The sequence below is a fragment of the Gracilinanus agilis genome, chromosome 3 (genome assembly GCF_016433145.1).
Source record: "Gracilinanus agilis isolate LMUSP501 chromosome 3, AgileGrace, whole genome shotgun sequence".
Lineage (NCBI taxonomy): Eukaryota > Metazoa > Chordata > Mammalia > Didelphimorphia > Didelphidae > Gracilinanus > Gracilinanus agilis.
Window position 1 is genome coordinate 12,269,804 of NC_058132.1, and position 72,089 is coordinate 12,341,892.

Consider the following 72,089-nt stretch of genomic DNA (forward strand, 5'->3'; position numbering starts at 1 on the left):
TCTGGATGTTAATGACTGTGACCTCAAACCACTCCCTCCTTTCTACCAGGTATCCACAGTGCCCATCTTCCCTTCTTCCAGTAACTCATCAGTGGGGCCGTGGTTAGAGGACCTTTGAGGATTCCTAGGATTTTTAGGTAGGTGACACAGTGTAGAGAGTCAGGACTGGAGTCCGAGATCAAACCTGGCCTTGATCACTTACTGTAGAACCCCGGGCAAGTCATTTAACTACCATTTGCCTCACTTTCCTCACCTGCAAAATGGGGATAACAGCACCTACCTGCCAGGATGGCTGTGAGGATCAAATGAGATCATATCTGGGAAAGTGCTTCACCCAGTGTCTGGCACACAGTAAGCATTGCAGAATGTTAGCTATTATTTTTATTTAAAGGGCAGAGATGGGGCAGGCCATAAGGATGATGATGGGACAAATGGGGATTGGTGGAAGGAACAGGTTATGCTGACTACAAAAAAGAGAAAACTCAAGGAAGGTGTGATTTTGTCTTCTAAGTATCTGAAGGGCCATCCCATGGAGACTGACTCGCTTTGATCCAAAGGGCAGATCCCCAGGGTCAAACTCGCAATGAGGCATTTAAGTCGAGAGCAAAGAAAAGCTTCCTTACCCAGCATAGCGATCCAAAAGTAAAACAGCCTTTCCCAGAAGGTAGTAAGCTCCCCATCCCTGGAGGAGGTCTTCCAGCAAGACCCAGACTGCCATTTGTGTGCAGAGGGGACTCCTGATTGTTTCTTATAGCCAAAGCATTTGGCTTTATCAAACAGCTCAAGATTTGAGAGCAATATGGCTGTTTTGTTTTGAATCGGATTGCTAATGCAAAGTAGATAGCACACTGAGCAGGAGAATCAACAAGACCTGAGTTTGAATCCTGCCTCAGACATTTACTAGCTATGTGACCCAGGGCAAGTTACTTAACCACTCTGACTCAGTTTACCCATTTGTAAAATGGGGATTATAATAGCACCTGCCACACAGGTTTATTGTGAGGAATAAAAGAGATAAGATTTGTACGCATTTATTACAATAGTGTCAGATTATAAAAGCACTAAAAGGCAATTTATGAATTCGTGTCATTACAATTGTCACATCACGCCACGTCAATTCAATTCATTTGTATCTAACATGAATTCAGTCGCCTTTTAGTGTTTTTAAATTTTTACTGTATTGTAATAAAATACAAGTATAATGGCTGGTCTAGATAACTGAATCTGAAACATACATCCTTTCTGTTCCCAAATGGTACACAAGAAGAGTTCAAAGTTACATGGACTGGGGCAGCTGGGTAGCTCAGTGGATTGAGAGCCAGGCCTAGAGATGGGAGGTCCTAGGTTCAAATCCAGCCTCAGACACTTCCCAGCTGAGTGACCCTGGGCAAGTCACTTGATCCCCATTGCCTACCCTTACCACTCTTCTGCCTTGGAGCCAATACATACTATTGACTCCAAGATGGAAGGTAAGGGTTTAAAAAAAGTTACATGGACTATCAATTACTTGGGATAATTTTTCTGATCAGTTTTCTTCAAGTGGAGAGTATTATGGATTCAGGGAATTATTTATCTAGAAGCAATAGATGTATCGAAACAAAGTCTAGCAATAAATTTTAACATAAAGAAACAGAAAATAATTTTGGGGGGGATAAGATTAATAGATTCAATTACATAGAGTAGCTGTCTGATGAAAGGCAGGAAAAAAAATTTTTTTTAATTAAACCCTCACCTTCCGTCTTGGAGTCAATATTGTATATTGGCTCCAAGGCAGAAGAGTGGTAAGGGCTAGACAATGGGGGTCAAGTGACTTGCCCAGGGTCACACAGCTGGGAAGTATCTGAGGTCAGATTTGAACCTAGGACCTCCCGTCTCTAGGCCTGACTTTCAATCCACTGAGCTACCCAGCTGCCCCCAGGAAAAATTTTTAAATAAAAAAATCAAATGGAAAATTATTCCTCTTGTATATGAATAATAAACACTTCATTTTGTAGAATTTATGGGCAATTGATACAAATCCATAAGTATGGTATCTAATCACAATGGATGATGGGCCAAAGGGCAGTCAGTCGACAAATTAAGAAACTGACCTAGTAATAATAACAATAGCTAGCATTTTTATAAATAATGCTTTAATGTTTATTAAATGGTTTGTGGATATTACCTCGTTTGAGCCTCACAACTCTAGGAGGTAGGTGGGAAAAGAAAATTATTTTATTGCCTTTATATGATTGATCATGAACCAAGGGATCACATATAATCCTTTAGATATGTAACAGCAATGATAATTTTTAGAGTTAGACCCAGTTATTGTACTGTGTATAAGATATCTATTATAATAACAGAATATTAACCGTAGTGTTAGAGAGGATATAGTTTGGCATATTAGAGCAACTACGAGCTTCTGGTGAGGAACGAGAACTTCGGGTCTGTGTGGTGATCTAAAGAAGCTGAAGCCCACAGCGAAGGAGCTGGATTCGTTGGGAAACACGGTGAGTGGACGGCTGGCCTGATGAGATCATATGAAGACAACCTTGGCGTGTCCAGGCTCCCCAGGGCATCATGGCCAAGAGAGGTTACTTTGACCAAAGTAGTATGATTGTTCTGGAGGATTAATTAAGCTTTCTTATCCTGACCTTGTCTTGAACTCATGTCTTCATATCCAACATTCCCACCCTTGTTACCAACCATGATTACATGTTTCTTAACATCCTATGTATCTTCTGCCGTGTTAATGGCTTACACTAATTATCTGTCAAAATCCAATAAAACATATCGTTGGATGTCTATGTGGGTCTTTGCCATGGGTTGGATGTGGTGAGATCTCCGGCTTTAATTTACCACAATTAAAGTTTGGACCTTCGGCTCCAAATGATGACCCAGAGATTTTTTTTTTATCTCTCACAGTTGCTATTATTATCCTCATTTTACAGTTGAGAAAACTGAGGCAGTGTTTAAGTGCCTTGCCCAGGTTCACCCAGCTTTTACGTATCTGAGACTAGATTTGAACTCAAGTCTTCCTAACTCCAGGTTCAGGGCTCTGTCCACTGAGTTACCTGGCTATAAATATTGAATTGAAATTTAAATTGAAAATTGAAAAACGTTCAACATCACCAATTACTAAAGGAATAAAAAATTAACCCATGATGTACTGTTTTACATCAACTAACGTAACAGAAACAAACCAGAATAATCAAAGCTAACATGAGTGGGGCTGGGAGGAAACAGCTTAACTCATACATTTCGTGTGTCTTTGAAATACTCAGTATTTCTGGGTAACAATGTGGCATTCCCAACTTCCCTGGATTTAGGAATTCACCCAGTCCCGAATTTCCTGTCCCCATATTTCCAGCACTGCCACCATATCCCAGTAACCTCTTTCCCCACTTTCCTTTTGTTTACTTTTCTCATACCCTCTAGAAGACCACAAAAAAAGTATTTTTTCTAATCAAGTCGACACAAAATAAAGCTTACCATGTGCCAGAAACTGTGCTAAGTCCTGAGAATATAAATACAAGTAGACAGTCTCTGCTCTCAAGGAACATATATTCTACTGGGGAAGATAATACATTTTTAAAGGGGTTATTTCCAAGGAAAAAGAAAATATACAAATTCGGGGGGGAATCTTAGCAGGGAAAAAAAATGGAAAAAAAAATCTACCCAATCCCAGAATGCCAAGTGAAAGCGAGGCCAAGCTAAAACTAAATAAATATGGTTAAAGAAAAGAGTTTAAGAAGTTAACAATGTCAGGGAGGCTAGGTGGCTCAGTGGATAGAGATTCAGTCCTGCGGTCAGGAGGTCCTGGGTTCAAAACTGGCCTCAGATACTTCCAAGCTGTGTGATGCTGGGCAAGTCACCTAACTGCCATTGCCTAGTCCTTTTCCTTCTGTCTTAAGAGTTGTTACTAAGACAAAAAGTCTTAGGAAAATTATTAATAATGTGGCTAATAAAGAAAAATGTTTTGCATGACTTTATGTATATTGGTTGTTCAGTCATTTCAGTCGTGTCTGACTCTTCATGATCCCACTTGGGATTTTCTCAGCAGAGATACTGGAGTGGTTGGCCATTTCCTTCTCCAGCTCATTTTACAGATTAGGAAACCGAGGCAAACAAGGTGAAGTGACGTGGCCAAGGTCACATAGGTATTAAGTATCTGAGGCCAGATTTGAAGTCAGGAAGATGAGTCTTCCTAAATCAGATGTTTCCATTTGGGAAAGAGAATACAGAGTGGCAGGACTTATATTGGACTTGACTGCAGAGTGTCAGCCAAGGACAAAGAAAAGCCTGAGAAATAAGACAGTCATTTCAGAAGAGGCAAAAAAGCCTAACCCACCTGGGACCCAGCCATCAGGCATCCAGAAGTCACTCCTTCTACCTCCTCCTTCACTCTTCTCTTCTGCGGAAGGGAAAAGCTTGAGAAACCAGGGCTGGGCGGGGGAGAAAGGAGGTAAAAATTCAGTCTTGCAGGGCAGATCCCAGACTCACCAGGGTGCATGTCCCCCCCACACCAGCCAGCGGGGAGCCCCATGGTCCCTCCAGAGGGAGGCATCATAAAGGCCTCACCAGGTCCCCTCGGATCACCATGATGGTTCCCGGGCCCAGCTGGGCAGGTTCCCAGTTCACAGCACTTCCCGCTATGTCCTGGGGGTACCAAGGGGGTGACTCAGAGTCTCTGTGCCTCAGTTGCTTCATTGTTGGAGTGGGGGTAGAGGGGGGAAAACCCGTGATTTCACTCATGACAGAAGCTCCCACTGAGGATCCTACCTGGAGCAAATACTCAGCCTCTGCCAGTCCTAAGAGAGTTGTCTAGAGCACTGAGATATTAAGTGCTTTGTCTAAGGGCACATAGCCTGGGACCTAGCAGGGAGAAGGTCCTCTAGTCTAGGGCCCTGCACCTGGGCAATCAGTCTGCTGCAGCCTGTGCACTCCTCACACTCACGTCTCGAGGTGCATAGGATTACAAAGGAAACCAGTTATATTGGAACACTGCCCTTAAAAGACTTTGTTCATGCGTTCCATGGAAGTGACTCGGTCACAGAAGGACCACAGAAGGTCACATGGGTAAGAAGCATCAGAGGCAGGATTCAGACTCAAGTCTCCTTGTCTCTAAGGCTAGCACACTACCCACTGAGCCATCTCCACTGCCTTCATTCACTGAGCGATGGAGGCCTGCTCTTCCCTCTCTTACATCATAAGAGTATAGTTCTGTGGGACCCAGAGAGAGCAGGAACAACAAGACTGCCCTGCTCAGCTTGAGGCATAGCACTTGGACATAACTGGACTCAGACAGCCTTGGCCCCCCCCTCCCCCGTGGAGAAAAGAGAACCAGGATGGGGGGGGGGGGCTTGAAAGGGAGGTGAAGAATTCTAAAGTCCCTTTTAGCTCTAAGTCTGGGGCCCTGTGAATGGTGTTTGAGGCAAGGAGAATCAGGAGGCCCCAATCCCAGGTAGTCTCACCTGTCTCTTCAAGCATCAGGTACCAGGAGGCCTCTGTGATTGCCCCTCCTCAATGCCGGTCTTAATGCTGGGCCTTTTTCAAATCCTTTCCCCCAAGCCCCTATGATGGGGCCTCTCTCCACCCCTCAAAGCTCCTTCCATAGATGTCTTTACTGAAGGTCCAGCTACTTTCTAATCCCTCCACCTTTCTGCAGAGTTGGATCACTGGTGCTCTGTGGACTCACTTTCAGGGGACTGGGGGCCAGAGACAAAGGACTGTCAGAGAGGAGGCCCAGCAAACAGCCCCAAACCTTTGGCAAAAGTTGACAGTCACACATTCCAGCCCAGGGCCCTGCCCAGAGCCAGTCTAACCCCACTCTCTGCACAGGGGGATTGTGAGCTCTTTGAGGGCCCTTCTACTATTCTTAGGATCCTGGCAAGGTGATTCATAGATGTTTGCTGACAAACTGGACATGCAACTAGGCATGAAACCATCTTCCAGGATGGTGCCCTAGTCATTTACCCAGTATACACATAGACCAGAGCTACAGTGGATACTAGCCCTAGGCATCTGGGGGGGGAGGGGTGTGCCCAGGAGAGGAAGACTGCCCAAAGGAAGAAAGAGAATAAAAGTGGCAGACAGATAGCTAAATGATATAGTGAACCAAGTGTTCAACTTGGGGTCAGAAAGCCCCAAGTTCAAATGCTGCCTAGACACTTCTTTAATTTGAGTCTCTGGGCAAGTTACTGAACCTCGGTTTTCTAATCTGCAAAGTGGGGGTAAGGATAACACCTGCCTCCCAGTGTTGCCGAGAAGACAAAGTAGATTATACAGAAGGTACATGAACACTAACTACTGTTATTGTTAGTATAGGTTCCAGATGGCTCCTTCCTCAGGGCTCCCTGCCCTAGTTCTCTGCCTTCTTTCAAGGCTCAGCTCCCATCGGAGGGGAGTGTCTACTGTATCTCCACAAATACAAACGTATACAAACATATCCAGATGCTACAGAACACCGGGAAGTGCCCAGTGATTGACCTGTTGCCTCCCCTTAGGAGAGGCGCAGCCCGAGGACTTCATCTATCCCCGGCTCTTGGCAGAGTCCTGGCACTTGGTAAGTGTTTGTTTGACCGACTCCCGAAGCCACCTCCTGATCGCACCCCCAACCTCCTCCCCCCGGACCTCCAGGCCCCACCCCGTCCTGCACGCTCAGAGCCCAGCCCTCAGACAGGCACGAAGCCCTGGCTCCAGTACCTGGGACAGAGCTCCAGGTTCCTTCCGGTGGCCAGACCCCCGGGCTCCCATCACACAGACAGAAGAGGATCTGTTCGAAGAGCGCCCTGCTCTCCCCCAGTGTCTCAGAGCCCCTTCCCCTCCCTCTCACACCCACCCACCCACAGCCAATCCCACCCAAGCCCGACGGCAAGCCCACACACTCACACGTGCAGGTCACCAGCCCCGAGTCCCTGCCAAGCTCTGGCCCAGCAGCCTCGGAACGAAGGCCCCTCCCCCGCCCTGCCCAGTCCCGGACACCTGCTCCTCAGCGCAATGCTCAGGCCGAAGCCCCAGGACCAGGTGAGGGGATCCCTGGGCCGGTCAATTACTCTTCAGGGATTCTGGGAAATGGAGGCGTAGAAGAGAACACAACCTGAAGGATTCTGGGAAATGGAGTTCACAGAAAAGTACGTATTCCAATTAAGTGTGCAGAAAGAGGAACTGCGGCAGGGCCAGGAACATTGTTTGGGGGAAAAGGTTCCATTTACTTCACCAAATACTTATTAAGTGTCTACTATGCGGAAGGCTCCATATTGAAGACTCAGAATAGGCGCTGTCCCTGTGGGCCCCCTCCCCACCCCCTGGGGGCGGCTTATCACGTGTTCGCTGATAGGACACCCCCCGACCCCCACCCACCCCAGAAGGGAAAGGCGCCGGGATCCCTGACAAGGGAATTAGAGAAGTGGGTGGGAGTTAAACGACGCAAAGGAATCCCACCAAAAGTTTAAGGAAGCCCCGCTGCCAGGGGAGAACCGGAGGTTCTCTGGGTGGATGGGAGGCTGAAAAGGAATGCCCTCATTCTTTACGAGCTTGCAGAAGGGGGAGGTGTGGGATGGCAAAGGGTCTGAAAGGCCGAGAAAAAAAGGTGGAGCTTTACTCAACAAAAAGTGGCCACTCTTTTTTTTTTAATTTTTAATTTTTAGAAAAAGTTTCCATGGTTACATAATTCATGTTTTTACTTTACCCTTCATCCCCTCAAACCCTCCTCAACCCCCCTTCCCCATTTAACTTGCATTTCCACTGGTTTTAACTCGTGTGGTCAATCAAGACTTATTTACATATTATTGATAGTTACATTGCTGTGGTCATTTCTAGTCTACATCATGTCCGCATCAACCCATGTGTTCAAGCAGTTGTTTTTCTTATGTGTTTCCACTCCTGCAGTTCTTCCTCTGAATGTGGATAGCGTTCTCTACTATAAATCCCTCAGAATTGTCCTGGATCATTGCATTACTGCTAGTACAGAAGTTCATTACATTCGATTTTATCACAGTGTATCAGTCTCTGTGTACAATGTTCTTCTGGCTCTGCTCCTTTCTCTCTGCATCAATTCCTGGAGGTCTTTCCAGTTCACATGGAATTCCTCCAGTTTATTATTCCTTTTAGCACAATAGTGTTCCATCACCAGCATATACCACAATTTGTTCAGCCATTCACCTATTGAAGGGCATACCCTTGCTTTCCAGTTTTTTGCCACCACAAAGAGCACAGCTATATTTTTGTGCAAGTCTCTTTATCTATGATCTCTTTGGGGTACAAACCCAGCAATGGTATGGCTGGATCAAATGGCAGCCATTCTTTTATCGCTCTTTGGGCATAGTTCCAAATTGCCATCCAGAATGGCTGGATCAGTTCACAACTCTACCAGCAGTGCATTAATGTCCCAATTTTGCCACATCCCCTCCAACATTCATTACTCTCCCCTACTATCATTTTAGCCAGTCTGCTGGGTGTGAGGTGATACATTAGAGTTGTTTTGATTTCCATTTCTCTAATTATTAGAGATTTAGAACACTTTCTCATGTGCTTATTGATAGTTTTGATTTCTTTATCTGAAAATTGCCTATTCATGTCTCTTGCCCATTTATCAATTGGGGGATGGCTTGATTTTTTATACAATTGGTTTAACTCCTTGTATATTTGAGTAATTAGACCTCTGTCAGAATTTTTTGTTATAAAGAAAGTGTTATAAAGCAGCCACTCTTTTTTTGAGAAGACAAGAGTTGAGGGGCGGCCTGCTGCCATGGGAAAAACTCTGACTTGGAGCCATAAGAGCCACGTTTGAATCGCAGCTGCTGCCATCATAATCTTCCCACCCATAAAAGGAAGGGTTGGACTAGATGACATTTAATGTTGCTTCCAACCTAGTTCAGGGTTCGTCTAATGATGGCATGACTGATGGATGGATTAGTGGGGAGGGATTGAGAATAAAGGGGGACTTTAATTCCTGCCAGCAGGAGAAGCAGGAAAAGCTGGGAGGGGCTAGAAGCTGGTCCACTCTGCTCTTGTCAAAGATAATTATATCTGTGCCTAGGGAGATGGAGGTTTCAGGTTCAAGCTAAGCTCCCTATTGCTATTCATTAATTGGGGAAAGCCGAATCCCAAACTACATCTAAGGCTGGATTCCCTTCCCACCAAAGACTAGTACCACAATGAAACAGAAATGATAGAAAGTGTGTATATAGAAATAAAGATTCGATTTACAGCTATAAATGTGTGTATATATGTATACATCCACACACACACACATATATGTATAAAGATAGCACAGCAACTAAAGTGCCAATCCTGGAGTCAGGAAGACTCATCTTCCTGACTTCAAGTCTGGCCTCAGACACTTACTACTCGGACAAGTCAGCTTGATGTTGGGTACCATGCTGACCAGCCAGTGTACAGATGTTGACAGGTTGCTCTAAGGATGTAGGCAGGAGCCCTGTACCCACCAATCAGCATAGGTACAGTGGACTAGGGACCTTCCCTCTCTGGATTCTGCTTGGAACTATCAAAATTTGACCGAAAGTTGCTCCCAGGTGTTTAACATATCATTCATATCCCATTTGTCTTGTGGTTTTCACCAACCCACTGCCCACTGGGTAAACAAGGTGAATCATGGATAAAGCCACACAGGCTAAAGTGAGCTATGGGTAAAGTGACATCATTTACTTGGGAAGGGATAAGGCAACAACCACTCAAACAAATGACCCCTTCCTTAGTAACTAATCAAGATAAAAAGCATTCCTGAACACCTCTCTGGGCCTTTCCATCACCAAGCTTTTTTCCATCACCAGGACTACTCTACCACCTTATTCCTCTTAATAAAGCTTCTTCCTTCACCATGGAGATCATCTGAGATTCAGTTTTTTGGACAGGACCTTAATCTTATCCCCACATCAAACTTAAGCCTGTCTGCCTCCATTTTCTCATTTGTAAAATGAGCTAAAGAAGAAAATGGCAAACCACTCCAGGATTTTTGCCAAGAAAACCCCAATTGGTGCCACAAAGAATTAAACATGACCAAAATGATTGAACAACAATATATAAATATAAATATATATGTGTATGTATGTATACACCAGACAACACAGATAGGCAATACAAAGTACAGAGTGAAGGAGCTCTTTCTTTGGGAGCAAGATCATAGCTTAATTGAGAGATATCCCAGATCTTACCCAAGGGGAAGTCTCTAGTGTAACAAGCCAGGTATAAGGTCACAATGGAGACTGTCAGCTCCTGTCATGTCAGCTTCTTTCTAACATCTTTGCTCTCAACAATCTTAAATTAGATGGGGGGGGGGGGGTACAGCTGAGCAGCTCAGACCTAAAGATGGGAGGTCCTAGGTTCAAATCTGCCCTCAGATACTTCCTAGCTGTGTGACCCTGGGCAAGTCATTTAACCCCCATTGCCTAGCCCTTACCACTCTTCTGCCTTAGAATCAATTAATTCTAAGTCGGAAGGTAAGGGTTTAAAAAAAAAATTAGATTGGCATTGACCATCCATCTTCTCTCTTGAAAATGTCTGAGGCCTAAAAAGACTAAAGATGTTTTGAAGAAGTTAGGCTAGCTTCTCTATTGCTTTCACCAAGTCTACCCTGCCCCTCACACAGGCTCAGGACTTCAGTCTCCACCAATGAAGAAAGAATTCCATACCAATGGGCTTTAGGACCTGGATTACATTTTTCCCCAGATTCTAAGTTATTTACTCAGATATCTGAGATGAGAGTACTCAGGTGACCAATGAGATTGAGAGGTATATCAAAGCTATTTGAGAGGTACCACCAGAACTAGAATTTGTAGTCAAATCAATAGGCAATAGGCAATTGATAAAAGAGTATTGGAGCTCAGGAGAGACAAGAGCAAGCTATACAGATCTCAGAATCATCTGCATGGGATGATACTTAAAATAATGAGAGCTGATGAAGTCACCAAGTAAGAGAAGGTACAGGGAGAAATGGACCCAGGATAGAGCCTCGGGCTATACTCAGTTAGGAGACATGATATGGATGAAGAATCATCAAAGAAGATGGAGGAATCATACATTCAGGAGGAAAATAACGAGAAAGCCGTTTCCTGGGACCCACAGAGAAGTTTCTAGGAGGAAAGATGATGGTCAATAACATCAGATGCTGAGAAATCGAGAAGGCTGAGGCCTGAGAAGAGTCCATTAGAATTGTCCATTAAGAGACCAATGGTCCTTTGGAAAGAGCAGTTTCAGTTGAGTGATGAAGATGAAAGCCAGAATTCAAAGGACTGAGAAGCAAGTAAGGGCAAAGAGTTCAACAGTTTTAGTCAATCAACAAGAATTTATTAAGAATTGACTAGGGGGCAGCTGGTTAGCTCAGTGGATTGAGAGCCAGGCCTAGAGACAGGAGGTCCTAGGTTCAAATCCGGCCTCAGACACTTCCCAGCTGTGTGACCCTGGGCAAGTCACTTGACCACCATTGCCTACCCTTACCAATGTTCCACCTATAAGTCAATACACAGAAGTTAAGGGTTTAAAATTAAAAAAAAAAAAGTATAAAAAAAAATGCTAAGTCCTGTGTACACAAAGGCAAAAACAGTCCCTATAGTCAAAGAGCTCACATCTTGATGGAGATGTGAAAAGTGGACTGTGTGTTGCCCTCAGAATATGTTTTCCAAAAGCCGCCGGCCAAGCAATGTGCTAGTTTCAAACAGGCTCACAGGAGTATCATCCCCAGAAACTCCTAACCTGGACCCCCTGCTTCTGCTGGGCTGTGCCCCTGAGCATGTACCAGCAGGGTACAGGTGTGAAAATTTGTGGTTATGCCACCTGTTAACGGAGCCAAGCTTCTATGCTAAAGCTATAGGTGTTAAAGTCGTGGTTGTCCTAGTTTCTAGTTGGATAAAACTTTAGTCTATAAGTTTTGGCTCCCCAGTTTCTGGAGGGCAGACAGAAAGGAAATGGAGAAAGGAGGAACTTGTGGCCAAAGCCAACAAGCTAGGTTTGCCTTATGATTAGGGTCGGTGCCCTCTTTCATGAAAGAGAAATAAACTGTCTTTTCTGCTCATAACTTCTGACTCCAAACTTTCATAGTGAGGAGTGGATCTCCATGAGGGATGGTCTCCACCTCTTTTCCACAGAGGAGACAATGAAAATCTCCATTCCAATCCATCCTCTATTCAGCTACCAAAGTGCTTGCCTAAAGCCCCATTCTGACCATATCACTCATACCCCCCCTCCTTCTCCTGCTTCGGCATTCAAAGCCCTTCATGACTTGCCCTCTCCCATATTTCCAATCTTCCCTCACCTTCCTCCCCAGCACGTGCTCTTCCAGCTTCCTGGCTGTTCCAAGATTGCAGCTCTCTGCTCCCAGGACCTTCTTTGTGTGCCTCCCATGCCTGGGATGTTCTCCCTCCTCCTCCTCTCCAATTTCTGACTTCCTTGCCTAAGCCCCAACTAAAATCCTCCTTTTCGCAGAAAGCCTTCCTCAACCCCACAATTCGAGTGCCTTTCCTCCGTTGTTTCCTATTTTCCGGTCCATAGCTTGTTTGCGCGTCGTTGTCTTCCCGGTTAAAGTGTAAGTTCCTTGAGGGCAGGAACTGTCTTTTGCCTCCCCCGCTTTTTTTATCCCCAAGTTTAGCGTGGTGTCGGACTCACAGTGGGGTTGAATTGAATGAATGATTAGCAGCTGAGGGACTAGGGCGGAGGACTGCCATCAGCTGTTGAAGCCTGAGAGGGGATGCGATTGAGGTGACTAGTGGAAGGTTTGGCCTTAACGAGAAGGGTCCCTCGTCAGTCCGTGTCGGGGGTAAAGGACAGGCTACGGGGTGGCCCCCACCTCCAGCACCACTCAGCAGCCGCAGAGGAGCGCTCTCAGGGGAAGCCTTCAGGACCCGAGCCTGGCCAGCAGGGAGCCTCCATAGGAGGAAGGGAGAAAAACGGCAGTGAAAGGTCAGAGTGAGACTGAAGCTACGGCAGGGCTGGTTGTTAAATCTTCGGCGTGAGCATTTACAGCTGGGGAATGAGCCAAGGCGACAAATCAGGGCTTGTGTTCTTGTTTGCTGCTTTCTAGATTTAAGAAAGTCATGGAGAAAATTATACCATTGGGAAACTCGGACTACATTTCCCAGGATGCCGCTTTGCGGATACGCTGGGGTCTCGATCTCACGTCGCCTCGGTCTCTTTGTGACAAATCTTCCCATAGCTAGGGGCGAGGTGGGGCCGGTTGGTAGCGGAAGTGAGTGAATGCAGGCAAAAAAGAGGGGACCCGAAGTCTGTGGCGTGGGTTCCTCCCCGCCCTCCGCTTGCGCAAGCGCGTGCGTGCGTGCGAGGCTCTGGCGGCTGGGCGTCGGACTCGCTGAAGTCGGGCGGATCCAGAGGTGACGGTGGTAATTTGAAGGCAGGGGCAGGTGCAGGAGAAGCGTCCCTGGCCGAGACTAAGGATCTAGGAAAGCGGTGAGCGCCTGGGGGTGGGGGCGGGGGCGGGAAGATGAGGGACACGTGACCACTGTGGGCGGGGCCGATGAGATTCCTGGGGCGTGGGGGGCGCGGCCCTTGGCGGGGTCCGGGGCCGCTACTTTAGGGCACCTTTGTCTCCTCGCTGTGGATTGTTACCGGGCCCGGCCCGTAGCGGAATCCTGGCAGGCGACGCGAGGGCAGCCCCGGAAAGTCTGACGTTTCGGGGGCGCAGACGCCTCTGCTGAGTGGACCCTCGAAGTTTTCTGACCTTTTCTGCCTTGCTGTTGGGATCTGAGGACTACCCGGGTTATTTCCTCTACAGGCTTTGGCTCGATCTTGTTGATCCTCCGAGCGCAGTTCGGGGACTTTGTCCTTCTCGGCTTTGGATCCCTCACAGACTTGTGCATCGGGGGAAGCCCCTCCGGGAGAGCCACTGATTAAAATACTGGGTCCCCGGGCACCCCGCGGCGATCCCCGGAGAGGGAGGCCTTGGTGTCCCCAAAGTCAGTGCAGCTGAAACTGTTAAAGCGTAAAACTGCCCTAAAACTTATGGGACTGCCTGGAATGCCGTCCTGGGGGTCCGGGCCTTCAGCCCCATTATAGAATTGCGTTGCTAACGATTTACTTAACTATTGTTCTGCCTGCGGGTCTCCAAATGGCCCGGAACGTGAGGTTGCCATGGGAAACTTTAATCATAATAATAGCTAGCATTTGGAGAGGGCTTTCCATATATTATCTCATTGAATCCTCGCAACTGTCCTGTAAGGCGCTTGCTGTTCCTTTCCCCATTTTACAAATAAGGAAAATGAGGCCAAGAGATTAAAAACTTGCCCAGGGTCACTCACACAGCTAGTAAGTAACTAAAGCAGGATTCAAACTCCCATCTCCTTGACTCTCAAGACCACTTCATGGCCACCTACCTCGCTACTTCAAGCCTTGCTGTAATCTAGGTAGTCTGTGTTTCCAGCATGCCACTTATCTATCAAATGAGTGACTGTCTAAAGGGAAATAAAATTACTCTAGCAAGACACCACAGACTTTCCAGGGTAGAAGCAGCCTCAGAGGTTTTTGGAGCATAGATTTAGAATCGGGAAGGACCCACCTGTACCTCTCTGGATCCCAGCCATGCATCTCTGACAAGCGATCCCACATTATCTTCCACTGGAAGATGTCCAATGCAAGGGAACCCGCCACCTCCAAGGCAGCTTTATTCGACCCTCTCCGGCTAAGCAGAACAAATCAAATATTTGTCAACCCTTTGAGAACTTAAAAACTTCTAGCATGTGCAGCCTAAATCTTCTCTTCTGCAAACTTGGCCTCATTCCTAGTTCTGCCAACCAATGTTCACAGCCCCAGGCCCTTCTCTGTCCTGATTACTCTCCTCAGGAAACTCCAGCCTATCAGGATCTTTAAAAAAATAATAATTATTATATACATATAACCCAAACAGTTTTCCAAATATTATCTGATTTTTATGTATGCAAAGAGAAACCAGGTGATTTGTTTAGCCCTTTCGGACAGAGCTGGACTAGAATCTAGGGCTCCTTGATAATCACTCACATTTGTACAGCATTTTAAGGGTTGCAAAGCACTTTACAAACATTGTCTCATTTTATCCTCACCACAATGTTAGGAGGTGTAGATGCTATTCTTTTCCCTGTTTTACATATGAGAAACCAAAAGCAAGTTATGTGACTTGCCCTGGGTCCTACATTCGGCTCATAATTCGCTGCGACGGTATGAATTCAGGTCTTCCTACTTCTAACCCAGGATTTTGTTTACTATACCAAATTGCCTTACTCCTAGTTATTTGCCTTTTTTTCTATAATGTTCCACTATGGATCTATAAGGGAAGCTTTAAAAAAAAAAACAGACAGATGTTCCCATATTCTCTTAGCCCCAGAGTATTATCTTTTTATGTATAAATTTTTATGGATTTTTTTGTTGTTTTCAAAACACCTGGATTTCTCCCTGGGTTCCTTCTTTCCTCTCCCAGAAAGCCATCCATAGAACAAAAATTTTTGTTTTGTTTTTTAAAGAAAAAAGGAGGAGGGGATCAGCAATCCTGGCCAGCAGTGAAAGCAGAGGTGCCAGAATATGCCATGTTCTGTGCCCAGGGGTGTCCCCAGCTTCTGCAGAGCTGCAGGGGAGCCTCCTCTCTTCTGTGGGTGGGCCTAACACGGAACAGGATCTAGCAACATTCAGTTTCAGTTATTCGGTGGTTTTTGTTCTTTCCATTTATGTTGTGGTAATCATTGTGTCTCTCATTTTCCTGGCTCTGTTTATTTCATCTTGCATCATTCATGTAAGTCTCTCTGCATTATCCTCTCTTATGGCCCAGGCATTCTGTTGCTTTCTTATCCTACAATTTGTTGGACTTTCTCCAATCCTTGGGTTTCTGCTTCATTTCCATTTCTTGGCTGCAACAAAAAGTGTTGCTATGAATATTCCCATGACCAGAAGGCTTCCTTGGGCTCTCCACTGGGCAGTGGGATCTCTGGGTCATAGGAGATGAACCTTTTTATCACTTTATTTTTATAATTCCAAATTACTTTGCAGAATGGTTTTGACAGTTCCCAACTGCGCCAACATTATTACATTCATGTATCTTTCTATTTCCGTACTCTCCACCATTGATTATTACTTTCATCTACATTATCTGTTCCCACCTTATTCCTGAGAAGGTAGGGCTTTTCACACATTGTAGAACCTTCGCCCCTTCCTTCCCAGGCACTGAATGATGACATTATTTGCTGTAGCTAAGCCAGGATGAGATCTTTGTGCTCTTATTTGTAGTATGTCCTGGAGCCAAGACTCTTGTTCTCTGTATGTTCATTGTTTTTGTCATTATATCTGTTGTTTTCTTGGTTCTGCTTACTTGACTTCCATCACATAAGTCTTCCTATGTTTCTGTAAATTCTTCATATCCATTTTTTCTTATAACACTCTAATATTCCATGACGTAAATAGCATAATTTGTTTTCGCCATTCCCCAGTCGGTAACCATCTACTTTGTTTCCAGGTCTTTGCTACCATGGAAGGTCCGGCTGTAAATAATGCGGTGTACGTGGTCTGCCCCTGACCTCCTTGGGGCATGTGCTTGACAGTGGGATCTCTGGGTGAAATAGTATAGAGAGTTTAGTCATTTGCTTTCCATTTGGGTTGGAGTGATTCATGGCTGCCCCAGCAATGTGTTAGTGTCTGCGTCTTTCTAAAGCCTCTTCTACATGGACTTCCCCATTTTTGTCATCTTTGTTCATTTTCAGTGTGGATGGGGACACCTCAGAGGTGATCATTTGATCTCAGTTGTGACTTCCTCCAGTGGTCGGAGCCTTCCTTATGGCCTGTCTGACCAGGAGCCACCCCAGAAGTAAGTGGACTGATGCCCTTTTCCCTCAGCTGAGCTTCCTACTCTGTGGGCCGGGCATTTGCCTGGAGCTGTCATAGTTCTTTCCAAAGAATTCAGCATTCGTTTTTTCACACATCGGGCCAGTTGGCCAGGGGATTGAGAATTTTGTTTCATTGATAGGCAATTAAAGCAAAAAGAAACTGGTTGCACACATGTCACGACACAGAAGTTGGGGGAAAGCACTGGAATTCAGGCCACATGCTCCAATTCTGCAGCCAGAGTTCTGACCCGTGGCACTTGTCACATGATCGGAGGGGCAGAGCCTGGAGGGCTGAGGTCCAAAGGTCCTTCCCTCCGACTCTAGGCTCCCCTTTGATCTCTTCTTCTGTGGGGACCCTGTATCTCTCACCTCTTGGCTAGTGCATTGTAAGATTCACCTGATGAATTTGGAAACTACAAGGCAAGGATTGGTCTCCTTCATGAATTCTCTCTTTTCCTTCAGTGCTGGGTTCTCCACATTCTGCCTTTCCCCAAGAAGGGGGAGTAGAGGAGGAGGGAGTGACTTCTGGGCTCCTGATGGCCAGGTCCCTGGTGAGTGATAGTTTCTTCTCTCTCCTGATCTGTCACTTTGTTTCTCGTTCCCTTGTCCTCTAGTCTCTCTGCTCTCTAGTCACATCCTGGGATGGCCAGAGCCTTGAATGACCTCCCTTTAGTCCCTCTGGCTACATGGACTTCATAGAGTTCGCGGATGTTAGAGCTGGAAGGGATCAGAGTCCAACCCTCTTATCTGACATAACAGTAAACTGAGGTCTAAAGAAGCAAACCGTCTCATTCAGGGACACAGGAACCGAGGACCCCAGACTCCTTGCCTTCTGTTCTTTCCATTAGGCTGCAGTAATGCTTCCCTTTTTTTTAGTGCCCTTCTCTCTCCTGAGCAAGCAACAACTATATTCTGTACTGAGCCAAATTCTGTGAAATAAACTGATCCTGCATTCTGTTGGAGAAGAAAACTAATTATGTGGTTGGGGCTTTTTTACACAAATGGAAAGTTCACTCACTAAGGATAGAAATGATGAAGTGCTGTCATGGACCAGGCAGTATGTCGAGGATTTGTGATTTGGTGGCTCTTGGGGGTTTTTCTGTGTCCATGTAGACCAGCCCTTTTAGGTTTTGCTAGCGGAGCCTCGGAAAGGGGTCACACAGCTGGTATGGATCCCAAGTCCCGTTTGGTCTGTGTCTCCGAACAGTGGTTCCCAAACTTTTTTGGCCTGGATCTCATCCTGGATCGCTGCAGCACCCACCAGGGGGCGGTGGCGCCCACTTTGGGAATCACTGCTTTAAAGGAATATATTCCTTGATTCCCCCCATTTACTTCTCACCTTCTCTGGTGTAGCTAATTTAACAAGCAACCTCAGGCCAGGGGTTAAGCCTTTCACCTCTAGACTGTTCTGTCTTCTGGAATCCTGCGTTTGCTCCTCACTCTTCTCTTGCCCAACCTCAGATCTGGATTACTCTCCTCTCCTTCTTCCTCTGCTCCTATGCAGGAGCCACTGGGCATAACTGGAGGAATTCTCACCCAGCTGCTAACACAAGTATTAACTGGGTGCATAACAAGTTTAAGTCACTCAACCTCAACTGGGCCCCTCCTGCACCAAGGCAAAATTATTTCCTATCTTACTCCCCCAGAAGCTATTCCAGACCTTCCCTTCCCTTCTCAAGCCTCCTGTGCTCTCTGTTCCCCTCATGACTATCGTCTCTCCTCGTTCTCCTCCTTCCCATCTGGCCACTCCTGTGTGTCCTGTGCTGGATTTTAGTTAGTCTGTGGCACGCTCACAGTGGGGGTCCCTCTAGTACTAATTCCCTTGGTGATCTCATCAGCTCCCATGGATTCAATTTACTCAATGAAGATGACTCACGGATCTAGTTATACAGCCCTAATGTTTCTGGACCTCCAGACTCACATCGCTAATTGCCTTTAATATATTTTGAACTGGATGTTCCATAGACATGTTGAATTCAACAAGTCCAAAACTGAGTTTATTATATCTTTCCTCCCAAACTTGGCTGTTGCTCTTCAGGTCACCACTGCCTGCAGTCCCCAAGGCTCACAACCAAGATGTCATCCTGGAATCCTCTCATCTCCCCCTTGCCATATCCAATCAGTTGTCAAGCCCTATTCATTCTACCTTTATAACATCCCCTGTGTAGCCCCTTCTTTCCTCTGACATTGACACTACCCCCCTCCTGACCCCTCATCACCTCGTGCCTGGACTCTCGGTCTGCCTGCCACAACTCTCCTCACTCACAGGCCTTTCTCCACTCAGCTGTCAAACCGATGTTGCTAAAACTCGGGTCTGGCCCTAGCATCCCCTTTTCTTGGCTGGCTCTTTGTCCCCCCCAGGATCAAATATAAGATCCACACTCTGGCTTTTGAAACCTTTCATAGCCTGACCCCTTCCTTCCTATTCCATCTTCATTCTTTCACAAACTGTGATCCAGTAATATGGTCAGCAGCCCCCTGGTTGTGCCACGGACAAGACACTCCATTTCTTGGGTCTCGGCATTTTCACTGACTGTCCATGCTCAGGACATTCTCTCTCTTCATCTCTATCTCCTGTCTTCCCTGACTTCCCACCTTCTGCAAGAAGCCTTTCCTGATCCTCTGCCGCCTTATGATGCTGGACTCTAAGCCGTCCCAGTCCAAACTGTGATCCAGAACTCTTCTAAATCTGCTGGACAGAAGTGCCCTAATTCCCCCCCCCCCCCATGCATAAGAGGTGGCATAATATCAAAGTTCTGCTCAGCTAAAAGCAGGTGGAGGATGCACAGAGAAAGAAGGGAGGATTCCCCACGGATCCTCTTGAAACAAGAGATGACTTCGAGGACACCCTGCTGCTTCTAAAGGCCTGATACCTGCAGCTCAGCTCAAGTAACTGGATGGCTTTATTCCCTCAGAAGCAAAGACTTAGGGCAATCCTGGCACTTGTCAAATGGAAGAGGAGGCAGACTTGTTCTGCCAGGCCTCAGTGGAGGCCAGAGAACAGAGCATAGCCCTTCCCTCTCCTCCTCCCCACCAGTCTGTCCATCAGTCATGGTGCTGCTAGAGCTGCCCTCTCCGGGAGCTCTCCCTCCTGCCTCATGCCCTGTTGCTTCCATATCTGATTCTCTTCCTTTGCCTGATCATTTGTGCTAGCAGCTGACTTTCCCTCATCTTCCAGCCTCATCTCTGCTTCCCCTATAAGTTTTCCACACTGCTTGGCCTACTACTTGGCTTTACTCATGCTTTTTCCAGCCCTCTGATGCCCTCCTAGTCCCATTTTTGTCTCTTGACATTTCACCTGTTATTTAAGGTCCATCACAAATGGAGTCTCCTGGGCAGCTGGGTAGCTCAGTGGAGTGAGAGTCAGACCTAGAGACAGGAGGTCCTGGGTTCAAACCCGGCCTCAGCCACTTCCCAGCTGTGTGACCCTGGGCAAGTCACTTGACCCCCATTGCCCACCCTTACCAATCTTCTACCTATGAGACAATACACCAAAGTACAAGGGTTAAAAATTAAAAAAAAAAATTAAAGTAACAAATGGAGTCTCCAGGAACTATTTTCATTCACCGTTGACTTGATCCACCCATCTGTAATGGGTGGATTTTTTTCTCCCTCTCCTCCTATGACTAGCATAAGAAATCTGCCCTCTTGATACCTGTCATAATAGAAGCAATCATTTGGGAGAGAACAAGGCGATGTTAATTAGAGCTAGTGACAGCTCGTGCTATGTAGCATTTTATATCCCTTTCTGTTGTGGCCTTCCCAGTAATTCTGCTTGAAATGTATCAGTTGATAATGAATTTTGAATAATGTGGCATGTCTAGTTAGAAAGAGTTTTTATAATATCATCTCTGCTATTACTGCTGGCTGTTTGACAACAGGAGTTAGTACAAGGGGAAGCCCACAGTTACCAAAGACTTCTAGAAGCTCTGGAGATGGAATAGACAAACTAGAACGAGCCAGCTTCCTGTTGCCCTTGTAGTCTGCGTCATGCATGGTCCCTGAGTGAGCAGGAATGTTTGTTCTCTCAGGAGTCCGTGACGTTCCAGGATGTGGCTGTGAACTTCACTCAGGAGGAGTGGGGACGCCTGGAGCCAGCTCAGAAGGACCTGTACAGGGACGTGATGCTGGAGAACTATCAGAACTTTGTCTCCCTTGGTAAGGACAGCTTGCCCCTGTGAGCTGGCATCTGGCCATTGGGTTAGCCTTGTGTTCCTACTTGTAAAGACCACGGCTTGGCTGGAGAACTGAGTTGTCGGTGTGTGGGGGTAGTCATGAATAATGGTGCTGACTGTGGCTGACCTTTGTATTGTACTTCGGGGGGTTCTGAGATGGCAGTAATGTATATTTCCTTATTTGGTCCTCACCACAAACTTGTGAGGTCAGTACTTCAATGATCCCCATTTTACAGGTGAGGAAACGTCAGTTCCAGAGACTCTACAAATCAGCAATCCTTTGCAAAGTGGCTTCCATGTGCCAAGCATTGGAGGAAGGGAAGAAGAGGGAGAGAGAGAGACAGAGAGAGGAAAGAAAGAGCAAGAGGAAAGAGCATATGAGCATGTGAGAAGGAAATAAAAAGGAGAGTAAATAGGAATGAAAGGGAGGAAGGGAAGGAGAGAGGAAAAGGTGCCTTTCCATTAGCCCCCATACATCAAGAGTGTCCAAGGAACAGTTTGAACGTGCATCTCCCCTGACTTCACCCAGCCTGGATTAAACACCTCTGAGGTATAGGCATCATGCTAGGGATCCAGAGATATGAGTGAGTGCCTGCCATGAAGGAGCTTACATTCTAAAAGCACAGTGACAGCCATGGTGCCATCTGGCCCCCTAGTTCTAGTTCTAGATCTAGAGATCCCCCTAGATCTCAAAGTTCCTGCTTTTCTTTACAGCAACTCAGGTTCCTCATCTGTAAAATGAAGAGGTGAGACTACATGGCTCCTGCAGGCCCTTCCAGCTGTAAATCTCTGGTCTCATGGACTCAGTGGGGTCCCATGGAACCCCATATTATCTGGGAGCAGCACAGTAGAGAGCACTCTTCCCAGGGTCTGGGGGTCAACCTCTGCTCTTTTCCTTAAAGAGAAAGGAGCAACAGTAAATTCTGAGATGGATTTCCCTGCTTAGCACTTTGCCATTTCTTTCCCTAAAGGAGGACTGCCAGCCCCCAAACCTCATGTGATCTCCCAGTTGGAGAGAGGAGAAACACCGTGCATAGCAGAGAGAGAAGCCCCGAGGGCCATTTTCCAAGGTGAGTGAGTGAAAACCAGGCTGGTAGCAGTCATTGCCAGCAAGAGCTCAGTGGGTCAATAACGTGGAGTCCCTTTGAAATGATGGATGAGGGGCCTTCCCAAAGGCCCTGCAGCCTCCATTGGGGAGGCAGATGGGTTTGGTCTAACAACTGATTATATGTTGCCTGAGGGATCTCACAGAGACCCTCTCGAACATGAACAAATCCATAACACTTTTCTGGTCTACTTTTGGTTCCTTTTATTTGATTCTGGACTCTGGGTCTCGATGTTTGTCCTCTCCTCACCCTGCCATGTCCATTTTCTCCTTTTCAATCAGGAGTATCATACAAATGCTGTATGCTGGGCACCATGTAAGACCCTAGAGCTTCAGGGACAAAAATAAATTCACTCCTGCCATGAAGAAACTAGCCTTACCTCTTCTTTAGCTCCCTCTGCCTTCAGGCATGTCCAGGGCTAGACATTTCTTCAATTGGATCTTCTTGGAAAACAAAAATAATTTGGTGAAAAATGGATTTATACCACAATAGTTTCTATTTTGATAACATTATTATAAATATTAAAATCCTGTCATAAAAAATAAAATAAAGGCAAATAAGTTATAACTTTCATAATTGCCAGTGAGACTTAAACTCTCACTAGCCATGTTACTGAGTGAATTGCAAGGCAAAGTAGATAATTAAGCTTATGTAAAAATAAACTTACATAAATGAACACAATTCAACTACAATAGAAAAGAATGTGTTTTAATTTAATTTATTATTAAATGCATTAGATTTCCACAGTAGAAGTTTGACATTATCTAATGTCAAGCCTAAGATAAATAGCTATTTTTCAATAGTGATCAAAGGACACGATTAAGAAGTTTTTGAAAAATGAGACTTCAGAATTGCAAATAGTAGAATGATATGATAACAGGTCGTGATATCACTTTACGTGCCTTAGATTAGCAAAGATGAGAAAATTCTGTTTTGATGGAACATGCTTGTTTTGTGACTACTTTGGAAATAAATAGAATGCAAAATTGTTCAAGAAACATAGAATTATTCATACTCTTCCACCCAGCATTCCCATCAGGAGATTTCTGATCGGTGAAGATGTCTTCAGAGCTCTTGTCACATGGCTTACTGACATCTGGAGAGCAGCTATCCATAGTATCTCCACATCCAGGAAAGAATGACGTTGCTTTTGTATGTTCTCCTAGAATCCATGCTGGATAAGGGATAATAGTTTTTCTAAATGTTCACACGTCATCAGCTTGACAGTATGTTCTTGAGGGTTGCCCATATTTGATTTCAGGTCTCATTTTGATGATTAGATATATTTCTGGATTTTCAGAACTCTTAAGAACTTGGGTAAATTCTTTCTTTACCCTACAAAATAAACACTCATTCCCAGGCAGCTGGGAGTTGATATCATTTTTGTTGAGGTGGAAGAAAAAGGAAGGGAATGAGCATGTACTGTGCTACAAACATTTTACTAATATCTCCTTTGATCCTCACAACAACTTTGGGAGGGAGGTGTTGTTCTTATCACTATTTTACAGATGAAGAAATGGAGGCAGACAGAGGCCACTAAACTTCCGCAGGGCAGCACAGGGTCTAAGGTCAGATTGGAACTCATATCTTCCTGAATCCAGGCCTAGCATTCCAGCATTTTACCTTCTGACTTTTTAACAGTGTTTATTTTACCTTTTTCCCAGTTTGTCACAGGCTCATAACTGAAAGGAACCTCAGATGCCATGTAGCCCAGCCTTTGCGATCTATAGATAAAAGACAACCAAGACATGAAAAAAGTTACAGGGCTTACTCAAGGTCCCACAGGGAGAAAGTGTCATAGCTAGGTGGTCACCTGATTCCAGACCTAGTAGTTTTGATTAAGCAAACAATTTAGAACTTAACCATACAGCAATTTCCTTTTTCCTCACACAAAGAAATATAGATATTCACACTTTTTGTCTTTTTCAGATTCCCTTCTTTGGAAGACCAGATTAGAAACAAAGGAGCTGGCTTCAAAGCAGGGCATTTCTATGGGAGAATCATCCAAGGAGAAATGTTCAAAGATTGCCATCTGGGATTCCAAATTACCAGAAGACTGGGATTCTGGGGTCAGTTTGGAGAGACAGAATCAGGAGAGATGGTCCCAGCAAGTGTTGATCAGTCACAGAATAATTCCTAATGAGTCAAGTGTTCCTGAATGTAACACTTCTGGGAGAATGTTCAAGGTAGGGTCAGTCCTTGTTCCAAAAGAGAATATTGCTATAGGAGAACAGCAGAGTCAATCTGATACCATTGGAAAGAGCCTCCTTCCATCCTCAGATGTTATTAAGCATAATAAGATTGCCTTAGGGAGGAAACTGTGTAAGTTTAAATCTAAGAAGCCACTCAATTATCATTCAGACCTTTTTCAGTTCCGGAGAATCCATCCTGGAGAGAAACCTCTTAAATGTAGTCACTGTGGGAAAGCCTTTGGAAGCAGATCGTGTCTTATTGCACATCAGAGAATCCATACTGGAGAGAAGCCCTTTGAGTGTACAGAATGTGGGAAAGCCTACAGGCGTAAGGCACATCTTACTCAACACCAAAGAATCCATACTGGAGAGAAGCCCTATAAGTGTAATGACTGTGGGAAAGCTTTCAGCATTGATTCGTACCTCATTAAACACCAGAGAATCCATACTGGAGAGAAGCCCTATAAATGTAATCAGTGTGGGAAAGTCTTTAGCCAGAAAGGTCACCTTAATCAACACTTGAGAATTCATACTGGAGAGAAACCCTATGAATGTAATGAATGTGGGAAAACTTTTGGTCAGTCTAGACACCTTAGTGAACATAAACGAACTCATAGTCAAGAGAAACCCTTTGAATGCAATGAATGTGGGAAACTCTTTAGACAACTGAGAAACCTGAGTGAACATCAGAGGATTCACACTGGAGAAAAACCCTATAAATGTAATGAATGTGGAAAGGCGTTCAGTAACAATTATGTCCTTATTCAGCATGAAAGAATTCATACAGGAGAGAAACCTTATATATGTAATGAATGTGGGAAAGCCTTCAGTCGTGGGACATACCTTATGAAACACAAGAGAATTCACACCGGAGAGATACCCTATAAATGTAATGACTGTGGGAAAGAATTCACTGACAAAGCATCTTTTATTTACCATCAGAGAATTCATACTGGAGAGAAACTTCACAAGTGTATTGAATGTGGGAAAACGTTCAGCCAAAAAGGAAGTCTCAAAATGCATAAGATGATTCATACTGGAGAAAAACCATTTGAATGTCGTGAATGTGGGAAAACTTTCAGAAATGGGGGTCACTTGAGTGTACATAAAAGAATTCATACTGGAGAGAAACCCTTTGTATGTAATGAATGTGGGAAGGCTTTCAGAGATAGTGGAGGTCTTAGTGCACATCAGGAAAAACATGGAGAAAAACGGTATACTTGTAATGACTGTGGGAAAACCTTCAGAAATAAGGGATACTTTCGTGTCCATCAGAAGACTCATACTCAGGAGAGACACTATCATTGTAATGAATGTGGGAAACATTTCAGTCTTAGGGGATCCTTTATTATTCATCAGCGAGTCCACACTGGAGAGAAGCCCTATAAATGTAATATTTGTGGGAAAGCTTTCAGTTACAATACATCCTACAGTAAACATCTAAGGACTCACACAGGAGAGAAGCCCTATAAATGTAATCAATGTGCAAAAGCTTTTACTCAGAGGGACTACCTCATTGAACATGAAAGAATCCATACTGGAGAGAAACCTTTTAAATGTAACGAATGTGGAAGAGCCTTCAGGCAGAAACAAACTTATAATGCACATAAGAAAATTCATACTAGAAAGCTTTTAAATATAATTAATGTGGGAAAACTTTCAGCTAGAGGGAATACATTATAGGAAGTCTGATTTTAATACCAATGAGAATCCCCATAGATATTAGAAATATAAGTAAAAATATGAGAAATAAGGAAAGCTACTAATTCAGAAAATGCATACTCAAGAAAAATCCTATGCACAGAATTAACAAATAGCCAAATCTTAGTGTATTTCATTTAGCAGATAATTCACACAGATTAACTGTAGCTTTAATAATTTGGGGAATACTTCCTATAGTCTTGTCATCTCAAGAATCAGAATGTCACATTTTGTCCCAACATATAGTATTTGAGGCTTTGAGACAGAAAAGTGACCGCAATGACAAAACTCTCATGTCCCTTTCTGTTGGAATACACAATTTTTGCTGACATTATCTCGTAGTTAAATTGCATAACAGCAGGCTTTGCAAAAGCCCCTATACAAGAGTTCCAGACCGCAATTTTTAAAAATCCACTAAAAAATTATCAAAAAGGAGAAGCCTAAGAGAAATCTAAGGCAACTTAAAGCAAAGAGATAAAACGTGATAGATAAGTGACCTAAGATGACTTCCCAGCCCATAGCAGGAGGATGCGTATTGGTAAGAGTACCTTTCTTTATGTATCTCTGATGTAGAAATTCATCACTCTTTGGCTCAGATTGGTCCCTATTAACATGTTCTTGCTGCAATCATAGAATGTCAAAACTTGAAGATAAAACCTGGCTTAACTTCCTTTTGTCCTTAAAGATGGATCTTGGAGAATAAGAGGTAGTTTTGATTCTTCCCCCTGCTATATGGGAAAACAATGTTTCTAGCAAAGTCTTCCCTTGGGGAAAATGAAACTCACTGGTGGTGAGTGGCTATCAATTACTGGACTCTAGCAATCCCAAATTCTTCCCCAGCTTGTGGAGGCCTTGGCCTCATTGTTGATAGAAGTTTGGAACAACTATACGAGTTCCTGGGAAAAGTGGAATCTGACAGAGAAGAATATGTAGGTGCAGTTCCTTTGTGTCATTTGTTTTTGTGTTTCATGCCATGTTAGGTTGGATTAGGAAGGGAACTGAAGATGCCTACATGATCAAAATGAGCCAAAGTGTCACATGCCCAGGGCAAATGTTGGGGTGAGACAGAAATCAAACCTATACTATCATTCTTTATTTCAGGTATAAATTTTCTAGTCAGGTACCAGGTCAGAACTTTGACCTACTGGGTGATTCCACAATTCAAATAACAGAATCTCATTCATTTGATCAGAGCAAAGATTCTCTGGGTTACCACTGATATGCTTAGTTATCATCCTGGAGCCTTTCAGAAAATTCCCATATAAGGACCCTCAGCAAAGTCATTAAAATAGCCTTTCCAGATCACCATCCATAGAAGACTGTTAGGCCATGTGTTCCATCATAAATACATACCAGTGTTTGCTGTGAGACATCCCAGGCTCAAGTAGAAAGCTTCACTTTAAGCACCCAAGTGATGTGTATCTCAATGGGTCAACCCTACCATCAGAGGAAGGGAAACATACTCTGCCCTTTTACACAACATATGGCAGTCTGTCCTCATTTTGTTAGCATGTCCAATTCAGCTGCAAGATGTCACTAAATATTAAGGCCATCTGATAAGAGATAGGAGAAGGGTTTGAGGCTCAGTACCCTCGCTAGCCTTTCTAATCTAACTAATCCTACCTTTCAGTCTATCCAACAAACAGGCATAAAATAAGTTGTCTCCAACTCCTTCATCTATCCCTCCAAATCATAGTTATTAACCAAAAACTATCATGGAGGGGTAGAAGAAACAAGGAGTGGCCTCTGGGCAGTACTGTTAGCATCACAGTAGTTGATGTGTTTACAAGGACAGAATATGCTTGTGGCAGACTGTGGAATACCGAACCTGAACTTTGGTTAAGAATCACCAACAGTTTCAAATGCTCAGTTGTAGGTCTTTCCCTTTTTCCCAATGTGTTTGCTTTGGGCCTTCTACCATGAATCGTTGACATCATGCCTTCTCTCACAGCCGCCACCAGTTTAGTTCAAACCCTCATCGCCGCTTGTCTAGATTATTACAAGAGTTCCTTAATCAGTCTTGCTACCTGAAGGCTTTCTACATTCTACTCTGTTCTCCACACCGTTATTAAAATTATTTTCCTTAAACCCAAGGCTATTACTCTCTGATTCAAACTCCAGTTGCCTTGGATAAAATAAACTCTAGCTTTAAAAACTTTTTATGACCTGGCCCCACTGTGTCTTTTCAGCCTTTCCCTCCCACTATGACCTGCAGTTCAGGCAAATTGGTCTCTCTCCTCTCATGTGATATAGCACTCCACTTTGTATTTGTTTGTGTGTATTCTCTTTATATTCTGTATATATTTATATATGTACCTCTCTCATTAGAATGTGACCTCTTTAAGAGTGGGCATTGTTTCATGTTTTGTATTTATTTGTGTGTCTGCCTAGGACAGTGCCTGATGTGGTAGATGCTTAAATGCTTACTGATTGGTGGATCTCCCATTCTCTTCCAGGTCCTAGTCCAGAAATATGGTATGGATCATTGGGCCAGTCTGATTGTTGGGCTGGCCTGAAGGACCAGATCCTTATTCTCTGTGGGTATAACATTTTTCCTCCTATATAGTTTGGGGATATTGAGTCACAATGGCTGAGTAATTCTGCCCCCCTCCAGCAACCGCAGTGCCCCATGTTTCTAAGTCAGACATGATAATACTCTGATTGTGAAGCAGTGCATTATACTAGAGTCAACCATGGGTCTTGAGTCAGAAAAGACCTGGGCTTGAATTTCTAGATCTCACATTTACTTGGTTTGTAATCTTTAACAGTTTGTGTAATCTCTCCTAAGTTTATTAGTTAGCGTTTCTTTTGTTCTCCTTAGTTTATTCTATTCTGGATCTTATTCTCACTAAAAGAAAAGGATTTGGTTTCTGGAATAGAAATGATAGTAGGAAACCTAGAAGGAAATGAAGGCTCCTAGAATAGAGATAGACTAGAGGACAACAAGGCAAAGTCTAGTCTGACACACACCTTGAATTTTTATTGGAAAGTAGAAAAAATGATTGGAAAGGGAAGATAGGATTTTGTGAACTAAATTTCTACAGGGGAAGTCAGCTCCAGAAGGATGGAAGATATTCAAGAATGAGTTTCTGCAGACACAAAGGAAAACCATTCTGATGTGGAAAAATAAGAGATTGAAGTGGATGCATAGGATCCTTACCAACTAATTCCACTTTTTTTAAAGACAGATGTAAAGAAGATTATAACAAAGATAAATATTGAAGCCTTGACCTATAAAAAAATATTGGCAGGAATGCTAAAACCTCCGAATGAACTATGGATGATAAAGAAAGCCCAGGACAACAGAAAAGGGTTGTTTCAGTTATATTAGGAGTGAAAGGAGAAGGAATACATGGATAGAAACGTTTGCTTGGGATAGAGGGAGCAATGATAACAGACAACAGAAAGCAGGGCTATAGGCTTTTCTTTTTGCATTTTCTTACCTAAAGAGAATGAACTTTGCAAATGGAAAAGATGACAGAAATGACTGATAGATCGATAATCAGTAAGATAATATGGTAAGATAGTACCTGCTCACCCTTGATGAATTCAAGCAACCTGGCCCAGTTGAACTATATTCTTGGGGCCAGAAAGAATTGGTAGATGAAATTGCTGAGTCACTAATACTTGGAGTCACTAAATCATGGAAAATGGAAGTGGTAACACAAGATCAGAGAAGGGCAAATGTCTTGCTTCTCAAAAAAGGGAAGAAAATAGTCTGAACACTTAGGCCAGTGAGCTTGACCTTGATTCCTGGGAAATTTCTAGATAGATCATTAATGGGAGGTGGTCAGTGAACATCTGAAAAATGGAGGCAGTCATTACAGGGAGCTAACAGTGGGACGTGCCAGACTAACCTTTCTTTTCTGACAGGGTTGTTAAGCTGGTGGGAGGAAATGCTAATGATGGAATTTACCTAGGTTTTTAGCAAAAACATTTGGCAAGTATCTTTAATATTCTTATGGAGAAGATGGAGCAACGAGTCAGATAGCCATAAAGTTATTGGTGAAAGTCATTTTCATTGACTTGGATAATGGCCTGTTCATCAGAGGAAGCAAAGCTGGGGAGTATAGCAAGCAGCAGGTGACAGATATAAAAGGATCTTCACAGGTTCAAGAATTGGGTTGGATCTAACAAGTCAAATGTCAGTGGGGATAAATTTAAAGCCATTTATTTTTATAGTGGCCTGTGTACTGAATGTGAGTCACCAGTGTGGTGTGGCAGTTAAAAAACTAAATGTGTCCTTAACTGCCCTGGAAAGTTTCAGTCCTGCTATGCTTTGCTTTCTTGTCAGACCTTAAGTGGGGCACGGTTCTATTCTAGTTGGTACTATATAAATGAGGACATTGATAAGCCTGGAGAGTATCCAAAAGAGGGCAGCCGGGATGGTGAAAGACCTTGAGTCTGTGAATTTTGAAGACCAGTTTAAAGAAAGGAGGCATGTGTGCCTGGAGAAAAGAAGACGTGAAGGGGGAATTAAAACTAGTCACTGTGTCCCACTGCTTCTTTATGCTAATCAATTACATTCCTTTTAAAAAATTCATTAAAAATTAGGGGCAACTAGGTGGCTCAGTGGATAGAACTCCAGGCCTAGAAATGAGAGTTCCAGGGTTCAAATGTGGCTTCTGACACTTCCTAGCTGTGTGACCCTGGGCAAGTCACAACCCCAGTTGCCTTGCCCTTACCTCTCTTCTGCCTTGGAACTTATACTTAGTATTAATTCCAAGACAAGGTAAGAGTTAAAATTTTTTTCCTTAAGATTTTCCAATAACTTTTTTTTTTTTTGGCCAGCATCTTTTATCTAGTTTTAAAATCAAGTTAGCCGGGGGCAGCTGGGTACCTCAGTGAATTGAGAGCCAGGCCTAGAGATGGGAGGTCCTAGGTTCAAATCTGGCCTCAGACACTTCCTAGCTGTGTGACCCTGGGCAAGTCACTTGACCCCCATTGCCTACCTTTACCACTCTTCTGCCTTGGAGCCAATACACAGTATTGACTCCAAGACGGAAGGTAAGGGTTTAAAAAAAAAAAATCAAGTTAGCCTTTTACCTTAAAGAATTCAGTACCCACCATCTCTTTCCTCCATAGTTAGCAATAGACTAATCTGTTAATAGGATTACTTACTTGTTGAAGATCTTGCAGCAACCTCTGTAACTGCTTTTACTTATTTTAATGGGTAATCAGTTCCATTGACTCATCTACCTTTTCTTCCCTTGAAGTGGGTTTGACCAAGTTTTGGCTGTTCAGTTTGGGCACTTAGATTTTGGAAAATCTCATTTTTACCTCTTTGCGAGGTCACGAGCAGATAGCTATATTGGTTGAACCTTCTCATATCTTGGTTGTGTCTCCCCTTTCTCATTCTGAATTTGGATACTCTGTGATTTTTCTCGTTAAAATTAAGCTGAAAAATAAAAGTGGTACACTGGTTGCAAATTTGTTTTCTATTTTGGCTTTTGATTTATGGTCTTGTTCCTTACGGGAGGTCTTCAGGTACAGATTTAACTAGAGAGAAAAATGCAACGAATTCAAGATGAGGATTTTGTGCAGTAAACCTGGTTCTACTACCAAGATCAGCTTTACCCCAGAGGTTTCCACAGAATTGACGTTCTAGTCTTTATAGCCTCCATTTTAAGGAAAGACTCCATCATCGGCCTCCATGCTTCACTAGCCTCTAGTGAAGAAACACAATGGGGCAGCTCAGTGGCCCAGTGGACTGAGTGCTGGATGAGACAGGAAGATTCCTCTTCCTGAGTTCAGTTTGACCTCAGACACTTTCTAGCTAGATGACGCTGGGCGAGAGGCTTAACTCCATTTGCCTCCGTTTCCTCATTCGTCAAATGAGCCAGAGAAGGATATGGCAAACCACTTCAGTATCTTTGCCAAGAAAACCCCAAATGGAGTCATAAAGAGACATGACCAAAAACCGACTGAACTGAACACAATGAGAAACAATGGCTTCTCCCGCAAAACTGCCCAGAATGTCATCCAGGAGCCCGTGAACAATAGAAAAGAGAACCACCATCAAAACCAGTGCCTGCCCAGGCAGACAAGTCTACTGTGGACAATGCAGCCAACTGGCCTAAGACTAACTGGCTTTGTGTCCAGAGGCAGCAAGAGCAGGGGGTCGGTCAGTCAGCGAGTCATCAAATGTTTACTAAGCCCCTCTTACATGCCAAGCACCCTGCTAAGCTCTGAGAATAGGAATAAAGACAAAAATAGTTCAGTTCCTGCTTTGAAGGAGCTCACATTTTAATGGAGGAAAACTGCAAAAAAAAAAAAAATCATACATACGAGATACATTCATGAATCTCTGGAATATATATGTATATAATCTTATTTACATACATATTATATATATATTTGCGTGTGTGTGTTTTATATAAAATCTTATTTATTCCATTGCTCCATTATGGAGTCCATCTCTTGATGGCATGGTCTTTTTCCCTAGTTGTGGCTAGGGGTCTTTAAAATTTATTCCTTGATAATCATGAAATTCCCTTTCCACTTGCTAGCCTGCTAATCAATTATTCATGCCCCTTGGACTCCAGGTGACTTTAGCCATTGGTTTTAGTTTCCTTATATTTGAGGGAAATCTTCAGAAATGTAGGAAGTAATTGGCTGGGTATCATCGGTTTTCATAACCCTACTTTGGTAGAGGAATCAGTTTCTGCAGACTCATTGCCCACTGAGCTCTGGCAGTGACTTTCACTCCTGTTTCTAACCCAGGAAAAAAAGTCAGAACCTTATTCAATTCTGGCAACAATTGGTCGCTTCTATTTCGATTATCTGTTCTAGAAAGACAGGTGTGTATGTGTGGTGGAGAGAAAAGATAAATAATTGTATATAGAATAAAGAGAGGCACTCCAGAGAGGATGGTGACCATTCACAAGAATTTTTGAAGAATACTTGGGTAATCAATCACATCCTGAACCCTACTCTAAACCTCTTGATCTCACAGTTTCAATAGTTCCCCTTTGCTTCTGGACAGTCACCATTTCCACTGGGTTTTTGTAAAGTCCTTTCCTTCTGTCTTAGAATCAATACTGTGTATTGGTTCTAAGGCAGATAAACAGTAATGGGGATTAAGTGACTGGCCCAAGGTCTCACAGCTAAGTGACTGAGGCTAGATTGAACCCAAAACCTCCAGTCTCTGGGCCTGGCTCTCATTTCATTGGGCCACTCAGCTGATCCCACAACTTTCACTCTTGATGAATACTCAGAACTTAGTTCTTTACCTGTTACCCAACCATATGGCTGCCCTTCTTTGAAAAATAAAAACTCAGCCTTTGTCAAATGCTTCTAACCAAATAAATGCCATTGCTAGCATCGAGAAACATTACTTGGAGCAGATGACTTGTTGAATCCAAATCCTACTTCCCTGCTGTTAATATAAAGTAAAGGGCTTGGATCCCAACCATCCTGGAGGGACTACAAGTCACTTTTCTCCTGGGCCATTAAGAGACACATTAGTACGGTTGTATTTTCCAAGGAGTCCACCCACTGAAGTGTACAGATAATCTTTTCCTGTGTTCTCTGACCCCTGAGGACTAACTGGTTTCTTGGTCCTCTTCATTGATCTTAAATGAAAAAGGACACAAAGCATGCAATGATATACTACAATATTGTTAGAGGAAAGTGCCCAAGTGATGTCATCTCTGAAGGCCAACAAGCCCTCCCTAATGAGTCCAGGGAATTTTGTGGTCCCCATGCACTCATCTCAGAAATGTGGTTCTTCTTTAGTATGACAGCATTGCAGACAAAAATTCCTTCACTATTCCTCTACTACTCTCACTGGGACTCTCTAGTGAAGACCTTCTCCTGTGATTTCCAGGGTGTGAAAGCACCCTTAGCCCAGTTTGAACATGCTTTCTCTCCAGCTCCTGCCATGAGTCTCCCAGATTACTCTAAACTCTTTGTTTTGTTCTGTCATGAAATGGACTGACCAGCCCAGAAAATCCTTGCTCAAACAAGTATGGAAAAGTTCATGGATATATTAGTAAGTGTTTAATAATTGTCTCTCTGGGAAAAAAAGAATGCAAAACACTTTTAATTTTCATTATTGGCACTTTGTCTATTATAATTGTCTCTCTGGGAAAAAAAGAATGCAAAACACTTTTAATTTTCATTATTGGCACTTTGTCTATTACTCTCTTAAAGCTAGACAATGAACAAAGCAAGAAATCAAGCATTGATTTGTGGCATTTAGTTATTTCTGAGGTGTAAAAGCTCACACCAAAAATTTAACAATCAGCTCTTGAGAGCCACCATGATAAATTTCTGGATGAATTTCTCCCACTGGATTACTTTAGCTCTCCAATGGACCTAAATGGAGCTGCTTTGCCTCCTTACCTTCATGGAGGAGCAGCTGCTGCCTTCCCATTTCAATCTGAAAATCTAAAGTTCCCAGCAATTGCCTTTGTCCCTCATCCAGTTAAGAGAGAAACAGACAGATTTTGGAAGGTACTCATATAAGTGAAAGGAAAGCTTCAAAATGTTCTTGATTCCCAGCTTGCTATTCCTAAGAGACTAAAGGAAATTCCTCCCTTGGGTGAGAGATTGAATCCTCTCTGGGTTGAGCAAGATCTCAGCTCACTCCCATCTAAACAGCTCATATATTTTGGTATATTTTCTGGCATATTCTAACTAATAATGGTTTAGAGCATTTTTCACATGACTATGGAGAGCTTTAATTACTTTGTTTGAGAACTACCTGTTTCTATCCTTTAACCATTTTTCAGTTGAGGAATGGCTTGTATTTTTATGCACTTGATTCATTTCTCTATGTATTGAGAAAAGAGGCCCTTATTAAACCTGTTTTTAAATTTATTTTCAGCCTTATAATTATTGTGTGTTACCCTCCATCCTATTTTCCCACCTGTTTATCTTACTTTCTCTCTCCTTTACTCCTGTCCATCCTCAAAAATGTTTTGTTTCTGAATACAACCTCCCCGAATTTGTCCTCTCTTTTATCAACTCCCCTTCTCCTATCCACTTCCACTCTTACTTTTCTGTAGAGTAGGATAGATTTCTATACCCAATTAAGTGTGTATATTCTTCCCTCTGAGCCAGTTCCAATGAGAGTAAGGTTCAAGCTCTCCCCTCCCCACCTCCCCCATCTTCCCTTCCACTGTAAAAGTTCATGTCTCTTATGTAAAATAATTTATCCCATTCTGCCTCTGTCTTCTCCCTTATCTCTCCTGGACCTATTTTCCAAATGAGTTGTTTTTCCAATTAGATAATTTACATTTTTTTATTCTTTTGACTTTGATTGTTTCTTGATGTTTTATGGAGTCATTAGTTTCCACATCCCCAATTCTAATTTTTTAAGAAATTATTTTCTTCAATGAGCTTTTGTCCCACCTTTTCCATTTGGCCAATTCTATTCTTTCAGAAGATCTTTTCCTCAGCTAATTTTTGTACATCTTTTTTCATGTGACCAATTCTGCCTTTTAAGAAATTCTTCTCTTCAATGAATTTTTATGCCTTTTTAAAACTAATTGGCCTGTTCTGCTTTTTAAAGTATTATTTTCTTAAATATTTTTTGTTACACCTTTACCAAGCTTTCAACTCTTTTCTCATGATTTTCTTGCATCACTCATTTTTCCCCAATTTTCCAGTAATTTGGGGAAGGAAGTGATTTGAGACATTCATATTCTTCTTGGAGGCTCTGGATGTAGCAGTATTGACTTTGTTATCTCCTCCTGGATTTGCCTTTTGGTCTTTCCTATCACCAAAATAACTTCCTATGTTGAATTTCTTTTTGTTGTTGTTTGTTCTTTTCTAACCTTTTTCTTTTCTTTTAACTTAAAAAACTGTTACAGTTTGGTCCCATTCATGTGGCAAAAGGAACACTATTCCAAGCTTTAGGGTCTTTGTGCATCTACCTTTAGAGCTAGCTCTGGAGATTTATAAGTTTTTATTTCTTCCAAGGAATCTAAAGAGAGATGTATTTAATACTCTCCTGGCCTATGTTCTCATCTGAGTGACCACAAGCACTCTTTTCCAAATTGGAACTGTGACCAGGGTCCCCTGCTCCCCTGTGGCCATAAGCCCTGGTCTGTTACCCCTGTGGCCATAAGCACTGGTCTCCTCCTCATCCTGGGACTACAACCTAGATTTGTGTATGAGCAATGCAACAGAGTTCTGCACTCAGAGCCAGCAAAAGGACTCCCTGTAATCTCCTTCTGAGCAGTTGTCTGACTTTCTAATCATCTGTGGCTGAGAGTTCACTCTGAGGCATTATACCAAAGCTGTTTAGAGGATAATTTGAGAGAGATCAGGAGGATCTATGTATCTTTTCCACCTCTTAGCTCTGTCCTCCCCTTTCCCCAAAAACTAGTTTTTTTTTCCCCTAAAGTACAGGTCTAAGTCATCTCCCTACTCAGCAAACTCCAGTGGCTTCTTATTGCCTCCAGGATCAAATAAAAAATCCTTTGGCATGCAAGAGCCTTTCACAACCTAGCCTTTTCCTTCCTCTTTCCTTAACATATACTCTTCAATCCAGTGACCCTGGTCTGCTGGCCATTCCACAAATAAGACTATCCATTTCTCTGGTCATTCTCTCTAGCTGTCTCCAGTACCTGAACCACTCTCTCCCCTCTGCTCCAACTACTGACACCCTAGCTTCTTTCAAGTTCCAACTAAAATCCCACCTTCTACAGGATGCCTTTCCCAAGCTTTCTTAATTCCAGCGCTTCCCCCCTTTTAATTATTTTCTATTTATCCTGAATATAGTTTACTTTGTATATATTTGTTCATTTGTTCTCTCCCCCATTAGATGGGAAGCTCCTAGAGGGCAGGGACTGTCTTTTGCCTTTGTATCCCTTGCACTTAGCACAGTGCCTGAAACATAGTATGTGTTCAATAAATGTTTATTAAATCAACTTCAGATAAGAATGAACTTTATTGATGCCTACTTCCCCCATCCCTTTCTTCATGGTTATATACCCTTCTAATGCATCCCAATTATTTTAAAAAGTCTGCTCCTTTCTTTTATCTTTCTATCTTAGTGTATTCCTTTTGCTCTCCCTTCTTTTTCCCCCTTCTCAAACCCTCAGAAAAAAAAATCCTTGCCCCACCCCCAAACTTTTACTTTTCTTATTTAACTCCCTCAATACTCTGAAAATATTAAGCTCTGAAGGGATATTTGTTTTTTATTCCTACATTAGAATATTAGTGCTCAATATAGAGAACTTAAAAAATAAAATGTGTGATTTTGGTTATGTAAACTTGAAAAGGGTGTGCTAAAATAAATCCAATGTAGTAAAGATGAGAAGGGAAACAAGTAAAAGTGGGGAGGGGAGCAGAATCTCTCAAATAAAGGTTTCATATCCAAGCTACATAATTGTTTGAAATTTAATGAGATTAAGAGGCATTTTCCCCAATAGATAAATGGCCAAAGAATAGAACAGTGAACATTTTTAAAAAATGATAAACAACAAGTTCAAACAACTAATATTCACATTTTTTTAATCCTTATTACTCAGGGAAATGTAAATTTAAAACAATTCTGAAGTTTAGCAAAGATGACAAAAGATAAAATAACAAATGTTGGAGAGGTCATGTTTTAAAAAAGGTATACCAAAGCATTTGTTAGTGGAGCTGTGAAATGATTCATAACCAGACCTAATAAGTTAGTAAATTGTGAATACCCTATAACAAACTACAGCACTATTAGGCTCTTACCCCAAAGAGATCAAAGAAAGACTAAAAGGACCCTCTATACAAAATATTTATAACAAGTACATACATATATTTTGTATTTACTTGTATTTGTATATTTTGTATTGTATTTTTTGTATTTTTGTATTGTTATTTGTATTTTGTATACAATTGTATGAATTGTAAATATATTTAATTGTATACAATACCATTTTGTATTGTATGTTTTATTTTTATATTTTGTAGTACTGTATTACTTTTGAATTTGTATTTTTTTGTATTTTTTATTTTGTATTGTATTGTATTGATTTTTGTATTTGTATTTTTTTGTATGTTTAGCATAGTCCCTTGACACATAGCAGGTAATTAATGTTATCAATAATGCTTATTGTAGGGGGCAGCTGGGTGGCTTAGTGGACTGAGAGCCAGGCCTAGAAATAGGAGGTCCTAGGTTCAAATCTGTCTTCAGACACTTACTAGCTATGAGACCCTGGGCAAGTCACTTAACACCCACTGCCTAACCCTTAAAGGTCTTCTGCCTTGGAACCAATACACAGTACTGATTCTAAGACGGAAAGGAAGGATTTAAAAAAAAATGCTTATTGCACAATACTGTTATAATAGAAATTATTCTCCTGATTATGTTCACTTCATTTGGCATGAGTTCATACAAGTCTCCCCCGGTTTCTTTCATCATTTCTTACAGAACAATAGTATTATATCATATTTGCATAGCTTAACTTCTTTAGCTTTTCCCAAATTGATGGACACCCCTTCAGTTCCTAATTCTTTGACACCACAAAAGGAGTTGCCATAAAGATTTTTGTACTGATGGGCTTTTAAAAATCTCTTTGTGTCTCAGACGCTTCCTAGCTATGTGACCCTGGGCAAGTCACTTGACCCCCATTGCCTAGCCCTTACCACTCTTCTGCCTTGGAGCCAATACACAGTATTGACCCCAAAGCAGAAGGTAAGAGTTTAAAAATAATAATAATTAAAAGATAAAAATAAAAATCTCTTTGTGGGTATAGACCTAATAGTGGTATCCACTAAATAGTGGGCCAAAGAGTATACAGTTTAATAGCTTTTAGAGCATGGTTCCAAATGACTTTCCAGAAAGGTTGTACCAATTGACATATCCACCTAGTTTATTAATACAGCCATTTTCCCATAGTTCCTCCAGCATTTCATTTTTTTTCATCAATTTACCTAATCTGATGAGTGTGAGGCTGAACTTCATAGTTGTTTTAATTTGCATTTCTCTATTAGTGACAAAGTATTTTTTCACATGGTTATATGGCTAGCTTGGATTTCTTCCTTTGAAAAATCGCCTATTCATATCTCTGAACCATTTATCTATTAGGAAATGTTTTATGCTTATAAATTTGAATCAGTTCCATATACAATTTAGAAATGAGATCTTTGAAACATTTGCTATGAAGTTTACTTCCCCCCACTCACCTGGTTCTCTTCTAATTGTAGCTTAACTGGCTTTGCTTGGGCACACACTTATTTTATGTAATCCAAATTGTCCATCTTGTCTCCTGTGAACTTCTTGATCTCATTTGATCATGGATTCTACCCTTATGCAGAGATTTGACTGGTAATTTCTTCCATGTTTGTCTAATGTTTGTTTTTTATGTTACCTTTCATGTCTAAATCAGATGCCCATTTAAACCTTGTTTGAAATATAGTGAGATATCGGTGAATTGTTTTCATCAGACTACTTCCCAGTTTTTCCAAAAGTTTGTGTCAAATAATGAATTCTTGCCTCAATAGTTGGGATCTTAAGGCTGATTTCCCATACTGGACTACAGTGTATGATTGTTTCTGGTATATTGTGTACCTAATCTGATTCATCAACCAACTTAGTTGGTTAGTCTTGGCTTTGTTGCATGGCTTTGTAATAGTCTGAAATGGCTATTTCTAGGTCCCTTAACTTCACATTCCACCCCTCCCCAATCAATTCCATTAGTATTCTTTTTCCTTCAGATGATTTTTTCCCCCTATTTTTGTAAAATAGTCCTTTGGTAGGTAGATTAGCATGGTGCTAAATTAGTAAATTAATTTACGTATTTTGTCATTATATTGGCTTGATCTAACCCATTGACCATTGAATATTTCTCATCTTATTTATATCTTTGTATGAAATGTTTTATTACTGTATTCATATATTTGGTGTCTTAGCAGGTGGACTCCCAAGTATTTCATACTATTCATAATTATTCTGAATATAATTCCTTTGATATATAAAAACGCTTGTTTCATGTGGGCATATTTCGTATCCTAGCTGAAGTTTTCATTTTTCCTTTAGTTGACACACTAGGCTTCTATTTTTAAAAATCATTTGCAAAAAGTGTTAACCCTATTTCCTCTTTAACTATTCTTTCCATTTATTTTTCTTATTTTATTGCCAGCCTTTCTACCATTATGTTGAATAATAATATTGGACATCCTTGCTTTACCACTAATCTTATTGGAGAGCCCTCTGGTTTATTTCATTATAGCTAATAAAGAATCAATACTGTGTATTATTTCCAAGGCGGAAGAGCCGTAACGTCCAGGCAAGGCGGGGTGGGGGGGCTTGTTAAATAACTTGCCCAGTCACACAGCTAGGAAGTGTCTGAGGTCATGGATTTTAGTTTTAAATCAATATTGCTTATATTAAGGGAAACTCTATTTCTATACTTTCTATTAGGTTTTTAAAAAAACAGGAATGGATTTTTTTCTGCATCTATTCATATAATCACATAATTTTTTCTTCATTTTTGTGCTTATAATTTTCTTAATATTGAACCAGCTCTGTGTCCATTCAAATAGATAACGTGGGAATTTGCTTTGCTATACATTTTTCTTTTGTTAATTGGTAGTGAGTGGGAAAGATCATTTTTTCAAAGGTTAGCAACTGTATCATCATAGAGCACTTCCAACTGCACAAATAATTTGCCCTTCTAGGTCTCTGGCTCCCGTCTTTTATTTCAAACTCCTACTGTTCTGGTCTTTTAACCAAAAATGCTTTAAATTTTGATAAAGGTCTGCTTTTTTCCTTCAAGACACATGCAGCCTTATCAAGTAAGTTATTCTTGGCTAGAAGTCTTTACTTTTTTTTTTAATATTTTGGTTTTATTGTCATTTCTTACTGACTTAGAAATTGATTATTCAATTGAAAATTATTTTTGAGAGTCCATTTCTTAGGTAGTTTACCATTTTCTCTACTAAGCAATTTATTCCAATGCTTTCCTCAATGACTTTTGTTTTTCTTCTAGCCATTCATGTAGTCCTTCTGAAAAATTAATGTTTTCCTTTGAGTTACTCTGGCAGTTGTTATGAACTACCACCTTTTTATGGGAATCTTTGCTCACAGAACCGTTTTCCTATAGCCCTGTTTTCTGGGTGACCTCTTTTGCAGTTCTGAGGTGAACAGTGACTCAATCTTCTTATATCTGTTATTTCATCTCATACAAACTTGTTTTGTTGAAGTAGGTAAATAGGAGACAGTAAGTGTCTCCAGCTGGCAGCCGTATCGTCAAGAAGACATCCCATGCAAATGCTTTTTAATTTCAAAAACTCAAAAGCATTTTTGAGATCGTTTGTTCCTTGTCCTTTTAATTTTGCCCCAAATCACATGATAAACATTTCCTTGAAATTTTTAAAAATGATGTAAATTTTATTGTGACTGCTTATCCAATTGATGCTTATTTTAGAACTTAAAATTAAGATGTTGTTTTAAACCTAATTTCTGTAGAGCTCTTCAAGTTTTCTGGTGTCTTTGCTAAATAGGGAACCATTCCTGTAGTAAGTTGACATCAAATTTATTAAGCATTAGGCTTGATCTTCAGAGGTTCTTAGTTTTTCCTTCTTTTGCTCAATACTCTTTTAACTTTTTGGCATTCTGGTATAGCATTAAATCTTTAAAATAGTGGTTATCTACAAATTCTTATTTCTCCAAAGTGTTTTGTAGTTTCATATATTTCTTTAGTGTCCTGAGAGGGTAACAGCTGGGTCTTCATTATTTTGTAGCTATTTTGAATATCATTTTCATCCCTTCTCCTTGATTTCACTAATAGAAAAAAAGTTTCATATCCTAATATTTTACTATTGGTTCCAACTCTTTTCACTGGATTCTTAGGTTTAAGCAAACTATCTACAAATAGTAATAACTGTCTCCTCTTTGCCTACATTTCTTGATTTTCTTTCCCTTATACATAGCAATTCCAGCATCAGATTCCAAAATAGTGGAGACAACGGTATTTCTTTGCCCCCAATCTTACTGAGAAAGTTCTAGTGTCTTTCTGTTAAAAACAATTCTTTCTCCGAGATGCTTTTGATCACAAGAAAGGGCTCTAAGTGACTGAATATAAATTAGTACTGCAATTTATCATGGGCCTTTTCTATACTGCGATAGATTTATGTATCTACCAGAATTTTAAAAACACACATACATGTTTATTGATTTTTTTTGTCTTTACATATTCTTAGACTCAGATTCAACCCTTCCTTGTAGCAAAACAAAACAATCAAAACTTCCAATATAGTAATTATAACTTTCCATTTTTGTAACAATCCTTCTGGGCCTGCCCCTCCCACACGCGTCATGAAGTTTGTTCCAGTATCTGTTTCCTGAAACCTTCATCAGTTTACCAATTATGCAGTTTCCATTTCTTATGGCAGTCTTTTAAATCAGTGTAGTTTCTTTCATATTGAATTGGGGTAGGGGGGGAAGGGGTCATTTTCCATCCTCATACAAAATTTCCCAGGTTTCTCTGGATTCCTCTATTCAGTTATCTTAATGCACAATATTCCATTATATGCACATGCTACTTTTTTCAATCTTTCACTAATTAGTGCATACTCATTTACTACAAATAGTCTTAACATGCTGGATCTTTATGTCTATATGGGTGAATATACTGAAAAGTGAGATCTCTGAATCAATCAAAATTGCTCTCTAGACCTGGCCCAATTCAGCCCCACCAAATTTTTAATGTGCCTGTTTGAATATCTTTTCATACATAAAGTTGAGGAACTGGTGCGATGCAGGGTAATGAATTTAAGGGGAAAAAAACCCTCCTCCAAAAGAACACAAGGAGTTAGCTTAATGGTCACTGCTATGGCACTTCCTATTCCTGGACTCTGCTTAATTGCACTGGAGAGCTAGGAGAGCTGGTTATCATCGCTCCCAACCAAGATGGAATCAAACTGTAAGAGGTAGCCTGATGGAAGAAACTGAGTAATAGCACTAATCTCAGAGCATGATAGGTTAGAAATCATCTGGTCCTGATCTTTATTGGAAAAGAATCCTTTTTAACAACTGTCAATAAGAGGACATCTAGCCCTGTCCTACCACTATTATCTAATGGAATGAAGAGAACACAAGACTGGTATAATTATTACATTACTAATGAGGAAAACCTAATATTGTGTGTGGATATAAGCAAATGGGCACAAAAGGTACTTTTGAACAGTGACTGTTCTAAGTAGATGCTATTTTGGTTTATCATAGAACAAAAAATATAAATAATAGAGGAGATGTACAGGATAGACTTGGAAGAAACAGGCAACATGGGCTATACAAAGCTTGGTTTGGGGGATTTCCATCTGCTGGTGCATTCCAACTTTGGTTTATCCTATTGGTTACTGGCACCAGTAATGCTTTAAGCCCAAGAAGAATTTAATTCAGTAATTTATTTATACTACACATAAAATTTTCCATACAAGTTGTGGACTTGTGGACCAAGTATCCAATTCTTATTCAGACAGGGCCAGGAATTTGCTGAAAACCTCACTTTCCCTTGTAAGTAGAACCAAAAGTTCAATATTCTCAAACTCCCATTATTAAAAAGGGAGAGTTAATCTCACAAGGTAAACTAGAACTCCTTCAAGCTATCTTTGGGCTTTACTATACTATGATGATATTTCAGATCCCAAATCAAGCAAGTACAAATAGAGTGGACCCATCCAAGCCCAGGGGTAATTATTCAAGAGAAGCTACACTAGCTATTCTCCTGCCTGGAGCAGGAAGGTCATGTCATTTATCTACTATTTTTAATCTCTTGCTAAATTTAGCAAATTTACTGAAATCATTTATGAAACATACTATAGTCCTTTCAGAATCTATTCATACAACTTCAACACCTAAAGCAGATAACATGCATTCCAAATTAAAGAGATTTAATGTTTTTATAATTTTATTTTTACTATGATTGTTATTTTTCCCTTTCAAGTCCCCCAACAGTATTTATTGTAGCTTGTGAAAAAAGCTGTTTTTGACATTTTGACTTTCAGTATTTAACGAGTAACAAGACTAGAGGAAAAGAAGCACTGACTAGTGGGCAGGGCACCCGATTTGGTATCAAGAATACCTGGATTCATATACTGCCTCATATACTTACAGGCTATCTGATGCTGGACAAATTATTTAATGACTCTCCCTTTGTGTCCACATCTAGAAAATGAGGGAGTTGGAGAAATCTTTTTAAGGTCCCTTCCAGCTTTATCTCTATGACTGTGATCATATGAAGTATTTCCCATACTAAAGTCCCACAGTAAATTTTCCTCATGAAGCCTGTAACAAGTTAAATACACATGCAAGAGTTGTTTCATGATCGGTCATCAACTCTAAGGTGGTAGGTTTCCCTGTGAGTTGAAATTATAGCTTTTCAACATTGAACACATTTACATTAATTGTCCAACAGTAGGAAATACTGATATTTCCAAATACGTTCCTTTCAACTGAAGGCTTTAAGCGTTTTATCTCTAGTATGAATTTTCTTATGAGCCTTATAAGTTTGCTTCTGCCTGAAGGACTTTCCACACTCATTACATTCAAAGGGTCTCTCTCCAGTGTGGATTCTCTCATGCTCAGTAAGGTAATGCTTCTGAGTAAAAGCTTTCCCACATTCATTACATGTATAGGGCTTCTCTCCAGTGTGGATTCGCAGATGTTTACTGTAAGATGTGTTGTAAATGAAGGCTTTCCCACATACATTACATTTATAGGGCTTCTCTCCAGTGTGAATTCTCTGATGAACAACAAAGGATTCCCTTAGGCTGAAGTCTTTCCCACATTCATTACACTTATAACGTTTCTCCTGATTATGAGTTTTCCGATGTATACGAAAGTATCCCCGGTTCCTGAAGGTTTTCCCACAGTCACTACATGTATAACGTTTCTCTCCATGTTTTTCCTTATGAACACTAAGTCCTCCTCTGTCTCTGAAAGCTTTTCCACATTCAGTACATTTAAAAGGTTTCTCTCCAGTATGAATTCTTTTATGTATGTTAAGCTGTCCCACTACTCGGAAAGCTTTCCCACATTCATTGCATTCAAAGGGCTTCTCTCCAGTATGAATCATTTTGTGTTTTTTAAGGTTCGCCTTCTGGCAAAAAGTTTTCCCACAGTCAATACACTCATGTAGCTTCTCTCCAGTATGAATTTTTTGATGACAAACAAAGGATGTCTTGTCAGTGAACTCTTTTCCACAGTCATTACATTTATAGGGTATCTCTCCAGTGTGAATTCTCTTGTGTTTCTTGAGGCATATTCCCCGACTGAAGGCCTTCCCACATTCATTACATATATATGGTTTTTCTCCTGTATGAATTCTTTCATGCTGAATAAGGACGCAGTTGTCAATAAATGCTTTCCCACATTGGTTACATTTATATGGTTTCTCTCCAGTATGAATTCTCTGATGTTTACTAAGGTTCCCGAACTGTCTGAAAACTTTCCCACATACATTACATTCATAGGGTTTCTCCCCAGTGTGAATTCTCTGGTGTTCATTAAGGTGTTTGTATTGGCTGAAAGCTTTCCCACATTCATTACATGTAAAAGGTTTTTCTCCAGTATGAATTCTTTGGTGTTGATTAAGGTGTCCTTTTTGGCTAAAGCCTTTCCCACACTGATTACACTTGTAGGGCTTTTCTCCAGTATGGATTCTTTGGTGTTTAACCAGGGATGAATCAATGCTGAAAGCTTTTCCACAGTCATTACACACATAGGGTTTCTCTCCAGTATGAATTCTCTGGTGTTGAATAAGATGTGCTTTACGCCTATAGGCTTTTGTACATTCATTACATTTAAAAGGCTTCTCTCCAGTATGGATTCTCTGATGTGCAATAAGGCATGAACTACTGCTGAAGGTTTTCCCACACTGACTACATGTATGGTGTTTCTCTCCATTGTGTAATTTACGGTACTGAAAAAGGTCTGAGTGGTAAATGATAGGTTTCTTACATTTATAGTTACCAATTTTCTTTCCTAAGGAGTTCCTATTATGGTCAATTATGTCTGATAATTGTTTGAAGCTCTTCCCAAGTGTGTCGTGTTGATGGTGTTGTACTCCCATAGTCGCTCTTTGTCTGGGAACAAGAACAGATGCTAACTTGAATCTCTTCCCAAAAGCATTCTGTTCATGAACATCCAACTCAGAAGCTGTTCTGTGACTGCCTATAACTTCCTGGAACAATCTCTCCTTCCCCTTATGGCCTTCCAGCCAGACATTAAAATCCCAAGTTTCATCCAACTTAGAATTCCAGAACTCTGAAGATCTCTCCTTGGTTGATGCTTCCATAAAAATGCCATGATTTACAGATGACTCCTTGATCTCATATCTTGTATTAAGAATAAAGGGATCTGAAATGAACAAAAAACTGTGAATATCCACTTTGCTGCAAGAAGGGAAAATGTTTTATGTTTTTAACATTTATGTTAAGTGTTATAAGGAGAATAACTAATTGGAAAAAAGTAGAGCAATTTTTCTTAGAAACTGAAGAAGGGAGAAATATTGAGAAAGATGTGATAGCAACAAAGTATCTTGTTATCTGGGATTATGTAACCTGAATCAAAATACCCTTTCCTTCAGAGACTATAGAAACTCTTACTCTCTTTAAGAAAACAAATACAGACAGAATATTAAGGAAAAAACTTTTCCTGGTGAGAGCTTAAAAGGTCACTTGGGAAAAAAGGCCTAATGCAAATTGCCTTCCCCTATGGAATCAGGGAGATGTTTCATTAGTGATCCATTTGGATGACAATTTAAAAGACAGCTGAGAAAATGACTTGATGTGAAAAGGCAATCTTAAATGTTGTTTCTAATTCTATGAAGAGGTTGAAAAGTTGACAAGATTCTTATGCCTCTATATATACCTAACCTGGAGATATCAGCTGCCATTGATTTAATTACCATTTCTTTCTCAAATCCACCTTTCCTGCCCTAATCTTTCTGCTGATCTCCAATCTCTCAACTCCAAATATTGCCTGTCAATCATTTTTAACTGGATGGCCAACAGGAATTTTAAACTCAACATGTCTAAAACAGAACTCATTATCTTTCCCCTTAAAATGCCCCACTCCCCACCACCTTCCACACCCATTACTACAGATTAACAGGGCCATTTCTCCCAAACTCTCAGGTTTACAACCCAAGAATCATCCTGGATTCCTCATTTTCTCAAATGCCACCTTCCCACCCCCAACCAAGCTGTTGCCAAGGCCTGCCAATGTTACCTCTAGGACATTATCTTTCTCGTTAAAATAACTTGCTTTCTGTCTTAGTAGTAACTCTAAGACAGAAAGGCAAGAGCTAGACAGTGTCTGAAGTCACATTTGAATATGACTCCAGGTCTGGAGCTCTATACACGGAGCCACTTATGTCTTTAATATATTCTTTTCTCCTCTCTGATACTGCTCCCACCCTGGTGCAGGCCCTCTTATTATTTCACACCTGGACTATTCTAGTAGCTGCTGGTGTGTCTACAGCCTCTCCCCTTTCCAAGACATCCTCCATTTAGCTACTAAGGTGATTTTCCTAAAGCTCAGACCTGATCACGTCAGCACCCTCCTTAATAAACTACAGTGGCTCCCTATTGCCTCCAGGAGCAAATAAAAAATGTTCTTTGGCATTTAAAACCTTTTCTACCATTCCTTCTTCTTCTTTTTTTTTAAAACCCTTACCACCTTCTATTTTGGAGTCAGTACTATGTATTGGCTCCTAGGCATTAGAGTGGTAAGGCTAGGCAATGGGGGTCAAGTGACTTGCCCAGGGTCACACAGCTAGGAAGTGTCCGAGGCCAGATTTGAACCTAGGACCTCCTGTCTCTAGACCTGGCTCTCAATTCACTGAGCTACCCAGCTGCCCCCTCTACCATTCCTTCTTAATCCTCACTTCCCAAGCCATATTCTTCCATCCTGTGATACCGACCTCCTGACTATTCCATGAACAAGACACCCCATCTCTAAAAGTTTTGATCATTTCTTCTGACTAGCTCATGCCTGGAATGCTCTCCCTCCCTCCTATGCTTTGAATACTGGCCTCCCTGGTTTCCTTTAAGTCCCAATTAAGATCCCATTTCTATAGGAAGCCTTCCACAAACCCTCAGACAAACTGCTTTCCCTATTACTTCCCATTTATCTTGCCTGTAGCCTATTTTTTACATATTTGTTGACATGTTGTCTCCCCTATGTTATAGGGAAGCAGAGAGCAGATTATTGACAGAGAAGCAGGTTCCAGAACTCTGGGATACTGGCAAAGTGTCAGCTGAGACTCAATGTTTTCCCTGGATGAAGAGAGTTGGACTCTCATTAACTCCCTGGATTAAGAAAGCTGTTTTCCCTTTGGTGTGGATCCTATTTTAAAGTGAGATCATCTTCAATCAAGAGACCCGGTGAAGGAGTAAGTTTGAGTTAAGATTTAGGCCCAGTGGTGGACATTGGGATCAAATCCTCACTCCCTCTCCTTAACTGGATTTAATAGCAGACCATCAAGACTCCAATGAAACAGCTTGGAAGATCATCTAGCTTGGACTCACAAAACTGGACCTGCTCACCAATCCAGTCCCTGGATTTGGTTAGAGTTAAGGCAGTTGGTAGTTTTATAGCTGATTTGAGTAGATTTCTGCCTCTTGGACTTTTGTGTGGAGACCCTTAGTAACTTAAGTTTAGTTTACCCATTCCCTTCACTCCCTATCCCAGGGTTTTATTAAGTCTTTAAAATATATACTCTCCTGTAAGTTCCTGATTGACATCTAAAGGACCCACAGTGAAACCCCAGCAGATTTCCTGGTGTTACCCACCTGTCATCTATACCAATCCCAATTAACCCACCTACTATTATTTATTATCCCAGTTATTATTTATTCATCTAGTTGGTTAACTTCATTCTTTCAGTTACTTTTCATTCTTTCACCTATTAGACTGCAAGCTCTCTGAAGAGCTTTACTATTTATTATCTTCTGTTTCTTCCTGTATCCCCAATACTTGGCACAAAGACTGGCACACAGTAGGAGTTTACTAACTACAGGGAAGGTTTGAAGTGTCTCAAGTTGTGATATTATAGTCAAAATATCATAAATAATTGTATAGCTTTATGCTTATTGCCTTCATTTTCTACTTGTGTATAGTCAATGATTTAAATGTTTAAAAATAAGAGTAAATACAATCAGTAAGGAACGTTTCTCCATTTCATTAATAATGTTTAATAAACTAGAATAAAGTCTGAGATAATTAGTGACAAATTCATGAATGAAATTAATAATCACAGCATATCCCTAGATTTCTATGGACCTCAAGAGGATAAAATTAAATATACAGTAGTCAAGTGGCTGGCTGACTTGTATGATCAAACTCCAGACCCCACTGAATTTGCTGCACACACGGTTCTTCATACAGTCTACATTTTCTAAAGCATTTGCAGATGTTATCAGAATACTGTTTTGTAAATTGAGAATGTCTAATCATTACAAGGGAGAAACTGGTTAATTATGGATACAATAGCATAATATTGATAAACTGACATGAATTAAGGGACCTAAGGGCAAGACAATAACTTATAAACCATAAGAAAACATTGATTCCTAACATTCAGCAGGGATTCGATTAGAAAACACCCACAATGAACTCCCCATCTCTTTTAGTAAAGTGGTTCTAGGGCCAAGAATGGGAGGATACCATAAGGAATACGAAAGCCAGCTAATGTTTTATAGATTTAAGGTGATACCAAACTTCAAAACAATCACTTTCTAGAACTGGATGTTAAAAAAAACTTATTTGGAGGAAGCAAAGTCAAAAATGTCAAGAGGAAGAATGAAAAGAATGTTCAGGATGACTAGATTATACTGTAAATGCATTTTAAAAAGGAAGTTTGGAACCAGTTAAAATCAAAAGAATAAACATGGTAATAAAAAAAGCAACAGACGCCCTAAAACTGGTAGTTTCCAATTAATCCAAGAATTAGTTATTGAGATTTAGAGACAGAAGAAACGTAGTCTACAAAAGCTGCTGGGAAAGCAGGAAAACAACCTAGCAGGAATGAAGTTTGAATTTTGCAAACAGACTCCAAGTACATAAGAGACATAAAGATTACAACATAAAAATGTCACCTATCATGATGATGGTTAGGTAAACGATTTTCAAAAAAAAAAGAAGTGATTGCAAAAGATTAAAATATCTAACATCTATGAAATTGATAAAAATATGTAAAACCAAAAGCTATTCTGAAAAAGTTAACTGGCTAGAGGAAACAAACCCTATAGCACTGCAAACTTATCAATCATCTGAAAATACTCCCAATCACTAATAAAAATGCATATTAAAACATTCAAGTTTCACTTCATACCATCAGTTGTGCAAAGATGACAAAAGATGAAAATGGCAAATGTAGCTGTGAGACGACAGACCTACCAAGTGCTCTGGTAGCAAAGCTGAGTTGTTTGGAAACAATTTACCATAACAGAAAAGTAACTAAATTGTGCTCACTCTACTCTGACCCAGTAATATCACTGCTGAGAGTCTGAGACAGATGAAAAGATCTCCAATTTTAAAGAAAATCACTATCAATTTTCTTTGTGGTAGCCAAAACTCAACAAAAACCTGGAAACAGTGGTTGTCCATCAATCAATCAATCCCTTATCATCTCCTTGATAGGCATAAGGCAAAATATCTCAAATAGTTTTGATTTGTTTTTCTCTTATTGAGTATTCAAATAGTTAATGATTTGTAGTTCTTTTAGAAAAATCTCTACACATCCAACCATTCTGGAGGGCAATTTGGAACTATGTTCAAAGGGTTTTAAAAGAATGCCTGCCCTTTGATCCAGTCATACCACTGCTGGGTTTCTACCCCAAAGAGATAATAAAGAAAAAGACATGTACAAAATATTTAGTCTTGCTCTTTGTGGTGGCAAAAAATAGGAAAATGAGGGGGTATCCCATCAATTGGGGAATGGCTGAACAAATTGTGGTATCTGTTGGTGATAGAATACTATTGTGTTAAAAGGAATAATAAACTGGAGGAATTCCATGTGAACTGGAACGACCTCCAGGAAGTGATGCAGAGTGAAAGGAGCAGAATCAGAACATTGTATACAGAGACTGATACATTGTGGCACAATCGAATGTAATGGACTTTCCTGCCTATAGCAATGCAATAACCCAGGACAATCCAGAGGAACTTGCGAGAAAGAACGCTATCTACATCCAGAGAAAGAATTGTGGAACCAGAAACACATTAGAAAAATATATGCTCAATCACGTAGTGCGATAGGGATGTGATTGGGGTTTTGATGTTAAAGGATCGCTCTGCTGCAAATATGAATAACACAGAAATAGGATTGAACAATGATACATAGATAACGCAGTAGAACTGCTTGTGGGCTCTGGGAGGTGGGGAGGAGAAGGGAAGGGGGGTCTTGAATCATCTAACCATGGAAAAATATTCTAAATAAAATTTTTTTTTAAATCTCTGTGTTAGAATTCATCAAAATTGATGTTTTCAATTTTGAGTCATTGGAACGACCTGTTTTATCTTTTCTAATCACTTTTATCCCTTGATTTGGTTAAGCACCATCATGAAAGCACTTCCATATAGCACTCTTCTAACTTTTTTGTGTCTTTTGACTTGTAATATTTGGATCACATATGCATTTGAACTTTATTGTGAATTATTTAAGATAATATAAAACTAATTTCTCAAAGACTGCTATTCTAGTTTTGCCAGTCATTATTGTCAAATAGGGCTGTGTTTTCTAGGTCATTTGTTTGATTCTTCCCTGTCAAGTTTTGTTTCTTTGATCTACTCTTTTGTTTTAATGATGATCAAAATAGATTTGATAATTACAACTTTGCAATATAGTTTGACATCTGGAAGTATATTATTCCCCTTTCCTTACTTTTTCCATCGTTTCCCATAATAACCTAAAAATAAAATAAATCCTCCAAATATATTTATTATCATTTTTCCTAGCTCTGGAAATACCCTCTTGATAGTTTGATGGGTTTAGCAATAAGGTGTTTATTAATTTAGGTAGCATTTTCATTTTTATTATACTGGCATGACCCAGAAACAAGCAATTATTTAAGGTGTTATTTTTCCAGAAAAATGTTGAATGTGCTTGGTAGACTCACTCCATGTTGGCTAGGGATAAGGAGATAATATAAAATGAGGTTACCTGATACACTGCTTATGGAACGGTGAACTGATCCAAATGTTGAAATCAACTTGGAATTATTGGGGGAAAAAAAGGGGGGGGGGATGAAAATGTCTGTGCCCTCTGACCCAAAATTCCATTGCTCAGCACATACAAGTAGATCAAAGACAAAAAGTATACATATTCACTAAAATATTTATAGTAGCAAAGAAATAGAAACAAAGTAGATATTTATTGAGGCATGGTTAAATAATTTATGGCATAGGAATATATAAGGCACCAAAATATCTAATCTCACACACATACACATATAAAAATAAGTAACAGGTTCTAAAACAAAACCCCAAGTTTTTCTTGGAGGTTGGCTGTAAAAAGGAGGGCAGATAGAGAAAAAATATTTAGTCTTAAAAAAGACAATAATTCATTTCACATAAGAATTTTTTTAATCAGGGGCAGCTGGATGGTTCAGTGGATTGAGAGCCAGGCCTAAAGATGGGAGGTCCTGGGTTCAAATGTGGCCTCAGACACTCCCTAGCTTTGTGACCCTGGCCAAGTCACTCTACCCCCATTGCCTAGCCTATACCATTCTTCTGCCTTGGAACCAATACACAGTATTGATTCTAAGATGGAAGGTAAAAGTTTAAAAATAAATAAATAAGATTTTTTTTCTTCACGCAAACACAAAATTTCAGAGCTAGAAGGGACCTCACATATCACTGAGGCCAGCCAATGTCTGAAAAATCCACTGACAAGTAATTACTGAGCCTTTCTTCAAAGTCCTCAAGTCAAAGGCTCCACTTTACCTAGTGATCTGATTCTCTCTACTTTTGGATGTCACTATGCAGAAAATTTTTCCCTCCAGGAGTCTAAATGAGTGCATTTAGTGCATCACATTCTGTTGTTTTTGTTGCAGCCATGATTTATTTTCTTATACTTTAAGTAATCCAGGTACAAATCTAATTTGGTCAGAAAGAATACTTGTGGGTTTTTTAATTAATCTGTCGGTATTTGACTTGATATTTTTCAATCAATATTCACCAGAAATATAGATCCTCTTTAGTTTGCAGTGAGACTGACATAGCAGGTCAATGGGTGGCAGATAATTTTGGCAGCAGTATGACACACAGGTAGAGAGGGGAAGAGGAGAATGGCAGGGAGACCTAAGGTGAGCAGACATGAAAGACGGTTACTACATTATTCTCCAGGAGGGTCTGGGCTGGGGGGGAGGACCAACACATGCACTGATAAAGAGATGCTGCAGAGAGACAATCTAAGACAGTGATGGCGAATCTTTAAGAAAGCGAGTACCCAAACTGCACCCTCATGCCACATGGGAGCCACACCTTGCTCCACACAGGGGAGGAAGCGCTCTGGGCAGAGGGGAGGGTGAAGTGAAAAATGTTCTCAGGCAAGGGGAAAAGGAGTAACCCTTTCCAGCACTCGTCCCATAGGTTCACCTACATGGATCTAGGAGATTTGCCAATTGGCTCTTCCTTTCCTCACTAGACCCAGAAGAGTTATGAATATGTTAAGTGGTAATGCCCGAGTTATTCATATCCCTCCCATTGGGTTTTAGAAATGCTGAATCTGAATTTTTCACGCCTCCAAAGCATCTGGGAATGTGGTTCTAGAGCATGAATAGCAAGTCTTACTTGGGAACTAGATGTCTAGAGCTAGTCAATGCAGCCATCTATATGAAATATGCACCAAGAGAAAAGGCAGCTAGAAATGGTAAAGGCCTGGGGAATGCCCTTAGGGAAGCCTCATTTGACTAGGTCAGTAAGAGAATGAGGCACCCCTTAGGACTAAAGAGATAAGAAATGAATGGAGGTAAGAAAACTTCCTCTGAAGCAGAAGATACCCAGGAGGAAATAAACATGAGAGTCCAGAATCATATAAAAGGAACCAAAGGTAGACAAGATGAGTGTTACAGATTTGTTCACATTCAAGAAAGCCTCTGTGAGATTCCCTCAGACAACAAACAGATAATCAGTTGTTAGACCAAACCCATCTGCCTCCCCAGTAGAGGCTGCAGGGCCTTTGGGAAGGCCCCTCATCCATCATTTCAAAGGGACTCCACGTTACTGACCCACTGAGCTCTTGCTGGCAATGACTGCTACCAGCCTGGTGTTCACTCACTCACCTTGGAAAATGGCCCTCGGGGCTTCTCTCTCTGCTATGCACGGTGTTTCTCCTCTCTCCAACTGGGAGATCACATGAGGTTTGGGGGCTGGCAGTCCTCCTTTAGGGAAAGAAATGGCAAAGTGCTAAGCAGGGAAATCCATCTCAAAATTCACTGTCACTCCTTTCTCTTTAAGGAAAAGAGCAGAGGTTTTCTCCTCCTATCCCTCTATCTTTCTCTACTCTAGATCTCCCCCTTTCTCTCTCATAGTCTTTCCCCATCTCTCTCCCACCCCCACAGAGTACTCAGGACATGAAGAGTGCTCTCTACTGTGCTGCTCCCAGATAATATGGGGTCCATGGGACCCCGCTGAGTCCATGGGACCAGACTTACAGGTGGAAGGGCCTCCAGGGGCCACATGATCTCACCTCTTCATTTTACAGATGAGGAATCTGAGTTGCTGTAAAGAAAAGCAAGAACATTGAGATCACCCATTAGTAGAGGGGCAGCAACATCACTGTGCTCTTGGAATGCAAGTTCTTCCAAAAGAGGAACTCTTTTACGTATGTCTCTGCATCCCTAGCACAATACATCTCAGAAGTGCTTAATCTTTGCTTGGGGGAGTCAGGAGAGCCTCATGTTCAAACTGGTCTTTGGATTTAACTAATGTGTAAGAATTGGATGAAATGGAAAGGAAGTCCATCTGTCTCTGGCACTCTTTCCTTTCTCTCCTTCTACCCCTCTATCTTTCTCTACTCTAGATCTCCCTCTTTCTCTCTCATAGTCTCTCTTTCCCCATCTCTCTCCCACCCCCACATAGTACTCAAGACATGAAAGCCACTTAAAGGCTTGTTGATTTATTGAAACTCTGGACCTAGGTTTCCTCATCTATGGTGAGGACAAAATAGGGTAACGTACATTAACGTCACCTCACAACCCCCCAAAGTACAATACAAATGTCAGACATAGTCACCACCATTATTCATGACTACCCCCACACACCGACAACTCAGTACTCCAGCCAAGCCACCGTCTTTACAAGTAGGAACACAAGGCTAACCCAATGGCCAGATGCCAGCTCACAAGGGCAAGCTGTCCTTACCAAGGGAGACAAAGTTCTGATAGTTCTCCAGCATCACGTCCCTGTACAGGTCCTTCTGAGCTGGCTCCAGGCGTCCCCACTCCTCCTGGGTGAAGTCCACAGCCACATCCTGGAACGTCACAGAGTCCTGAAAAAGTAAATCAGGGATGATCCATCACTTGGAACAGGAGGGCGACAGGAAGCTAACTGGTCATTCTAGGAGTTTTGTCTATTCCACTTCAAGTGTTTCTAGAGGCCTTTAGTAACTAGAGGTCTCACCTGGTACTAACTCCTTTTGTCAGACAGTCAATAGTAATAGTATCTAAGACTACAGAAGATGTCTAAACATCTAGAGCTGTGAGACTGACCTACCCTGTTGGGTGACAAGAGGAGACCCATCTACCTGGAGCACTGTGTTCCATACACTACTATTTAATAAGGACATGGATCAGATAGAAAACTTCCTTGGGAAGGTGACAAGGACGGAATATGACCATGAGGTCATACCACACGGGGTTCCTTTAGGATATAAATCACTGAACATCCAAAAACTGTCATGAGGAAGATGAGATGTCTCCCTGGGCTCCAGAGGGCAGAGCCAGGAGTGTTGGATGGAAAACAGATAGAGAGAGATTTAGGTTTAAGATGGGGATCTCCAAGTTGAATGGACAGCTTTAGGAAGTGGTGAGCTTGTCCTTCCTGCAGGCCATCAAAAGAAGCTGATGACCATCTGTCTGGTCTGCTAGAGGAGGATTCCTTTTGGACTATGAGGAAGAGGAGATGGACTCTACTACAGTCCTTCCAACTTAAGATCTTATGACCTCATATTTATAACGTAAGCACTTACATTTATAGTCACAAACTGCAATTCTTGGCATAATGTCTCCTTTTCCCATCACTCTGCCACACTCCCTGCAGAAGGCAGGGAACTTTGTTCTATCTGTCCTGGTCTTGGTAAGTAGATGTTTAAAAGGACAGAAAAACAGGCATGTGAGAGAACCAAAGAACATGTACTTTTAAAGTGCACATGGACCTCTCATATATTGTCACAGAGAAGCGCTTGGTAAACTGAAAAGGGTAGAAAATTTGAAAACTGCTATTTTTGGACCACAATGCAATCATCTAGAAATAAATCACGGATCATTCCTTCACTAAATTCCTATTTCTTTTCTTGACATCTTCTGGACAGACACCTTGGAATTGGTACAGGGATGGATTTGGGAGATAGGAAAAACTCAGGGCAAGTGTAGCCTCTTACACACACCAGCTGGGTGACCACGGGTGAGTCAATGACTTCTCTGAGCTTTAGGAAACTCTCAGAGATAAGTGGACCAGGATCTGCATGGTACAGAAGGAGATGCACACCAACCAAATCACAGCTCCTAGGAAACTTGATTATCTCTTTCCTTATTATTGCAAATGGATCTAACTTTCCACTGGAATAATACCAAGTATTAACTCTTTCTGAGGTCTATTTCATATTTATTTCACAGCATTTGGTCAAGCAGAGCTCAGCTGATTCAACAAACAAGCAAAACTTCTCTAGGAGAGAGAAGAGCACCTAAGAGAATGGGGAGCATTCCTCAGATAATGTGGCCTAATAGAAAGAAAACATAGGCAGATAGGTGGCTGAATGGAGAGAATTCTGGGCCTGGAATGAAGAAGTCCTGAGTTCAAATCCAGGCAGAGATACTCACTAACTGTGTGACACTGGGCAAGTCATTTAATCCTCTTTGCCTCAGTTTCCTCAACTGTAAAATGAGTTGGAGAAGGAAATGGTAAATCACTCCAGTATCTTTGTCTAGAAAACTCAAATGGTATCATGAAGAGCTAGACACAACTGAAAAATGATGTGGGCGTTTGTTTTGCTTGACTATGTATGTGGCAGTTTTATTTTTCTTCCTTTTTTCTCAATTGAAGATAAAGGACTGAAAGGGAGAGGAGGAAAGGAAAGGAGGTAGATTTTCATCTGAAAATAAAATTTAATTTAAAAAAAGAGGTAATTTTGAATGAGACACTTTACTTCCCCAAGGCTCAGTTTATCATGGCATCAAATAAAGAGAAAAGGACTATGCAATCTTTTCCAGTCCTATTGCTCTATGAACTCTATATGGTCTGAGTAGCCAGTCATCAAGAGAGAATACAGGGGCAGCTGGGTAGCTCAGTGGATTGAGAGCCAAGCCTAGAGACGGGAGGTCCTAGGTTCAAATCCGACCTCAGACACTTCCCAGCTGTGTGACCCTGGGCAAGTCACTTGACCCCCATTGCCTACCCTTACCACTCTTCCACCTATAAGTCAATACACAGAAGTTAAGGGTTTAAAATAAAAAAAAAAAAAAAAAAAAAAAAAAAAGAGAATACATATAAGGCTCAGGTCACACATGGATGGGACATGACAGAGAGGAGCGGCTGGAGGACAAAGGAAAGAAATGTGTCTGCACTGTGAGAAACATAGTAGCATTTCAAAAGAGAGAAGAAATCATAACTCACCATTGACCTGGCCATCAGGAATCCAGAAGTCATTCTCTTCTCCTCTATTATTCTTCTTTGTGGAAGGCAGAATCTGAAAACCTATGAGGGAAAAGAATTCATGGGGAGATAAAATTCACCAAGTGAAACTTAATATGCTCCAGCCTAGGGTATGAGGTCTAAGAGCCTTTTAAAGGAAGAAATCAAAAGGCAAACAACCATTTCTTATGCCCAGAAGGAAGGGTCATGGACATTAGTTCCAGTGACCCTTCTGTCCATCCACCAAGTTTCAAGGAACAGACCTTTGGCTACAGAATTGGGAGACAAATTGAATTTTAGTACTTCACCTGGGTGCAGCCAGTTCTTCTGTGCCTCAGTTACCTCCTTAATTAATGAAAACATTTCCATCACTTTCCAGAAAGTATATAATGTATGGTAAAACAGTTAATGCATTCCTTGGAGAACATGATGACAGCTCTCAGCAGAGTTTGGGTCATATGTCAGATAGAAAAGAAAGCTCAGAGGGCAGCTGGATGGCTCAATGGATTGAGAATCAGGCCTAGAAATGAGAGGTCCTAGGTTCAAATCTGGCCTCAAACACTTCCCAGCTAGGTGACCCTGGACAAGTCACTTAATTCCCATTACCTAGTCCTTACCACTCTTTTGCCTTGGCACCAATACAGAATATTGATTCTAAGAGGGAGGGAGGGAGGGAGGATGGAAGGGAGGGAGAGAAGAAATGCTCATTACAAGTGTTTCTGTGTCCCATGATAGTCAAAAAGGTTTATCTATAAGACTGTCCAACCACTGTAAGCAGGAACCTGCACTACATCACAACTGAGTCCAAACAAAGTAGCTAGGGGACACCAAAGAGGACAGACCACAGGGCCTGGAGCCAGGAAGACTCGAGTTCAACTTTGGCCTTACCGACACTTGCCAGCTGTGTAACCTTGGGCAAGTCACATAACTAGTCTGAGTTTCCTTATCTGGAAATTGAAAATAACAGCCCCCACTTCCCAGGGTTGAGGATCAAATAAGGTGTGTACAAAGTCCTAGAATACAGCAGGTGACATAGAAATGCCAGTTATGCTGATGTTGATTAGTCGGTGCTGACTGCATCTTACACCTTTTCCCTGCTGTACATAGCCCTGTTCTGACTAAAGTTCAGTGGTTAGCAACACATTTTTTTTTTTAGGAATAATATTAACAGGGCAAGATGGCAAATAGGATGGCAAAGGGCTTAAAACACGATTAATAGTTAACAGACCTGGGATGCTATGCCTGGAAAAGAGAAAATTTAGGTTGTACCCAATAAAATGTCTTCAAGCATTTTAAGGGCTAAGAAATATTAGAGACTCCTCCTGCTTGGCCACACCAGGAGTTGCTGACAGACAATAAAGTTGGGTTCAACATAAGGTAAAAATAACCTTCCTAATTAAAGCTACCCCAAAATGAAACACAACCTTGGGAGCTAGTTAGCACTGGATGTTTTCAAACTAAAGCTGACAAGGATAATAACCTGCTGGGATGTGTAAAATGGATTTCTCTATGGGACAGGTAAGCCTGGCTGGCTTCTCTCTTAGATCCCTCCTAGATCTAAGCTCCCCTGAGATTTCTTCCAACTTTGAGATTCTATGACATCATGCCAGAATACTTTACCCTTCAGACAGGGTTACTCATTTCAGGAGGGCAACAAGGTTGCAAAGAGGACATTGTTGGGCCTGGAGTCAGTAAGATTCAACTTGGAGTTCACAAATCAGGCCTCAGACATTTACTGTGTGCTGCTCCTCAGAGTCACTTAACTCCTGCCTGAATTTCCCACCAATAAAATGAGGAGAGGCTTTACCAAGAAAACCCCAAAGGGGATCATGCAGAGTCAGAAAGAACAGAAAAATGAGTCAACAACATCCTATTTCTGTTGCCTGTCTCTAGATCCCCAGGGAGGTCAGTTCCCAGCTCAGATATTCCAAAGCTGTGATAGACCCCAGGCACCTTGTTTGACCTCCCAAGGCTGCTGGGAGGCTCCTAGGAAGCCTGGCTAGAGTAGATGCTGGGTAAAAGACGGCCAATATTTATGGAATTACAAAGTGTAGCCCAGTGCCTGGCATCAGGGAAGAGTTTAGGCTGCCTGTTTGAAAGCCCTGAGGGCAGCTGAGTGGCTCAATGGATTAAAAGCCAGGCTTCGAGAGGAAGGTCCTGGGTTTCAATCTGACCTCAGACACTTCCTAACTGTGTGACATAGGGCAAGTACCTTAAGCCCCATAGTCTAGCCCTCACCGGTTCTCTGCCTTGGAACTGATACTCAATATTGGTTCTAAGTAGGAATCAGAAGGCTTAAAGAACAAGGCAGGAAGGTGGTCCCACCAGGAAGCAGGCTGGCTGGTTTTAGGTCTCCCTCAGCCCCTCATGCCCCGGACCAGTCACTTCACCTTTCCCGGCCTCAGTTTCCTCGTTTGTAAAAGGGGAGAGTAACAACACAACCCTCAGAGAGTAGCGGGGGTCCACAAGAGATGTTAGCTGTAGCCTCGCACCCCTAAAGGCATCTCGGGACAGCCTGTCCCCAAGGGGAACAGGAGCTCCCTGAATTCGGGATCTCTGCGGGGGTGAGGGAATCCCTTCCGCAAGGCCGCCCCAGAAACCACGAGTCCAACATTTGGGGCCACGACTGGAAGGGAGGCGGAGTTCTACAAGCTGAGCAAACCTTGGAGTGACGAGGGTCGGGAGGCTCCAAGGGGAGCTCCGGGGCCCAACCGCAGGCCGGGTAGGAGACAGGAACGAAGAAGAAGCTTGTACCCTGCACTCCCAGACTGCCCAGCGGGAGGCGGGAATGGCCCCGATGGCGAGGAAATACAGACCTAGCCGACGGCGACCCCCAAGCAGGGCCGCCCTCCCCACCCCCCGCGGATCGCGTTGCCTTCCCCCCCTCCGGGGACTCACCGAGCTCTCCTCCAGCCGCAGGTCCAGCTACTCCACAGCCCCGCGCACGCCTCGGCAGGGTGGCTACTCCTACTCCGGCACCCGCCCCCGGCCCAGTCCTGAGCCCCGCGGGACCACAGCCTCCGGACCCGCCCGACTCCGGAGAGTGCGCCGCCCGGCCGCGCGCGCACGCACGCTCTCACGCACAACAAACGTGCACGCGCGGAAAGCCACGCACACCTACGCGCTGGAGCTGAGCCCAAGATGCAGCTGGAACGCTGCCCGCCCTCCCTTTCCCCTCCGCTCCACTGCACCCACTCATGCACTCCGCCTGCACGAAAGACTATTCCTCCTCTGGGGCGGCTCTTCGCTCCCTGCTGCGCTGTGTGGGAGGGGGGACAGGATCCGGCCGCCTTAGGAAGATCGGCGCCACCGAAGACTCAAGAGAACGGAGGGTCGTGACCTCAGCGTGTCTTCACAGAGGCATCCTGGGAAATGAAGTCTGAGTCCTTGAAAAGAAGGAAGGAACTGGCGAGGGGCGGGAGGAGGTCTAAGAGGAGTTTGGGAGATGTAGGCTCGAGGCGCCTTCCGCGCAGGCGCACTGTAGTCTGCCACGTGGCGGCTTCACGAATTCCTCTGGTCCCTCCTCCCTTAGCCCCGCCTCCGGTCTGCTCATCTGCCGGCTGAGGGTCCTGGCAAGCCTTCGAGTTTAGGTTGAGAGCCAGACGTCACCAGGCGCGTCTAACTCGGACCCCTCCTACTCCTGAAGCTCCCCAGTCCCGCCTTAGTCACTTGGGTGCCCCCTTCTTCTGAGGTTGGTGGCCGGTGGCCGGCGGGAGGAGGCGGGGCAAGCCTCCATCTGCTGTCCATAAGCCAGATCTATTACTGAACCCCCCCCTCCCCAATCCGAGGGTACCGGCTCCTCCCTTGGGGTCTATGGGGGACCTAATAAGGGCCTTCTTTCTTGAGACACCATTTGGGGTGTTCTTGGCACGAATAACTGGGCACCTAAGTGCCACCGCGCCATAGGCTAGAATCAGGAAGGCTCATTTTCTGAGGACAGATCCAGCCCAGGGGGTTGGTGACCAGAACCCCAAACTCTTCTGCCTTAGAACCAATATATAGTATTGACTTTTAAATTTTTTTAAAAAGTAGTTAGAAAGAACCAGGCTTTAATCAGGACAAGGAAGACAATGCTATGATCGGCCACTACCCAGAGTCAAGTGCTGGATACCCCACAGAGACAAAGCTCTGGCACTCTGGAAACAATGTCTCTGGGGAAATGCAGCTTAAAGGAGATTTTCCAAGGAGCTGAAGACCTTGAGGGGCTACTTACCTTTTAGGGAATATAGAACTGGAAGGTTCAACTGATTGGCTTTACAATGGACAAAAGGAAAAAAGGAGTCTGGACTCCCTGGGAGAGACCTCTGACACTGTGGGAGAAACTTCTATCTAAGTGGAGCCCACTGTGTACTTCAATGCTTATTTTTCAGTCAAAGAAAAGGTCAGTCAGGGACTTCCCTTAAGGCAAGTTCCCAAGGGATGGGGGCAAACTTGGGGGTTCCATAAAACTAAGCTGACAAATAAGGGATGATTCAATCAGCCCTTAGTAAAAATTATATGTAATGTGGGAATATGTTATTCAGTCGCTTCTGTGGTGTTCAACAATTCATGACCCCTTTTGCGGGTTTTCTTGGCAGAGCTACTAGAGTGGTTTGCAATTTCCTGTTCCTGCTCATTTTACAAATGAGGACACTGAGGCAAAATGGTACAGTGCCTTGGTCAGGGTCACACAGCTGGTAAGTATCTGAGGCAGAATTTAAACCTCAGGAGGATGAGTCTTCCTGACTCCAGGCCTGCCACTATCCTCTGCAGCCACTTAGTTACCATATGTTAATGTATGTATGTATGTATATATATATAAATACCTGTCTATGGGAATCCTATTGACAGCTCCTCTTCAGAAACCCTGGATTGATCCTTATCCCAGATTGAACAATAAACCCTCAAGTATCTTTCAGTCACCCAAGCCAGAACTTGGCTAAAGGCAATTAAAATCTCTGTTATTTGTCTAGATCACCCTCGCCTCTGGCTAGTGCATTTGGACTCTCCCAGCCACTTTAGATGGACGCAGAGGCTAGGCCCAAGGTTGTGTCCTGCCCACTTTCCAAAACTCAATAAAAGCACCTTGCCTTCTGTTCAGCATAAATTACCAGGCATGGAGTTTTTCCTGAGACTGTGGTCATCCCAGAGAAGGTGGCTTAAAGTGGTGTCTGTGGGCAGTCTCCCTTGTTCTAATGTAACAACTCTGGTAGTTAGGAAGGACTTATTTTTCAGGTTTACACTGTTATGCTGGCTTATTCTTTTTTTAAAAAAAAAGATTTAAAGATTTTATTTTTTTGGAAAACTTTTCCATGGTTACATGATTCCTGTTTTTACTTTTCCCTTCACCCCCCCCCCCAAAACCTCCCCATATCCAACGCACATTTCCACTGGTTTTGACATGTTTGATCAGTCAAGACTTATTTACATATTATTGATAGTTGCATTGGTGTGGCCATTTCGAGTCTACATCCCCAATCATGTCTTCATCAACCCATGTGTTCAAGCGGCTGTTTTTCTTCTATGTTTCCTCTCCTGCAGTTCTTCCTCTGAATGTGAATAGTGTTCCTTTCCATAAATCCCTCAGAATTGTCCTGGATCATTGCATTGCTGCCTATGCTGGCTTATTCTTGCAAGGGCTAAAAGAACCCTGATGATTCTTGCAATACATTCCATACCCCCTCTCTTGCTACTCTCCCTTTGTCCCCATCTAAGTTTACATAGGTTTTAATTATCATCTCTAGATTGACAACTCTCAGATCATTATATTCACCCCTAGTCTCTCTTCTGAGCTTCAGGCCCATATTACCAACTGCCTGGAGGACATAGTACATGTTTTCAGTCAGTCAGTCAAAAGACATCTAGTAAGGGCCTACTATGGGCCAAGGACTGTACTAAATAAATACAACTACAAAGAATGGCAAAAGCCTGGTCCCTGCCCACTGAGAGCTCCCATTCCAATAGGGGAGACAACATGGAAACAACTTTGTCTAAACTAGATCTCAACAGGGGGCAACTGGGTAGCTCAGTAGATTGAGAGTCAGGCCTAGAGACTGGAGGTCCTGGGTTCAAAGCTGGCCTCAGACACTTCCCAGCTGTGTGACCCTAGGCAAGTCACTTGACCCCCATTGCCCACCCTTACCACTCTTCCACCTAGGAGCCAATGCACAGAAGTTAATGGTTTAAAAATAAATAAATAAACTAGATCTCAACAAAGGGTAGAAGGCAGGTAAACCAAATGTAAGAAAGAATCTGATCACAAGGGCAGAGTCAAGGTGGCAGTTTAGTCGCAGCAAAAAGCTAAAACCACTTTGAGAATCCTTCCAAAGAAGTTGACTGCAGGACTTTAGATTCAGCCAAATGAGTTTTCCACTAAATCTGTTTTATTTCTTAGACATTATGATTTTTAAGTTTTTGATACTTTAGCTAAACTCAGGTCACTGCTACATAATATGCACCAAACCCTTTCACACCAAGCTAGGTCTGTCTTCATGGAAACAGAACTGACCACTGGGACTGTTAAAGGCCCAAAGGATCAAGCCAGATAAGAAGAGGTTCAGGTTTCCCAAACTAAATTATAAGTTTTAAGTTCAATGTACTCTGTTCTTAAATGACCAAAAAATATCTTGTAAAAGCTGTTTTTCCCAAAATAAACAACAAAAATACACCTAAAGGCAATGTTCCATGATTTGTTCTGAACCTGACACAAGTAAGGCTTCAAAATCCTAAGAGCTGGACCTAATTTTCTTTTAAGAAATTATTCTCCATGGGGAACACATGCATCATAAAGGTTTATTTTGTATCATAGCAAATGGGAGGACTGGGGCATGAGTAGGAAAAAGGAAAATGACAAGGAGCATTTGAGAAGCAAATGAAATCAAAACAAAGTAGTCAATATTAAAAGTTTTTAAAAGTTTAATGGAGCCCATCAAGTTTATAAATTGTGTTCTGGCAGACATTTAAGACCTGCATTCTCTTATCTTACCAAAGAAAATGACACAACTAAAAATATTGACAATTTAGTATAAAGGGTACTAGGTCTAAGGTTCAGAGCAACAATTAAACAAACAAAAATTTGGTATCTAGATCTAAAAATGGGAGCTGGAACAGAATGTTATAAGAGATGGATTAAAGCAATGTGTTCCCAATGTCTTTGGGCTTATCAAAAACATCATGCTCCTATGTTTGTTTGCTTGTGCATGGTAATTACCTAATCTGTTCCACTGGTTGACCCATTTCTTAAGCAGTATCAAATCTTAATGATTATTGCTTTGTTGCATAGTTTGTGATATAGTACTGAAAAGTCCTCTTTTCCCCATTTTAATAGCTTTCAGATTCTTGACCTTTGTTCCTCCGTATGAATTTGAATAATTTTTTCCAGCTCTATAAAATGATCCTTTGATTGGCAATGCACTGAATGAGCAAATTAAGTTAGGTAACATTGTTTTTATTATACTGACTCAGCCTATCCATGAGCAATTGTATGGAGTTGAGATTGAGAGAGAGAGAGAGAGAGAGAGAGAGAGAGAGAGAGAGAATATAATATTTTTACAACATTTTTACAATAGTTGAACACTACTGAGAAGATCAGTCAAGCCATTGAGCTTGACCTCCCAGAAGAAGCTTTAATAATCCAAAGAAACAGATCTAAAATCATCAGCCTGGGACCCCTGTCTAGAGCAATTCCCAGACAAACTCACTTAAAGCTGTAAAGCCCTTGTAAGAATATGGGGAGGGGGGCAATACCAGCTTTTAAATATTAATAACAAAAATTATACAGATTTCTCACTCCACACACAATATTTGTCTAATTATTTAGTGTCTATTTCGACAGAGTGTATAACTATCATTTCTAGTTTTCTGTTGAATAATAATTGTTAGAGTTGTCAGCTTTGTTTATGAAACCTCCAAGTTTGCCCCTCTCCCTTGGGAATTTACCTTAAGGGAAGTCCCAGTCTGCCCTTGCCTTAGACTGAACAATAAACCTTTTAGTACCCAATGGTGTTTGACTCTATGTAGTGGTTGATCAGAGCATTGTCTTCCTTGTCCTAATTAAAGACTTGTTCTTTCTAACTATTTTAGTGGTTCTGTGTTTTTCAAGATTGACAAAGTAGACAGAGATGTTTAACCCATTCTAAGATGAAAAGGTTCTAAGGTCTTGTTTTATATACAATGCTGGGTTTTAGGGTCATTGATCAGGAGCTAGATCATCTCACCCAACTCCTTCTTTTTTTACCAGTGAGGAAATGGAGGCCCACAGAGATTGTTACTTGCCCAAAGCACATAGCTAGTAAAGAGAGCTAAGCTAGCATTTGAATCTCCAAATACAGTTTCTTCCACTGTATCCCCATAAATGAATTTTCTGTTACTGAGACTTGAAAAGAATTTAACTGAAGAATTAGATGAGTCAGTCAATGCTGAAAACAATAGGTCTTTTTATTTAGAGAAGAAAACCAGCATTTATTAAGTGCCTCTTATTGCCAGACATTGCAAAGACAACTTATTAGAGAAAGATTGGTCCTGAAAAGTCACAGGTTTCTTCAGACTACAATTATCACCATTGTATTTTTTTTTAACATAAGCAAATGTGTTACTTTATCAAAGGCATTGATTGAGGGAATATGGTTAGTATAAGAATGAAGAAGATTCAAGAATAAGAATATGACAAGTGGAAGGACAGAAGATCATATTCAGAGGAAAGTCATAGGCAGACATATTTCAAGTGATAGGAAGGTCTATTTGACCATCCCTATGAATTGTTGAGGAAAAATAAGGATTGAAGTCATTGGATTTGAGGTTGCTGCACTGAAAAGTCAAGAGTTGGGACAAAGAGAAACACTGTGAGACAGATGCTGAAATCTTTGACAAAGTAGAAGAATGTGGGGGTTTGGGGGTGGAGCTCAGTAGATGACATTGGTAATGACTTTGGACAAAGTGTAAGCATATAGTATATTAATGAAAGAAGTTATGGAGTGATTTTGGCAAGACAAGGTCTAGAAATGAAAGTGGGAAGCAAGGAATATGCCATCTTCTACAGGGTTGTGAACTGAGACAGGGAGCTTGTGATAAAAGAAGTAGAAGCATTAGAAAGGATACTGAGAAATAACTTTCAGGAGAGTAAGGTTTTAGTTACTGCCCACAATGGGAATTTAAGAGAGAATGAGAGAGGTAGGTAAATGGCTTAGAGGATTGAGAGCCAGGCCCAAAGATGAGAGGTCCTGGGTTCATATCTGGCCTCAGACACTTCCTAGCAGTGTGACTCTGGGTAAATCACTTAACCCTTACCACTCTTCTGCCTTGAAACCAATAATTAGTATTGATTCTAAGATGGAAGGTAAGGGTTTAAAAAAGAGAGAGAGAGAATGAAGTAAGACAAAGGGGAGTTTGTCAACAATAGGACAGGAATTCCAAAAGATACAGGGGATGGATTAAGTATCTTGCCAGTGAGGAACTGGCAAGAGATGGTACTAAGGATTCAGGGGACAAGTTTCAGAGGATTTTTGTTTAGAAGGTGGTGGTTCTAGCTTATTGATTAAGAGAATGGAACTTGATAGAGTTAGGGAAGAAGGAAGCAAAACTCATAGGCAAAACTTGTTGATAAAACAGTACTAAGATTCTAAGCCAAAGGTTCTTAACTTAGAGTCCACCAACTAAGAGTAGATTTTAGGGGGTCCATTAACTTGTTTGGGGATAGGGAAGAGAATTTTATCTTTATTTTTACTAAACTCTTGGGGAAATTTAATATTCCTTCAGTTATTTAAAAACATCTTGAGAAGGGATAGAGGACACACAAAAAGTTAAGAACTATTTTAAATAGAAAGTTGATGTGATGAAAAAGATAGAAGAAGACTCCTCTCTAGCCCACCTCTTTGCATAGGTAGGAGGTCCAACGTCCAAGTATATACATTGCTCATATTAATTTTTTTGTTTTATGAACATTTAGGCTGTCCCCCCTTTTTGTTTTTTAAAAACTATATTATACAGGATAACTCTGAGAAGGACAAGAGGAGGGATAAGAGAAACTGGTGATATAAAAAAACAAAATACATGAACAAAACCTCATTTTGAGAAATGAAAACATAAGTTTAAAAAATTTACAAACTACTCTATTCTCACCAAATCTGTAAAGTAAGTGATGCAAGAATGATTCTTCCCTTTCTATGTATGATGAAAAAGAGATGTAAGGAGGTTAAGTGTGTCTAGGATCGCATAGCTAGTGTTGAGAACCTGGTTAGCTTGAAGAATCTAGTGAACTGACAAAAAACTAGAGCAGCTAAGTGGTAAGACTGGAGACTCCAAACACATCATAAAAAATGAAGTCTGGAACAGTGCTACAAGATCATTATACTTTATTGGAAAGCTGATGCCCAGATCCATGTGTCTGGGAATAAGCATGACCATAGGCTCCCAGATATTGGGGAGGAAGGGAAGTCTGGATACATGCAACACACTTCCCTGCTGCCTCCTGCCCAGTCACATACCAGGAGGAAGAAACAGACACACCAAGACAGTGCTAAGAAAGCTGCATCCCAGGTGACAAAACCAATGCCCTTGCACCTGTACCAAGATCCAGAAGTTTCTTGTTCATAGTTTCCCCACAATCCAAAACACCAAAAAGCATTGTAATTACTTTGCTGGCAACTGGGAGCTGCCTTTCCTCTTCATATATTCAAGCTAATTACACTGAAATATATTCTCCAACCTGGCTAAAGCACTCTATCCTAGTGATCCACCACCCACTATGGCCCCCCACTCTGTGATCTGCTGCTGCTGGCCATGGTGCTGACCACTTCCCTAATAACAGTGTTGAATATTGCTCCTTTCTGTCCCTTTGCTTCCTGTGATGAGACAGAAGTTTGGATTTTAAATTCCTATCAGTCAGGGAGCAGCTGGGTAGCTCAGTGGATTGAGAGCCAGGCCTAGAGACGGGAGGTCCTAGGTTCAAATCTGGCCTCTGACACTTCCCAGCTGTGTGACTGTGGGCAAGTCACTTGACCCCCATTGCCTACCCTTACCACTCTTCTGCCTTGGAGCCAACACACAGTATTGACTCTAAGACAGAAGGTAAGGGTTTAAAAAAAAAATTCCTATCAGTTAACAGAAAACGTCTCATGCTTGGAAACAAGGTTCCTGTGACTGTTGAACTCACAGTAAGTTGTTGGTTGGCTTACTCTGCATGTTAAGGTCATAGTTTATCTCAAACTCAGGTCAAATTCTACTCAGTCCCTATGGACCAAGTTTAGTTAATGCTCATCTAAGCTCAAATCATGGTAGAGAGTAAGCTTCCTGAGCCCGCATAATCTAAACACAGAAGCCGTGTTAGCCAGTGGAAAAACTAAACAACCAGAAAGGAAGTCCTTCCCTACCAGGACAGTAGAATTGTTTCCTATAACATCCACCCATCTTCCTCCCTAATTGTCACTACATGCAGTTGTGGGGCTACTTTTTCTAGAAATCTTCTTCCATAATAGCGTCATAACTGTATTTCATCACCAAGTTGTCAGTGATACCATTTTCTAAGTCTCTATGTTATTAGGACTTTTATCATTTAGTTTGTCTCATCCAACCACACACACTGCCACAATGGAACAAGATAAAACAACATGTATCTCCCTCATTAGAATATGAATTTTTTTGAGGGCAGGGAACCATCTTAGTTTCTATTTGTATCCTCAGTACTTAGCATGGTGTTTTGCCCATAGTAAGTGCCTAATAAATGCTTCATTCATTCATTCATTCATTCATTCATTCATTCATTCATTCATTCATATGTATGCCATTCTACTGCTTTGCTCAGCCTTAGTGCTGACTAAGCAAGCTATTACCACTGAGCCAAGGGGCTTTGAAAAACTTAATGAATGTGTGTCAGTGATCATCATTGTTATTTCATTCTTTTTATTTTTGTTGATGGGATTTAGATGGAAACAACCTGAGGGCATCACTATCCTGATACTATTCTCCATATTTAGTGTTCTGCAGAACTACTGTCTAGGTCAGTGATGGTGAACCTATGGCACAGATGCCAAAGTGCTCTCTGTGGGCATGTGACCAACCCCCACAAAGGTTGTTACTAGAAAGCCAGAGGGACTCAGGTAGAACTGCTCCCCTCCCCCTCTTTCCCACCCCTCTGTCCAGCAGCCCAATGGGAGCACACAGGGGTTAGATGGGCAACTCACAGGCAGCAGAGCTGGAGGAGAGCAGAGTGCTCAGGCCACTCCCCATCCCCTCCCTACACTCACTGAGGACATTCCTCTTCATCCACCCCTCTGCCCAGCAGCCCAATGGGAGCACTTCCTCCCTCCCATATGGGGTAAAGGGGGGCAGAGGCACCTAGCACTCAGTGAGGAGGACCATGGCATGTGCTCTGGGGGGGCAGGCACAGCACTTGGTCTGGGGAGTGAGGTTGGGGCAGGGCCCAGACCTCTGTCTCTAAAAGACTCACCATCGCTAGTCTAAGTGGATGAAATGGCTTTCTGTGATTGAATAAGCTGCTTTGTCCAGCCTTAGTGAAAACTGAGCAAGCTGTTCCCACCAGCCAGGTGCTTTGCCAACTTTAAAGCATCATATGGATGCCAGTTATTATTGACATCATATAATTGTGCTAAAATGGGAGCCATCAATTTACTCAAATCATGTCTAAGGGAAAAGTAGTTACCAAAGAATGAAAGCAAGAAGGTGGTGGTGGTTTGGAAATGAGGGGTAATAAGAAGACCATGAGAAACAAAGACTGGTGATCTTAAATTGTCAGACAGGGATACAAGGGTGAGAAAGAAAAATAGAGAAGAGTTTAGAAGCAAAGAGAAGGTGGCAAGGAAAAGGTTGGATAGTTAGAAGGGTAGAGCTATTCATTTACAGGCAGAGAGGTGCAGTTAGCCAGAATTGGTGAGATCCAAGATAAGGAGAATCTAATACATGCATGGCTGAGTGTCTACATAAAGAATAATATTGTAAGAAAGACGGTTGCAAGAATGACTCTGAAGGAGCTATGGACTGTCTCAAGTTGATTAGGACATGTCAAGTAGAGCCAGCTCATGTATGTCATAAAGAAATAAGATTACATGTTAACATCACATTTGGTTTCTCAGGCCTGCAGTTAAGTCATGAAACCTGCTAAAGGACAGATATAATAAACAATAAAAAGAGCAATTTTAACTTTGAAAGATCTGCATTCTCCACTAATTTGGAAAAATCAACTAGTCACAAGGGATAATTACCTCATAGCTTAATAATGATATGTACATCAGTAGAGTAAATCCACTGGCACAGCGTGTGTATATACCAGATGTTGTGAGATTTTATCTGATAAATGTGATCAAATTAAAAAAAAAACTCCTGACAGAAACTGTAAGGAAACCAGCTGAATGTTTGACCTGATGACTGATGTTGTGTGGTTTATGTTAAATGTATATTCTTTTAATTAATGAATAAAGCATTAAAAAATTTTAAATGAGGAATGAATGAATAGTCACTTCTCTTCCTATCAGCCTCATGTTAATTAATTAATCAAGACACATTTATTTAGCAACTACCCTATGTCAGCATTGTGTTGAATTCCTAGGATACTGTAGGAATAGGGTTATAGGGGATAAGAGTAAGTGCAAGGGAAGTGGAAATTATCTCCAATTTCTGCCTGAGGCAAATTTAGACACAGACCCTGGAAAAGATTCTGGAATGCAGGGGGCTAGAGAGGAAGGGGCTTGAGTGAGAAAAAACTGTCACTTCCTGCTCCTAAGTTGGAAGAGAAGCAGCAGCTCTTGTTTGCTAGCTGGACCTAACCAGTTTTAGGAGAAGTTTGGAGATTCCTGTGCACTGGAGAACATCTTGGAGGTGATCTGGCTTTCCCTGCTATGTTCTAAGAACTTGGCTAAGGTACTCTAAAGATTCAATCATTTGGGACTTTTAGGTTTTTACCTCAAGAGCCAACCCCCAGCCTTGAGGGGAAGGGGGACTTAGCTCATTTTGAGTCCCTTCTCAATAGCTTTTTGGAGACAATTTTGAGAGTAACTGAACAACAGTCAGCATAACAGCTAGGTAGCTAGTTAGCTTTTGGGGTACTTAGCCAGAAAGTAGGAAGCTGGTAGGCAGCTGGGAGGCCAGAAGAATTTCTCACGAAAGAAAGGTAGATTTGGTGGGTTTGAGAATTAGTTCCTTTAGTATTGGGGTCACCTTGTCTTGAATGACAGTGTTCTATCCTCAATCCACCAATAAACATAAATATTGTATTTTCTAAAGATAGTCTCCAGGAGTCTGCACTTACTGGCCCAGAGAAGTTACCTAGGTGGACATAACCATCAATCTACCTTGGATTTCATCTTACCAGTATTCTTTTTGTTTGTTTGTTTCAATAC

The 72,089-nt window shown here is 41.8% G+C and overlaps 3 protein-coding genes across 3 annotated transcripts in view; 1 reads left to right on the forward strand and 2 right to left on the reverse strand.

Moving 5' to 3' along the window:
* Positions 1-24,251: 24,251 nt before the first annotated feature.
* On the forward strand, positions 24,252-25,949 carry LOC123240747 (zinc finger protein OZF-like). Its single transcript, XM_044668460.1, has 2 exons — positions 24,252-25,446; positions 25,612-25,949. Exons 1-2 carry the CDS (start codon positions 24,252-24,254, stop codon positions 25,947-25,949), a joined length of 1,533 nt encoding a protein of 510 aa, XP_044524395.1.
* A 17,783-nt stretch (positions 25,950-43,732) lies between these two features.
* Positions 43,733-55,653, reverse strand: LOC123240748 (zinc finger protein 260-like). Its single transcript, XM_044668461.1, has 3 exons — positions 55,627-55,653; positions 55,276-55,402; positions 43,733-46,263 (listed from the first exon to the last, which is right to left on the reverse strand). Exons 1-3 carry the CDS (start codon positions 55,651-55,653, stop codon positions 44,354-44,356), a joined length of 2,064 nt encoding a protein of 687 aa, XP_044524396.1. The 3' UTR covers positions 43,733-44,353.
* A 5,450-nt stretch (positions 55,654-61,103) lies between these two features.
* LOC123240749 (zinc finger protein 721-like) overlaps positions 61,104-72,089 on the reverse strand; it is a 172,653-nt gene continuing 161,667 nt past the window's right edge. The window contains 1 exon segment of the mRNA XM_044668462.1: positions 61,104-61,322. Within this exon segment, the coding sequence (XP_044524397.1) occupies positions 61,104-61,322 (219 nt within the window).

Excerpts from the sequence above, each read along its gene's own strand:
- LOC123240747 (XM_044668460.1), top strand. The coding sequence starts at position 24,252 with ATGTTCAAGGTAGGGTCAGTCCTTGTTCCAAAAGAGAATATTGCTATA. Across the intron at positions 25,447-25,611 it reads TTTCAGAGATAGTGGAGGTC|TTATTATTCATCAGCGAGTC; the intron begins TTAGTGCACATC and ends TTAGGGGATCCT.
- LOC123240748 (XM_044668461.1), bottom strand. The coding sequence starts at position 55,653 with ATGGGTCTCCTCTTGTCACCCAACAGG. Across the intron at positions 55,403-55,626 it reads TCCTCTTGTCACCCAACAGG|GACTCTGTGACGTTCCAGGA; the intron begins GTAGGTCAGTCT and ends TTACTTTTTCAG. Across the intron at positions 46,264-55,275 it reads TCAGAACTTTGTCTCCCTTG|ATCCCTTTATTCTTAATACA; the intron begins GTAAGGACAGCT and ends TGTTCATTTCAG.